Raw genomic sequence first — 72089 nt, 5'->3', positions numbered from 1 at the left:
GCAGGATTATTTTGCTATTATGTCACTGTAATACATATGAATAAAAAAAATAAAAGAATTAGGGCAGGGCTATATTTTAGATATTATGAGTTTAGCTCGACTTTTGTGCTGGCTTAAAACATGGCTTAATCCAGATCTAACCTTGAACCACCTGATTTTGAAAGATAGTGTCACACTGGATAAAGCCTACAATGTGAAGTGGCTGTCACATGTTAAGGATATGGTGTAGCACGGTTACAACGAATTTTTTACAACGCACTACCATTACATCGCAACTTTTACCACGCAAACCATTACAACGCAATGCGCTGGGGGGCGCTCTAGGATAGGGAATGTATTTAATATACTATCCAACACCTTCCCTGCTATCCACGGGGACTGGAGTTGGAATAGTAAATTAAATAATTCACTATCCAGCGCCTAAAAGCATTATGCGTTGTAATGGACTGCGTGGTAAAAACCGCGTTGTAAAGGCATGCATGGTAAAAGCATGCGTTGTAGTGACACCAATCCTAAGGATATATATTTTAAAATAGGGCGGCCAGAATTATTTGAGTCCCCCGAAAGGATCTGTAAGGCAGATGTGAAGTGGGTCCAAATGAATTTCTTAAATATACTAATGATGGAGCGGGAAGATTTTGAGCTACGGAAACCATCAGCTAGGGTTCATCTTCTGACTAAAACTACATTGTTAATTGAACCCTATCTGATAATTGTGACTAAGCCTTTTCATCGCTGGCTCCTGACTAGGTTCCGTCTTAATTTGATTCACTTCTCGTTGGGCGATTTTCCGGGGTGGGGTAAACCAGAGGATGCAGATCCTTGTCACTGTGATCATTTCTCCGTACAGGACACTTTACCCTTCATGATGTTCTGTGATTATTATTATGATATTCAGAGGAAGTTTTTAACCCCTTTATTGACTGGCAAGGGTTTTTTACAAGTTAGACCGGCGCTACTTTATCTTCAAATGTTGAGTAACCCCTGGGATATTTTCAGTGTTGCTTGCTTTCTTGTTGCTGCTGTCCGAATCAAGAAAAAAAGATGTCTCAGTCTAAACAGTGTATACATTTTAATGTTATTGTTTTATGATTCCCTTTTTTCACCATGATATACTTCGCTCTTTTTAATAGACACAGAACTATTGTATTTTATAGATTGTTCAAATATTTGTAGGGGATGTGGTCTTTGTATTTTTGTCTTTTGTACTTTTATGATTTAAATAATCAAATAAAGTGGATTGATTGATTGATAATGATTGATTTTGTCTCCCCAGATTATGAGAATGTCAGGATTCAGGCTGCATACAGACATGGGGGTTTAGGTGTAAGGCTAGTGAGGGCTGGAGACCCTGGTTCTTGCGCCTGGTACCTTTGAGTATCCTACCTCATTCTTATCTCCTAAGCTCCTGTCCAGTCTGGTTGTGATGGTGTCCTGGTATTACTGTCAATCATCCTGGTCTGCCAGGGGCTCACAAAGCAATTTCTGCTGCTTATAAATCGAAGCCTGTCCTGTGCTCTGCTACCTTAATCTGGCCTGTACAAGTGTATTCACATGTGGTCCTGCAATTACATTACAACCAATGAAGGGATGTTGTAGTAATCTCTCCTTTAGCTTACTGTCCAGGTCACCTGCACTACCTATGATGTCATTGTCATTATCCCATCCTCGTCGCCAAATTTGAAGTGATTACACCAGACAGGTAAGTGTAACAGCACTGACTTTATTGACTGTTCATCTCCACAGCTTCAAGGAACTGACAAGATACTGAGATTCAAACCATAGAATCCCATTACCATGGCAATGACATCATAGATAGTGCAGGTGACCTGGACAGTAAGCTAAAGGAGAGATTACTACAACCTTCTTACCACACTTACTCCATCAAGCTCGTTGCTGTTCCCTGCTCATGACGAATCCATTCCAAAAACGAGATCCAGTCCAATATTTCTCTCTCACTCCCTTTCCCTGTTTAACCCTGATCTCTATAGCGGATTTGCTGTTCCCTTTGCTCCCCCGCACAGGTGTGCATGGATGACAAGGGCTCATATAGACAGGTTCTTACTTGGAACCTGACAGAAAAAACTGCTAGTTAGTGGTCTCTTTCTACCATCTCTCCTTTGATCGCAGTTTTCCATGTTGCTACTGGGTTACCTCTGGAGTATGCAATATGATTAAATTTCATTGAAATTCAGCAAACAATGAGGGTGGAAGGAGTGTTTTTAGACATATTGTTCACTGTTATCATCCACCTGGTTTCGGTGAGTTCCACGGTCCAGTTCTACAAACACAAACCAGTTTATCTTAAAGTTTCCTTTGGCTCCACTTGAGTAACACGACTTGAGCAGCAAACCGCTAAAAGTGTGTGTTTTGTGAGTGCTATAATTTAGACAACAGTACAGTCAAAACATAGCAAAACTTCTAGGTCCAAATGCTAAATCCTGAATTAGGTATACTGCATTATCTCCCTAGTTGCCGTGATACGTGCTGCTCAGTCTGTGTGTGTGATGTCATAGAATCAATGATTATGTATGCCTGAGTGATCAGTTGGATAGAGCGGTGAGCAGCAGGAGGCTGCACCTGGTGGAGCATTGATATTACATTTATATTACATCTGTAACCTGCAACCAAGACTTATCTTCTAAAATAAACGTAATCAAAAAACCTACATGGCCGGCCTACAAAGGATCTTTTATTGATTGCAACTCCAAAGCAGGTGTGCATAAAAAGATAAAAGGTTTGAGGTATAAAAATACAATCAGTATCTCAAGGGTTCTGAAGCATCAAAACTGTCCACTTCAAAATAAAGGGTGAATTAAGATAAGTATTTTAAAAATAGGGGTAATAGTAAATTGATATAAAAAACGAAGCCACTTGAAATCATTCTCAAGCCAGCGTTTGGAAACACAGCAAGCCAGGCTGAAGCTTAGAGTGAAAGAGTCTAATGCCAGCTGGTGATGGACAGGTCCAAAGGCTTGGTTTGAATGAGTCATATAATCCATAACGTTGCATCAATTTAGTTTACAGGGGTAGAAATTACTGGGAATTAGAGTTAAAATGAGCGAGTAAATTCTACCTCTGTAGCCGAAAAGATACTTCAAACAGGCTATTTGAGCCTTCCTTGAGACCTAAGGTCCTCTCAAAAATTAAGAAAAGTTTTTTCTATGTTTATATATTTTATAATGCAAACACAATAAGATGATGGACGGAGCGCTGAAACTTTTCAGACACTCACCCCCCTATTAGATCTGGGTTGAATCCATCATTGTTATTTAGCTCACTTCGCCATCCCAGGTCAAAACACAGCTATATGCAAATCCGTCTTGACTGTGTTCCTCATTGCAAAAGTCCACCCCGAACTGCCAGGCCAGGTCTTCCCTAGAACATAAACAAGCATCCAGGGACCGGTGTCGGGGTAACACCCCTCATCAGCCAGGCTATATTGAATCCAGTGGCAAAGTGAGCAAGGGATACATGTATGGGCATACCCTGCCAACAATGCAAACACAATAAGATGATGGACGGAGCGCTGACATTTTTCAGACAATCACTACATTTGGAATGAATCAGTGCCTGCTATTTATACAATAAAAGCTTTTTGTTGCCTTTGTTGACGTATGCACATATTTGGTTCGCCGGGGGAAGCTCTAGAGAGTGTTGGAGAAAATGGGTTTTCCTGCCCCCCTTTTGAGCATCTTGGTAACATTGCATGTGAATAATATGGCCCAAGTCAGATGGGGTGAGGACAGTCAGGTGACCGAACCCATCAAGATAAATCGTGGAGTTAGGCAGGGATGTGTCCTTTCCCACACCCTGTTCTGCCATTATATTAATGGGGTGATAGAGAACTTAAACAGGGGTGGGTGGATGCACCCAAACTTGGGGGAGGATGGCCCCTGTCCTCTTCTTCACTGACATTACCCTACTGATTTCTAAGTCGCTGCAGGGGCTCCAGATGCTGCTCAACCTCTTTAATTTTGTTTTGGACGAGAGGGACTTGGAGTTTAATAGTGCCAAGACCAAGTGCATGTTCTTTTCCAATCGCAAGGTGAGCCACTGTAAAAGATGCATGATAGTGGGTGACACTCCCTTAGATCGTGTAGCTGCTTTTGGTTACTTAGGGGGTGGTGATGGACGGAGCATCTGAACCAATCAAACACTCACACCCAGTCAAAAGATCTGGGTTTGATCCATCACCGTTCTTTAGCCCACTCTGCCACCCCAGTTCAGACTGAAGACGGCTGTAATGCCAGAAACCGGTCCTCGGAAGCTTGTTTCCGGTCCAGGGAAGGCATGGCTTGGCAGTTCGGGCTGGACTGTTCCCATGAGGCACAGGGTCAGACTGATTTGCATATAGCCATGTCTGAACTGGGGTGGCAGAGTGGCCTAAAGAACGGTGATGGATCAAATCCAGATCGTTTGACTGGGTGTGCGTGTTTGATTGGTTCAGATGCTCCGTCCATCACCACCCCCTTTTGTACCGCTTTGGCCGCCATAAGTGTGGCAGGGTATGCTCAGACGTGAGTCCCTTGCTCACTTTGCCACTGGATTCAGCAAGCCGGGCTGAAGACGGCTGTAATGCCAGAAACCGGTCCTAGGAAGCTTGTTTCCGGTCCAGGGAAGGCATGGCTTGGCAGTTCGGGCTGGACTGTTCCCATGAGGCACAGGGTCAGACTGATTTGCATATAGCCATGTCTGAACTGGGGTGACAGAGTGGGCTAAAGAACGGTGATGGATCAAACCCAGATCTTTTGACTGGGTGTGAGTGTTTGATTGGTTCAGATGCTCCGTCCATCACCACCCCCTTTTGTACCGCTTTGGTTACTTAGGCATCAGACTTACACCCAACTTCAGCTGTGCTCTTCAGTTTGAGAAGGTGCACATGTCCCTAATCCAACAGACTACAAACAAAGCCAAGATTCTAAGGAGGACTTCATCCATAAGAATTGCCCCAGCACTTGAAATGTAGAATGTAAAGGTAATGGCCTCTGTTTTGCATGGGGGATAAATGTGGGGAAGTCCTAACATTAATAGTATAGATACTGTGGAGCACAGGTTTTTTAGACCCATATTAAAACTCCCCCAAAGTTCTCCACTTTTGTGAGTAAACTTAGGTCTAGCACAGAGAAAGATCTCGCATAGAATAGGATGCAGGCTTCTAACTTTCCAGCACCAGCTGTGGACCACCCCAGCCCTTGAATCGTATCGGGAAGGCACAAGAGATCTTATGGCCACAGTGCATAGAGAAGATCCCCTGGCTCAGAACCCTAAAGGCACTCTTACAGAGATTGGTGCTTGAAAATGACTGTTACTCCCCAGAGCTTTATGCCATGAGACAGGATCAAGGGACACTATTGGGAGTTTGTAGCGGGGAAACGGTGACACAGAGTAAAGGAACATTAACATTAGCTTTTATAGAAGTAAAGCCATGTGCACGCTATGAGGTTATGAGGGGAGCACTGATGAAATTGTTCCAGCCCCAGCACATAAGTTGTACCTTCAATTTAGGTACAGCATCTTACCCATTAAAGTGTTAAGTTCCAAATGGCACAAAAAGGCTGAGGTTGATAACCAGTGCCCAGTATGCCATGGGGGTACAGAATCACTTGAACATATATATATTCTTTTGTCCTTGCTAACCTTCGGGTTAAGTGTACCCCTCTGTAAGAATGTGGGTACCAGGAGGTATTTATACGCTCTTAGAATCCTGAGAACCGACGTAAGTAGAGTACTTGTGTTCTGTGTGGCTAAGTATCTAAATCTGGAACGCTATCCCTCCTCATATAAGAACTATCTCCTCCTTCGCAAAATTCAAAGAGCAACTTAAAAATCTTTTCCTGGATTGATCCCTAGCAAAGGGGCATAAGACACAGAAGAGCTATTGACAATACCCACTGATGGGGGCGGGATACCCAGATTACGGTCATCCTGATAAGGTACTACGAGTACGTATTGACACTGGTGACTTATCCCTCTAATATGGAAAGTGTATACCCGATATTGTCTCGAGACTCTTGCCACTTGTGCAGATATCTGCACTGTACTTACTGTGAATGTTTGTTTGGTCTATGCATTTGAACGGTTGTGAAGCGCTCCGATACCCCTGGGTCTGGCTAGCGCTATATAAAACTTCATAATAAAAAATAAATAAAATACAAATAAAATATGTGTTCCATCACAATGATAATCCCAGGGCGACCAGAGGGGCGAGATACCTTTATAGAGCAGCAAATGTACCAGCCTAAAACTGTTGTAATGTGTATGTCTGTGCTTTCTTGTTTTAAGCCCCAACTTGTGATGAACGTATTTTAGAGACTGTTGGACTTGGCCTTTTCCCCAAAAAAATTTCGCTTTTGACCCCCTAACTTGAATGTCTCCCCCATGGGATTAAACCTGTATAGGCCATGAGTGGTGTGAGACCCCTTGTTGAAAATGTAATGTTGTTAAATGGTGTACAGAAAATATCCCCCATTTTGAAAATGTACCTGACTAAAATGTACTGTGATTTTAAAATGGATGCCATGGCCTGGGTAGTGCCACCTGACTGCCATAGGTCAGCGGTCTAGATAATATTACCCAGCTACCCCTAGCTTTTGGAGGGAAAGCCTGGCACCCAGGGTGCTCACCCCCTCCCCTAGAACCAGTTTAGGCTAGATGTGCCAACATTCTAGAAGGTCCTGGCACTGCCTGGGAGGAGGGTATAAAAAGGGAGAAGTGTCACCAGAGAGTCAGTCAGCGCTGGGACAAAGAAGAGAGGGGACCTGCTGTGAGGTGCTACCGCCACATGGCCCTGTGAGCTGGGCCCTGCACCCCTAAAACCCCCTACTCTACTGTCCCTTGGGCCCATGATAAGGGAGGGCCCCTATCCAGGTCACTGAAGCTGTTGGACCTTGAACTACGCCAGCGCTGAGCGACAGAAACACCCAGAACAAGAGGAGTGCTGTGGGCTTGAACCCCCCTAGGAGGTGAGGAGAGTGGCCCTGGGGCTAGCTGTGGAACTGATTGCCCCTGTGAGGTGTGCCTGCCGGACGCTGTGCTGTGGAAGCGCTGTTTTGGGGAGGTTGGTGCCCCCAAGGAAGCTGTGGCCCCTTTTCCAGCTGAGTGAGGAGAACTGTGACCACGGAGAAGCGCCGAAGTACTGTGTGGCCTGACTGAACTGCCTCTATCCTGGCGGGTTGAGAGAGAGGAGCTGAGCGCTGTGAATAGCGCTGTGGGTGCTTACCCCACGTGGTGATGTCCTTTTGCTGAGGAAGTATTTGACTGAACAGCGCTGAGGGAGCTTACCCCTCGTTTTTGGTGCGCTGTGAATAGCGCCATGGAAATAATTAAATAAAGGGAGCCTACCCCTTGGGCCGCCGAAAATCACCGCCTCGGCCCGGCGCCGCCTTGGAGTGCCCCCTGCTGCTGCCAGCGCTGTTGCGGCGGCCCCCGGAGTGAGGAGAGGGCCACCGGAGTGAAGTGTAGGCCACGCTAGGCCCCGAAGCCGTCAGGGCCCGTGTCACGTGACGGGGGCGCCCGGCCGCGTCATTGGCCGCGCCCCCGCCCTTGCCGCGCACGGATTGGCTGCCCAGCCGGGCAGCAGGAAGAAGCCGCGGAAGCTTCCGAAAAGCCCCGGGAGGCTGAGGGAACCGGGGCAAAGCCGTCGGAGGCGTTGCGGGGCTCCCGTGGTGAGGAGGGAGCCCCAAGAGAAGTGACCTGAGCGGGAGTCCACCCCGCCGGTCTGTGGCTCGGATAGAGGAGCAGCCGAAAGAGGCCGGGAGAAGCTCCGGCGGAGCTGTGGGATTGCGGGGCTCCCGTGGTGAAGAGGAAGCCTCGTGTGTGCTTGCAGCCTCGTGGAGGCTGCCGTGAAGTCCAGGGGCCCCGGGAAGAAGGAGGAGCCCGGCTGTTGCGAGGAGGGGGCATCGAGGCATGGGTACGGTGCCTGCCCCGCCTCTGCCTCGGAAGTCCGGGGGAAGTGCTGCTGCTGGCGGGACTCTCCTGAGCTGAAGAGAGCCCCGCACACCCAAGCCGGCCACAAGTCTGCCCTACCTGTCTGTGCTCCCGCTGAGGAGCAGCACTAGAGGAAAGCCCCGGCAGTGGAGAAAGCCAGAGCCCCTGACTTCAGCAGAGCCTAGGAGCCCGGTGAGTGGGGCGGACGTGAGGAAGCCAGAGGCTTTGGGAGAAGCTGGGGGTGGGAAGCCTCGAGGCACATTGTCGGTGCCTGGCCTACCGCCGAGGAGCCAGTGAGAGGAGCCCGGTGAGTGGGGCCTACGTTTGACTGTGTGGAGAGGTAGAGAGGGTACCGGGGCCGGATGGTGCTTGCCCCCCCCCCCCCCCCCTTGACTGACCGGAACTCTGTGGGCCCCTAATTCTTGAGCGTGGAGTCCCAGGATACAGGGACTCCTAAGGTGGAACTGCAATGGTGGGGCATTGAGGGCGCCTGCTAGGTACTGTGGATCTTGCTCTTCATGCCAGTGTGGGGTGCCCTAGGGAGTCAATTAGAGGCCTGGTGCATATGTTATGGTTGTTAATGTACTGCCTAATGTTTGGGTTTCAGGTTGGGGGGCTAAGGAGTCATGTCCCCCAGGTTGCCTTTGATGCCTAGCGCACATATCTAGGTCTTATTGAATATCAGGCCCCTGGCTGCATCCCATGTTAAGGAGCAAGCCTGTTTCATTACAGGTGTTCATGGTCCACGAATATGGCCCCTACCTGATGTTAATGCAGTGTTTGTTCTCCCAATGAGATGTTACCGGAATGCTAAAAGATTAGGATGGCACGAGGTTATCTGATTTTCACTAAAGTGTTTAGGCCTGCCTAAAGGAGTTGCTGACTTACGGCCTACAGTTATATGAGGTTACTGATGCCAATGCTTATTAATGCTTCCCGCCTGGTGTTTGATATCCCTATGCTAATCTATTGCAGGTGTTCCGGTATGTTGGGACTTACTATGATGCCCTGATGTTTTCCCTCACAGGGGTCGTTGTGGAGTGATAATGCAGGTTATGTGTACTCATGCTAATGGTATTTTGCATTACAGTCTATCACTAAGGATGAGAGCCTGAGTTGGCCCCGCCATATTGGCCCCAGGCTCAATGTTAATTGGTTCTTCTTTATTTCAGATGGACTTACAGACTCAGCCCCTAATTTCCCATGTAAATAATTCCCCCCCTGATACACTTGGCTCTGGTGCCAGTTGGCGCCGTGTTATGATGACACTGTTGATGCATTTTTGCCTTGCAGGTTGGAGATACTAAACTGCTTAATTTTCCAACTCTAACTGGTGTCCTGCCTCTTTTGTGGTGTGCCTGGTGTGTCGTCTGTGGGTACTGCGTGAATGCTTCACATGTCCTCGAAGTTTGGCCTGCCCGCTTGATGCCATGCTACCCCCTTTGAGACTTGGGCAACCCCCATTTCCAACATTTGGTGGCAGAGCGGTGGGATAGGACTTGTGTTTGCGCAGTACCACAGCGGCCACAGGTTACACCACAAGTAGAGCCTTGTGGTGGGGATTATTGTTTGGAAGATTGGTTGCTAAATTGCTTCCTCCTGAAGAGTGTTCTGAACTGTCCCCTTGTTCCACTGTGGGTGTGTTGCGGGTGTATCTCGCCACGATGGGTTTGATTTACCAGGAAGTGGAACTGATGGAGTACACCGAACAGGAGGTAATAGACTTCCTCCTGGAGAGAGGGATACCCCCAGTAGGGAACATTAGGAGGAATTTGTTTCTCTATGAGGCCCTCAAGAGGGGAGAGCCCTTAGAGATTGATGGGGACCTGTCTGACTACCCCCCCGAAGTTTTGAAGGGTCAGTGGGTTAGAGACCAGAGAGAGGGCTCCCCATCCAGAACCCTGGGAGGTAATTGCTCCGATGAGGAGGAGGAAGAGTCTAGCAGGGCAGAGACGCCAGTAGCTGTGGAGGACACCGAAGATAGGGAGTTCCGCACTGGGTCCAGTCCCGGGGGCACTGCCCCATCCCTTTCCCTGTCCCCAGAAGAATGGGTAGATAGGAGAGAAGTAAGGGAGTATCAGCTGGCGCTGGCAAAGCTCAGGCATGCCGAGGGCTTAGCGCAGCTGAGGGTAGAAGAGCAGCGACTAGAGACTGAAAAAGTCCTAGCGCTGGAGAGGATGGCGGAGGCGGAGAGGGCCTTTGCCAGAGAGAGATCAGCTCAGGTGGGTAGGTTGTCCCCTGAGAGTGGTTTTAGGAGTCTGGATTCACCGAAGAGGGTGGGATCCAGTGGTGGCAGCGAGTGTAGGTCCAGTGCAAGGAGTCCCACTCCCGAAGCCCAAGAGACTGTGCCTGATTCCCCGGAAGAGGAGGACGGGTTAGTATTTAGGGGCAGGGGAAAGCTGTTCCATCAGTCCTGGGGAGAGTTTGAGGAGGAGTGTTGGACTGTACTGGAGGATTGGGTGGTGAGGAGAGCAGTGGAGGATTGGGAAGGGCTGTGCCATGCCGTTATCCGGGAGCACATGCTGAAGAGTTGTTTCCCAAGACTGCGTCACCATCTGTTGCGGTGCGGGTTCTCAGACCCCAGGGAACTTGCACGGGAGGCAGACCTCTGGGTAAGTGCCAGAGCATCTGGGAAGGCTGAGGGAAGTGATCCTGAAGGGAGTGAGACGGGGAGGTGTCCCGAGATGCCCCAGCTGTGGTCACCGGGCCTGGAGTGTTCTTTAAGAGAACCCCAGGTTGGGAGTCTAGGCTGTCCCGATGTGTCATCCAGAGGAAGGGATCCCCTCATGTCAGGAGGACCCGGAGCATCAATAATTGGAGCTCCAGTGGTTCAGGGGTCTGACCAGTCACAGGGTTTAGATCCTAGACTGGGGTTCCAGGTTAAGGGGTTGCCTGACCTGGAGGGTGGGGTACCTGTAATTCAGGTCCCTACCAATTTGACTCCTAGGGGTACTACTCCCAGTGGGAGGGTGCGGAACTCTGGGAGGGGGTGCAGAGGGAGGAAGGTCTCTTCTCTGTCACCGGCTCAGCCACAGGGCGCAGATCCTGGGTTGGGTGGCCAGGGACAGGGGTTGCCTGCTCTGGTGGGAGGGATCTCTGTAACCAGAGTCCCCCCGGAAGTGACTCCCTGGGGTACTTCTCCGGAAAGGAGGGTGCGGAATTCTGGGAGGGGGTGCAGGGAGAGGGAGGACTCGCCCCTGTCACCGGTTCAGCCTGTGGGTTTCAACTCCAGGTTGGGGAGAGAGTTGTGTGAGGGTGTCCCCAGGCGTAGGAGATGGAGGAACCCTTGGAGGAGAAGTAGGGGGAGGAGAGCCTCGCCCCTAAGGGCTGGTCAGTCTGAGGGTGTAGACCCCAGATGGGTGGACCAGTGGCAATTTGGAGAGAGAAGAGTGGTCCAAGAGAATTACAAGCCTGAGGCTAGAGCCTCCCACTCTAGGAAGGAGAAACATCCCACTAGGGAACACCAGTGGGGTGGTTTTGTTGGTGAAGGGAGGGTTGCGAAAGAGAACCATTGGGTTCCAGAGTGGAGGAGAGACTGCAGGTGCTCCTGTAGCTGCAGGCCTGCGTCCACCTTTTTCCGCCCCAAGCAGGGAAGCCCATCAAGGCATTGATGTGTCTACCCTAGCTTTTGGCTGGGGGGGAGTCGTGTTGGACTTGGCCTTTTCCCCCAAAATTTTTCGCTTTTGACCCCCTAACTTGAATGTCTCCCCCATGGGATTAAACCTGTATAGGCCATGAGTGGTGTGAGACCCCTTGTTGAAAATGTAATGTTGTTAAATGGTGTACAGAAAATATCCCCCATTTTGAAAATGTACCTGACTAAAATGTACTGTGATTTTAAAATGGATGCCATGGCCTGGGTAGTGCCACCTGACTGCCATAGGTCAGCGGTCTAGATAATATTACCCAGCTACCCCTAGCTTTTGGAGGGAAAGCCTGGCACCCAGGGTGCTCACCCCCTCCCCTAGAACCAGTTTAGGCTAGATGTGCCAACATTCTAGAAGGTCCTGGCACTGCCTGGGAGGAGGGTATAAAAAGGGAGAAGTGTCACCAGAGAGTCAGTCAGCGCTGGGACAAAGAAGAGAGGGGACCTGCTGTGAGGTGCTACCGCCACATGGCCCTGTGAGCTGGGCCCTGCACCCCTAAAACCCCCTACTCTACTGTCCCTTGGGCCCATGATAAGGGAGGGCCCCTACCCAGGTCACTGAAGCTGTTGGACCTTGAACTACGCCAGCGCTGAGCGACAGAAACACCCAGAACAAGAGGAGTGCTGTGGGCTTGAACCCCCCTAGGAGGTGAGGAGAGTGGCCCTGGGGCTAGCTGTGGAACTGATTGCCCCTGTGAGGTGTGCCTGCCGGACGCTGTGCTGTGGAAGCGCTGTTTTGGGGAGGTTGGTGCCCCCAAGGAAGCTGTGGCCCCTTTGCCAGCTGAGTGAGGAGAACTGTGACCACGGAGAAGCGCCGAAGTACTGTGTGGCCTGACTGAACTGCCTCTATCCTGGCGGGTTGAGAGAGAGGAGCTGAGCGCTGTGAATAGCGCTGTGGGTGCTTACCCCACGTGGTGATGTCCTTTTGCTGAGGAAGTATTTGACTGAACAGCGCTGAGGGAGCTTACCCCTCGTTTTTGGTGCGCTGTGAATAGCGCCATGGAAATAATTAAATAAAGGGAGCCTACCCCTTGGGCCGCCGAAAATCACCGCCTCGGCCCGGCGCCGCCTTGGAGTGCCCCCTGCTGCTGCCAGCGCTGTTGCGGCGGCCCCCGGAGTGAGGAGAGGGCCACCGGAGTGAAGTGTAGGCCACGCTAGGCCCCGAAGCCGTCAGGGCCCGTGTCACGTGACGGGGGCGCCCGGCCGCGTCATTGGCCGCGCCCCCGCCCTTGCCGCGCACGGATTGGCTGCCCAGACGGGCAGCAGGAAGAAGCCGCGGAAGCTTCCGAAAAGCCCCGGGAGGCTGAGGGAACCGGGGCAAAGCCGTCGGAGGCGTTGCGGGGCTCCCGTGGTGAGGAGGGAGCCCCAAGAGAAGTGACCTGAGCGGGAGTCCACCCCGCCGGTCTGTGGCTCGGATAGAGGAGCAGCCGAAAGAGGCCGGGAGAAGCTCCGGCGGAGCTGTGGGATTGCGGGGCTCCCGTGGTGAAGAGGGAGCCCCGTGTGTGCTTGCAGCCTCGTGGAGGCTGCCGTGAAGTCCAGGGGCCCCGGGAAGAAGGAGGAGCCCGGCTGTTGCGAGGAGGGGGCATCGAGGCATGGGTTCGGTGCCTGCCCCGCCTCTGCCTCGGAAGTCCGGGGGAAGTGCTGCTGCTGGCGGGACTCTCCTGAGCTGAAGAGAGCCCCGCACACCCAAGCCGGCCACAAGTCTGCCCTACCTGTCTGTGCTCCCGCTGAGGAGCAGCACTAGAGGAAAGCCCCGGCAGTGGAGAAAGCCAGAGCCCCTGACTTCAGCAGAGCCTAGGAGTCCGGTGAGTGGGGCGGACGTGAGGAAGCCAGAGGCTTTGGGAGAAGCTGGGGGTGGGAAGCCTCGAGGCACATTGTCGGTGCCTGGCCTACCGCCGAGGAGCCAGTGAGAGGAGCCCGGTGAGTGGGGCCTACGTTTGACTGTGTGGAGAGGTAGAGAGGGTACCGGGGCCGGATGGTGCTTGCCCCCCCCCCCCTCCCCCTTGACTGACCGGAACTCTGTGGGCCCCTAATTCTTGAGCGTGGAGTCCCAGGATACAGGGACTCCTAAGGTGGAACTGCAATGGTGGGGCATTGAGGGCGCCTGCTAGGTACTGTGGATCTTGCTCTTCATGCCAGTGTGGGGTGCCCTAGGGAGTCAATTAGAGGCCTGGTGCATATGTTATGGTTGTTAATGTACTGCCTAATGTTTGGGTTTCAGGTTGGGGGGCTAAGGAGTCATGTCCCCCAGGTTGCCTTTGATGCCTAGCGCACATATCTAGGTCTTATTGAATATCAGGCCCCTGGCTGCATCCCATGTTAAGGAGCAAGCCTGTTTCATTACAGGTGTTCATGGTCCACGAATATGGCCCCTACCTGATGTTAATGCAGTGTTTGTTCTCCCAATGAGATGTTACCGGAATGCTAAAAGATTAGGATGGCACGAGGTTATCTGATTTTCACTAAAGTGTTTAGGCCTGCCTAAAGGAGTTGCTGACTTACGGCCTACAGTTATATGAGGTTACTGATGCCAATGCTTATTAATGCTTCCCGCCTGGTGTTTGATATCCCTATGCTAATCTATTGCAGGTGTTCCGGTATGTTGGGACTTACTATGATGCCCTGATGTTTTCCCTCACAGGGGTCGTTGTGGAGTGATAATGCAGGTTATGTGTACTCATGCTAATGGTATTTTGCATTACAGTCTATCACTAAGGATGAGAGCCTGAGTTGGCCCCGCCATATTGGCCCCAGGCTCAATGTTAATTGGTTCTTCTTTATTTCAGATGGACTTACAGACTCAGCCCCTAATTTCCCATGTAAATAATTCCCCCCCTGATACACTTGGCTCTGGTGCCAGTTGGCGCCGTGTTATGATGACACTGTTGATGCATTTTTGCCTTGCAGGTTGGAGATACTAAACTGCTTAATTTTCCAACTCAAACTGGTGTCCTGCCTCTTTTGTGGTGTGCCTGGTGTGTCGTCTGTGGGTACTGCGTGAATGCTTCACATGTCCTCGAAGTTTGGCCTGCCCGCTTGATGCCATGCTACCCCCTTTGAGACTTGGGCAACCCCCATTTCCAACAGAGACAATATTTGGTTTCATCATCTTCTGGGAAATCTGTTGCTCTATATTACTATGGTTATTAATGCTAGGTACTGTGGCTTTGCACTCACCACTTTTTCTTATTAGAAACTGTGACCTGTTGTTTACCTATAATGGGTACTGAGTAAGAAATTGCCAAGAAACACATTATCTTGTATACTGCCTTCGAGTTTCTTGATGTTTTGACTTTTTATGATCTTAAACTGTGATTTTACAACATTGTGTTTGAGAATATTGTATTCTCACTTGTATCCGATCGTGGGATTTTTTATTAATATGTATTAATGTATAAATAGTTAAACATATTTTTTTATATATATAGAATAGGATTTATTTGTTAAAATCCAGGACTCACGTAAAATAATGTATTAGCATAATCTGTGAAGGTTCCGCAATTTAACTTCTCTATTTTTGCCTAGGTGCAAAAAACGTTCTGGTGTATGGAGCAAATACTGTGAGGGTGATTGCCTATTACACCAGCAAATGATGAAAATGTATTTGCCATTTTACGGCCCCAGAGTAAAGCATTGTGACATGGCAAATTTCCTTCAACTTGGATAATTAAAAATAGGAGTCACTAAGGGAGTGATTTCAACAGAACGAATGGTTTCAATGATAATGTGTAAATGGAGGAGTTTTAGTCCAGACTTTACACACCCATCTCTGAAACATTTTTAAAAATACATTTTTAGCCCCAGGTTTTAAAAATGTTTATAGTGCCTTAGAAATTTGTTAGTGCATCTTTCTTATGTGAAGCCCTCTGGAGAAGAATGACACCTTCGGGAGGAGAAATGCCGGCATACAAAATGTCATGAGGCTCTTTCAGTAGTATACTTTAAAGTCTTGCATCAGGACCCCCAAAAGCAGGGATGGTCAATATAGGCACACAGGATCCGTTCCATGCCATATTTTCAGGATAACAGCCAAATTTGTCAATTGACTATCTGGATTCATAGTATGCAAGAGAATCTAATAGCGACATTCTACAAAACCTGGAATGGACTCTGCCTCGCAGGACCGCCTTTAGACAATCCTATCTTAAAGTTTCCCAAATGTAATACGAACTGTAGGCCCAGTAGAAATAGTAAAAAAGAAGGTTATCTTTGACTGTAACCACTGTGTGGTCTTGCATCTGTACAAAGGTTCACGTCAGAAAGGACCTTATTAAGAGAGTCAATATAACATACAAAATGGCCGAAATGCGACCTGCAAATGTATTGCAAATGAATTGCACCATCCCTCTGTGTGTTGTAGTGCAACTAAACTGGGTGACCCCGGTGCAGACTGCAACAGTGTGGTCTATGACAGTAAATGCACTCTCAGAGGGCAGGTGCAAACCTGACCTCTAGACAGTGCCCTGGCGAAAGGTAAACCGCCTCTTTCAAGCTTTTCACTGCAGACAGAGAACCGGCCTAAGCAGGGCTGGATTGGAATTAAACATAGGCCGGGGCACTGTAAAAAAAAAAAAAAGTGCCCTACATCTGCGGATTGTGCCTTTTTGCAAAACATTGCTTCAGTGTTTTAAGTATTATGATAAGAAGGAGGAGGGGGTCTCTAAAAGAGGCGTGTTTTCTTAACTTCACTGAGATTAAAAAAAATGCAAATGTTGCCAGGACTCTGTGCATGGATTAGTACACACTGGTGAACCACACCTGGATTTAATAAGTGATGCCACTTCTGCTCAGGCCACCTGCTTCTGCTCAATCTGCTTACATTAATGGGCAGGACCAGGAGAGACCGGGAATGGCACCGCCGACCCATTGCTAAAAGGGGATAATAGAGGCCCATCTGCCTCCGAAAAGGCCGCTCAGGCCCCCACTGGGCTGCTCAGGCTTCCGAACAGACACTGGCCAAATCGACCACCACGCCGGTCAAAAAAGTGGTCACAGCTTTAACTCAGACACCGGCCAATCGCCCTTACCAATCCGACCCTGGGCCTGAGTTTCAAAGAGGGCGGGGGGGAATTCCCACCGGGGCAGGTGCAGTCCATTGCAGAACCTTGCTGATGATGGATACATGTTGGTACACGTGGATACACAGTTCCTAGGGCCTCCAATCTTTCAACCCAAGGGTTGCCTATGGCAAGCACACATGCTGGGCACCACCTCTATATGGAGCGCAATCAATCAGCCTCCCAACCCTCTTCACAGGCGCAAAGGAAAAGGTTTCAGCTAATATATATGGGGGCACACTGCATACAAATGTGTACACACACCCTTGGAAACAAGCTGGTGCATTTTTAGCATCAACACAATCTATTTTGCAAAAGGAACTGCACAAGAAGCGCTCTTCTGAAATACCAAAGTGCCCATGGGGTGCAAAAAAAAGGGGCGTGTACACCTGTTGCACCGCCCAGGCACTTTGCATAATACGGACACTACCATCTTAATTCCTAAAGGTGCTTTAGCTTTGGAGGTATTAAATGTTTGAGTGCCACTTCCTATGGAAATATTATATCCACCACGTTGCCCAGCTTTGATACTTTTGTGTTGAAGTGTGAGATACAGCTAGAGAGTTCCAGGTCAAATTAATCGTCAATGACAGTAGAACAGTAGGTGATGCCATGAGGCGGGTATAAGGTACCAACATCAAAAATCCACTGGACTAGAAGTGGGCGAGTTGCTGGTGCCCCATGGTCATTGGCATGGGTCTCCAAGTCGGTACACAATGAGGTAATTCTGGCTTAGACAATTGAATTGTAGGGGCCAACAGAAGCTATTTTCTCATAAAAAATTGGATTGTTGGAGAGACATGTGCAAACATATGATTGCACCAAACACACTTTACTCAATCACTGCCCATGCGATACTTAAACAAGAAAAGAACATATTTTTCTTAAACATGTGGGTTTTCTCAGGCAATTTTTTTTTTATATAAAACTGAATAACGCGGTCAAGCCCCGTACTTCAATTTACCACTCTGCGCCACACTCAAAACCTGCTCTTCATTGTATTTTTTGTTGTATGGTGATTCCATACACCCAAATAAGCACAATTAGATTTTTTTAAAGTCTAGAATGTGTGATCTTTAATAAAGCTACTGTTTTTTTCCGACGACACTCTCACGATGACAGCTTGATGAGAATGGCTTTCGGCAACCTGGCATTATTGCCACATTGACTCCAAGCCGTGGCACCGCCCCTGTCTAAACCTTAAAAACTGTGAGGGTTTGAAATGGAATGGACCACCTTCAAAAGCGAAGTAAAACCACCCAAAGTCAAGAATCAGTACAAGAGCTGTATATTATAACTTACCTGAACACAGCAGGAAAAACAAAGGTGTACACATAACAAATGCAACCCATCAACCATACAAGACCCTTCTCTTTACTAGGGCCCTCTCACATTTCCTCGCACCACATTCTTCTTGTGTTATTTTTCTGGGAAAAGATAATTGCATCTTTGATTTCCTTACTTCTCCTCTTTATTAAATAATCTTAAAAAGTTAGCCTTCATGGATTAGCTATTTTCTGGCATTGTCCACTTGAAAAGCACTCAAAAAAGCTAGCCTTTCCCCCTCTTGCAGTGAACTAGTAGTCAGGGTCCTTTGTTGATATAACAGGAGCAGCCCAGTTGGGCTTTTGCTGTAAGATGTTTCCAGAAGTGGAACAACATTTTGTTACTCTACCACTTTTTTCCAATCACTACATAGAACAAATTATGTCGGGAAAAAGTTGTTCGAAAAAGAAAACACAAATGCACAGTGTAAACTGAAACAAGTCCTAATTGTGCCAGGTCTGGTGGCTCAGTGGACTAATGCATCCACCTCAGGGGCCTCTGTTCGACCTCATGGTCACAGGTTCAAATCCCGGTGGGTCCACTCAGCCTTTCATCCATCTGAGATCGATATAATGAGTACCATTGAGTTGGGCAACAATACACATCTGTTATTCAGCGCCAAGAGACCTGCAGGCGTAAATCTGACGCAAATCTGCTTTCATAGATTTAATAATATTTTTGATCGGCCAAGGGAAAAAAAGTCTTCCCATGAGGAACACCTTTGCCTACACTGTCACTTTTACCAAACAAGCCTTTGAGAGGATTAAGAAGTGTTTTCGAGGCAAGGAAACTGTGTGCCTCAGGGGGGTAAACACCTACATATCTAATAGCCTTGCATGTATTCACCGACATTTGAAGAAACACTTACAAATCCACTCCTAACACTACATCTGTGAATAAGGGAAATTCGACCACGGTGGCAGAAATGTGGAAAGTGTTAATTTTGTGCACTTTGTGGACCTTAATAAAGCTTAGATCTTCAAAATGCTTTGTGAATCTGAGCTTCTGGGATTTCTATACTTGACCTTTATGGTAGATACCTGTCATGGTTACTCGTTAGAGAGGGAGCTTCCTGGCTCTTTGCCAGCGAGGGACATCATCTTTACTCCTGTAGGAGATTATTGGTACTACCCGTTACACTGGCCAGTATTGACATGGCTACCCTGTATTTATAGTAGAGGCCAAAACATGGCTTTCCCAGATGACAAGCCCATTCACCGACAGTCGGCCGAAGCATGGGTGCCCTTCAGAGATGTATAATCATGAGTGCAGCAACATTGTAGCTGCTGGATCTGCAGGGCCCACTATGCCACAGTTTTAGGAATGTTTCACTAGAGCACTTCTATTGTTTGCAAGGGTGCCCTGGCACTCTTGCTCCACCAGTAGTGCCTCCACAGTTGCACAGGTGCCAACAGCTTCCCCAGCATCTGGGTTCATCTGACTGGTACCCCAGTTTGATCTCCTATTGACTCAGCAAAAAGGAGTATGTCAAGGAGGAAAGAAGCATTATGCTGGAGCGATTTATTCCCAGTACTAGATGAAGTGAAGAGATCTGCCCAAGGGTGTCCTAGCAGAACTTGTCCAGTTGCCTTATTTGAGAAGTGGCAAAGGTGTCTGTGTATCTGGTTGCCTTATTTTGCTTGATATCCGATGTGCTGCAGTTCACTGTACGCTTCTAGTACTTCTGCCGGAATGGTCTGCTCGATCTGAAATCCTTTACTTGGGTAGTCTCGAATCCGCTCCACGGTACCTGAAACAGAAAAGGAATCAGAAGGGATCACTGTTGGATTTATCATGAACATCGCAGAACCCATGGGGCCTCATTAAACTGGTCAGACAGAAGGTTCTGACACTCTGCTAGTAGAATAGTAAAAGAAGTTGGGGGAAACATCCTTTACAACGGAACCGTTACAACGCAGTACCGTTACAACGGTGGATTTACAACGAAAGTCGTTACAATGACTTTCGCTGGAGGGCGCTCTAGGATAGGGGATAGTTTAATTTACTTTCCAACACCTTCCCTACTATCCACGGGGACTGGAGTTGGAATAGTAAATTAAACTATTCACTATCCAGCGCCCCCCCAACGCAAGTCGTTGTTAAACCTGCGTCGTAAAGGTACGTGTTGTAACGGTACGCGTTGTACCGTTATACATCCGAAGTTGGCAGTCGTCCACTTCACTTTTGTGACTGACTTACCATTCCAAACCCAGGAATCAGTAACTTTTCAAAGTTTTGTGACCGAATTAGAGTTGCAAAACATTGATGCATTGTTTACCACTTTGGTATTTAGAAGGGTAAAATGCCCCGTTCAAATACTGTATCAGTATGGGGGTCGCAATCTCATTTTACGAATCAACAAAAGTTTACCAACTCCTAAAATGAAATTGGTACATTAGTAAAAAGCATTGTTGTGGTTGCATAGTCCGAATCAGCATATTTGGACTGTAAAAATGCTTTGTACAACCATTTGTACTTTACTCATGAAAAGGTTAAATTAATATAAATTTAATATTAAATAGTGTTCTACTATGTTTTCTCTCTAAAAGTTTGCATTTGCCTGAGCATTGTGGCTTAAAGGTGGGCTAATGTGCTCATGGGCATACAATGGCTGCACATTTCTCTAGGCTTGTTTCCTGAGCCAGCTTTAACCCAGGTTAGTAAAGACAATGAAAAATTGCTGCCCCTCCATAAATATTCTTTTAGATTATAAGTGCCAGCCTAGATGTTATCACTTCTCAACTCAGAGGCCAGCAAACAAGGTTCTAGTCCATTGTAGTGAGTATAAAGACCTAAAGGTGATGAAGTGCCATGAAAGTGCTATTTATGGACAGCGCTCTTACCCAACATGTATCCAATCAGGTCAGTCATGCTCCCCACAGATTTGCCGGGATACTGTTCAATACTCAGCTCAGGAGAGTTGACGAGGGCCCGTGTGTTCTCTTTATCGCCGGGCCATTGCCGCAAGAAGGTGGCTAGGACCCTGCGCTCCATGAACGGCTGCTGAACCAAAATGACTCTCTTAGCTAAAGAGGATAAAAGAGACACAGTGAGTGTGTGAGTGAGTGAGGTAACAAGTGTGTCAGTGAGCAATAAAGTGCTTTAGTGAGTGTGTGGGATAGTTAAGTGAGTGAATGAGTGAGGGACCAGGTGAGTGAAAGAGATTTAGTGAATATTCAAGTGAATGAGTGTGGGTAAGTAAGTGTGTGGGTGGATGGGTAAGTGAGCAAGTGAAAATATATGTGAGTAAATTAATGAGTGAATGCCTGAATGAGTGAGCAAGCATGTGAGTGATTTGGGAGATGCCCAACACAGGATCTGTAACAAGTTCCTGGTTTGTAAGGGTAAATGGAAAAAGAAGCAAATTACACAGGCCATTTGTTCACAGAATGATTGAAATAATTCAAAAGCACTGTTCCTGGAGATGTAATATACGGGATAAAGTACCCACTATTGTACATAAAGCAAATCACAACATATATGAAAAAGGGCAGAGGCAAACCTGCTTTATCGAGGTCACTGTGACTTTTAATTTCCTTTTTCACAAACAGCAAGGCTACTTCAATCCCTATTACTTATTGCAACACCACCAGTCTCCCCCCCCCCTTAGAGCTTAATCTATTCCTTCCTTGTTCACAACATTTTATTTTTGGTATTTTTAAAGCATTAACCAAGCTGGTTAGTAATCGAGCACTATACTGTTGCAAGATCTGGAGGGTAAATCTGTGGAGGGGACAGACGAAAGAAGTGACCCAAATAAATAAACTTTGTCTCAAATATTCCCATTTTAGTTGCGAGCACAGTTAATCTGTATTTTGAAATCATACGTAGGGGATACAATTTCAAAACCCAGATTGAAAATCAGACATGCTTTGTGTGGTTTTGACTCCTCAGATCTCAAAAGGTATCAGAACATGTTTATCCTGCACCAGACGAGGAAAGGGATTCTACCAACAGCATCCAAATACTCTAAATGGCTACACATTGAAGAATCGTCCCTCCATAATGGTAAACAGCGTTTACCACAAATCTTTTTCCCGGCAGGGAATCACAACGCGGTCGTTACAACGACGCATTGTGATTCTGCATACCATTTCTCTGCAAGTCGGAACAACGACTTGCGAAGGGTGGGAGGGGAGGGGGGGGTGATGGATTTAAAATCCAATACCATCCCTAGTGTCCGCACAGACTGGAGTTGGAATAGTAAATTATACTATTCAAACTTCCAGCCCCCCCCCCCTTCCACAAGTCATTGTTCCAACTTGTGGAGTAATGGTATGCGGAATCACAACACGGTCGTTGTAACGACCACGTTATGATTCCCTGCGGGGAAAAAAAAATTGGGATTTCAACTTATATTCCTCCATAACATGCGATTAAGGTCAGAGCTACCTCCAATTTCTTATATATGACTAAAACATCTAAATGCCCTTCAGAGTGATAGCAAAACAACTTTATTGGTATCCGAGACAACCAATCTCTCACCCTTTAGAAAAAGATATTCCAATGGTGAGCCTAGGCTTTCCTGGCATGCTCTTTACAAACCAGGCTGAATGACACACGTATTTCCTTCAAAGCGCTAAATAATATATTTAACTTGCCTCTCTAAGCCCTCTGGGAATACCTAGATATCAAATCTGCTCACAAGCTAGAACGGCCGTCACAACTCCCATGCCTCTGCTTTTCCAGACTTCTGCAAAACCTTATTTTCCTCTGAAATGAAACTTAATAAAGACTCACTTTCCTTCCAGTTTCTGCAAAAATGTTAGCACATCCTACTCTGTCAATATCTTCAATGACTAGGGCAGCTATCTCAATGTAAACCTGCAGCTTGAATCTAGAACAATGGTTTTAAAAAAGTATAGATTTTGGCAATGTCCTTCAACTTGTCTTAATTGGAAAATATTCTTTAGAATCAATATGACTCTGCTCAAACGTCACAGACTAAACATTGAAGAAAACTTGTCTTGCCTATGATAAGGATAAATAAACGACAGTAAGGTTCATATGTTTTCCTAGTGTCTTTTGCCTAAAATTTGTTGCCATTAAATGAAATCTAGATTGAAAATGATTACAAATACCCTCTTTATCCTACCACCACCAGTCATCACAGTCAATGATTTAACACATCTATAATATATGAGCCACTGTACAGTTTTCTGGGTGTCAAAAATGCCAACCATTGCCAAGTGCATTATCCAGAGACTCAGAAAAAACTGGATAAACTCTTCCATTAAAATATGTGTTGCCAACAGGACATTTCAAGCTTCCTTGGAAAAAGTAACTTTCAAAGTATTAAGCAAAAGCTAAAATTTTCCAAAGTCTAGGTGAACTATCTACATGTAAATTTTGGATTTGTTATAGCTCTTTTTGATCGTATGCTGCTGTATCGTTTAATGTTCTCCTCTCTTTTCCCAAAAGTTTCTGTTTGCTGACTTGGCACCTCTCTTCCCTTTTCATTTCCGGGATTGTGTCTTGGCATGAAGGTACTTTTATTGTGACTTTAAGGTTTTGGTACTGGGTTGCTGTAATTTTTTACTATAACATTTATCCTGTATCTAATATCAATAATAATAAAAGCATAATTGTTAAAAAATCACATAGTGAGAAGAAATAAAAGTATTGTGCAGTAGAGATTTTGCCCTTGATACTTGTTATTTATTACAAAGATATCACTGTACATAATCATTCTAAATCATGTCAACCCTTTGTTCAAGTGCACCTGCTTTTTGATAGATTTGAAGAAATAACAATAAAATAAGAGCTTTATAAAAAGAATAATGTCATAAGAAATATATAAATCGATAACATATATGAACACGGGTGAAAACAACTTAATAGATGACGGTTTATAAAGTGACAACTATTCTAATTAGGAGTTAAAGGCAGAGATAGATCTGGGAAAAGTGTAGATTCCGAAACAAAGACATTATCGTTGGTCAATTCAAGTCAGAGGTGCTGTTCAATACTGTAAACCACACAAAATAGCCAGGAATAATCCTATCCCTGATCTTCAATACTAATCGAAAGAATGTTTTTTCAAACTTGCCTAAAGTGCAAAAATTCTTGGTTGGATGTCATTTCGAGGTACCTTTAAACATCTCCAGGCCCATAGAATTTGTCTTTACACACGTCGCTTGAAAACTCTTGATCATGGTTTCACCACTGTGAAATGAAACCTTCTCAGAGGTACAAACTTATTTGGCATTCGGTTGTACCTCAAAGCTGAATTTCTGCAGTGAGCATATCAAAATATAGCATAAAATCTGATAGGAGTGTCTTAAAGATATAAAGGATGGCATATCAAAGTCTCCATTTTGAACAAATATATTAGATAATTTTCCAGTCTACATATTTTTTCTTAAATTATCTGCAGCAAGCTGTCCTCTTTCAGAACATCAAGTGTTTAGAAGTTTGCACCAGGATTGCGCAGCTGAAATTATATCTGGAATGATCTGCCTTTCCTCCTGCCATAGCCAGGGCCGGTCCTAGGGTTCATGGGGCCCTGGGGAGAATAGAAAAATGCGAGGCCCCTATAATTTGCATACGATTTAACTTAACAGGAAGTGACATCATAGGAAGTCATTTCAATTGGCCATTATTCATATTGATATTGATATTGTTTATAGAGCATGCCAATGTGGCCCTGCCATCTGCAGCTGTAACCGTAAATAAAGCTAATTGGGCAACGTAGTTGAAAAAAGCCAGGTTTTAAGTTTTTTTCTAAAACAGAATTGGACTGGGCTTTGAAATGCAAAGACATTTTGTTTCAAAGTTTGCAAGGAATGAGAAAAAGCTTTTACCACTCCAGGACTCTTTGTTTATTTTAGGTGTTTCCAATGTTCCCGAGGGGGTTGATCGAAGAGCTCACCTAGGTGTGTACCATATGAATTTTCTCCAAGGTACTCAGGACCTATGTTATGAGCAGTATACAGTGTCGTGAAGGGTACTTCCTTTCTAATGGGAAACTAGTGTAGCTCCAACAATAAATGTGAGAAAGATTTGAACTTTGGAATTCTCAATAAGAGAGATGAGCTGCTGCGTTTTATAAAATGTGCAGTTTATTTAGAGATCACAGATTATATGGCATTGTTGAAGCCTTTTTGCAAGAAGCTACTTACTGAGTTTGGCTGTGAGTATAATGGTTACAAATTAATAATACTTACTTAGAAAATGCGTACCTATATTTTACATCTGTATTAAATAGGAATACATTAAATGATTTAAAATTTGTTATTGTTCTATTGAATGGGATAAATAAATTTGATATGCTACCCGGGCATCCTGACACTAAGAGAGCTCCAAAGGAGAGTGGGCCTCTAAAAGGGGCGTGGTCTACGTAATTAGGGGGGTAGCTTAAACAGGTAATCTAAATTTCTGTGATTCCACAAAGCGTTCAATCTAACCAGTACTTTGTTTCCTCTCTGGGCTTTCCGTGATTGAAAACAGAAATATGACAACAACTGACCTACACCTAAAAACATGTAGGAAAACAAGGACCCCCTGATGTGGATAAAGTTCCTGGGTCAGGGTAAACAATGTGAGTAAAGTAACGCACCCAGGCAAACAGTGTGACTACTGGCACAAGTTAGATGGCAAACAGAACAAAATTAATAATACACAACTGAATTAGCATATTAAGTACATTTTAATAAATTTCATAAAAGATGTCATGAGTGAAATCATTGACATACTGATGAAACATGATAAAAATTATAAGTTCATTGTCACATATGCATTGATTTTATATAAGTGAGGGATGGTTTCCTGTCTACGCGTTTCGACACGTTGAAGGTGTCTTCCTCAGGACTTTACCATCATGATGCTGTAAATAAATGAACAATCTTTAAAATGTTGTCTTTATGCTAAACAGTTGATAACACTGAATACAGTTTGCCAGATTCTAGAAGCCAGTGATTCGTTCAAGTTCCATGATATATTTTTAATAACTAAGAATTGTACGCCGCAATCAATGCGTCAAATGAATTAATATCTTTCCGGTTCTTCGGCGTCCTAGTACTGTTCCCCCCGTCACCCGTGGACCACACCAGTTCTGACCTGTACCCATATTATGGGATACCGTATTGACTAACACATGGTCAACTACGTTATATACCTTTAAGAGACCAGGTAACTCTGATAACCAATGGCAATACACAGTATATAAACCAACCAACGCAAACGATTCAGATTCTTTCATTGAAACCTCAGCCGTCTGACCGTGTCCATCCGGCACGCCGTCCTTTCGTCCATTACAGGTAAGAATCTGAATAAAACCTTGTGCTAATTAGAACGATAAAACCAGTAGTCGTCCCGTAATAGTAACACCTATATACGGCTATTTTTAACTTTAGATAGACGGAAGTTAGAGACCGAAAATCGCCATCAAAGGGCAAACAACATATTTTCGGCACGGCTTCACCTCGAGGCACTTGGGTAAGAAGTAACTAATATATCTGTGTTTATAATCACCGTGCAATCAGTGCGACAATTCCTAACTGCCTATAAAACTATCTTAATTTCAGACAACCGTTAGTCAACTAACTTCAACTAGCCCCAACAATCACGTCACCCTGTCTGACAACCTTCGCTAATTGTTTTGACAAAACACGGGTAAGAAGTAACAACTCCCCGCTATATATTTTTCTGACCGTTATAATACGTGGTTTCTCATACACAGTTATTTAATTGCAGATATCCATTAAGTTGTAAACCATCTTATAACAGCAATTGCCCGGGAAATTACGCAACCTTGAAACATCTTTAGTTTGCCCTGAACAGGTAAGAAATAGATACTAAGTTCACGTAATTGACAACCAACCATCTTGATCGTATTATATCTGTATCTATATACGGCCATTTTTATATTTTAGCGAGCCGGTAATCTGAACAGGATCAAACCACAATAGGCCAGATAACTATGTGACTCCGTCACTCCGTTACCTCATTTCCCTGAGCAACTTAGGTAAGAGATGAAAGTAATGCTTTATTTCCCGCAACTATTTAGAAGCGAGCTTCTAAATTTCAGCTCTGTCTAATTTTAGATAGTCATCAACTGAAATCGCATTCGGCTGAGAAACTGCATGGTTGCATATAGGATTATCCATAAGAACTTTATACCAAGTAGCTATCAGAACTTTTAAAGACAGGTGAGAGTAGAGAGAAATTGCGACCATCGTGAAGTAGGTTAACTTGCCGAACATTATATTAAGACAGAGTTCATGTTAATTTTTACTCCATTAATTTATAGATAACCGTTAATCAGAGACCACACAAGCCACCACGAGGTTATATCATCAGTCTCTTCACTACAAATGCAGGTACTTTGCTAAAAATACTATTGTGATGAGATATTATGTTCCTATTATGATGTATGAATGGGCCCCCCATTCTTACATACATATTGAAAAATAGATTAAAATCCACTAATGTAACTCCTATAATGAATAAATAAACACCACTTTTCTCTTTCTTTTTCTACCCTGATGATTACTACCTGAAAGGTACTTCCAATAGGTTGTTTTATGTGTTCTGAATCTGCACAAATGTTTTATGAAAACTGTCTCTTCTCTCATGCAAATGTAAGCATGTCAACTGTTCTGTTCTATGTTTTTTAATCGTGACAAATGTCAGATGAGATATTAACTAATCTGGTTCTTCATTAATGCAAATGTAGACATGTCTGTATGATATATATTGGTATGTTTAACCAATGTTATGCGGTATATCATGGAACTTGAACGAATCACAGGCCTCTAGAATCTGGCAAACTGTATTCAGTGTTATCAACTGTTTAGCATAAAGACAACATTTTAAAGATTGTTCATTTATTTACAGCATCATGATGGTAAAGTCCTGAGGAAGACACCTTCAACATGTCGAAACGCGTAGACAGGAAACCATCCCTCACTTATATAAAATCAATGCATATGTGACAATGAACTTATAATTTTTATCATGTTTTATCAGTATGTCAATGATTTCACTCATGACATCTTTTATGAAATTTATTAAAAATGTACTTTATATGCTAATTCAGTTGTGTATTATTAATTTTGTTCTGTTTGCCATCTAACTTGTGCCAGTAGTCACACTGTTTGCCTGGGAGCGTTACTTTACTCACACTACACCTAAAAACAACCAGGAGTATTGATTTTGTCAATGGTTGTTAGCTGTTTTGGGTAAATGAGTAACAACAACAATTTATTTTACTTTTACCTTGTCACTGTTTTGACCAAAGAGTGCCTCCTTCACACACATTTGCACAGAATCACACCTGCAATTTGAATAATGTACTGTTGCTCTGCGTTCTCTGCAGAGAGGCCATGCATTGGATGATCATGCATTCTGAACACCTTTTTGATCCACAGGTAGGCACAAAGCTCTCAGTTGTAGCCTGTTATAAACACCTGGATGCGACTCAATACAAAGTGTGCACCATACAAGAGTTTATATGCTGTGAAACGAATTACAGAAACACACATCTTGGAAATACCTAAGATTTTTAAGGAATGCAAAATTAAGTGAAGCATGTGAACTACAAACAGGAAAAAATGTGCTGCCATGTATTACCCTAATATACATTGTCAGACTGAGACAGGAAATAGGCCCCAGCTCCGAAATAAAAGTGGCCCCCATTAGTGAATTAGGTAGCTAGAAAAATTTCTGTATTTGCAATTTATATCAGTTTTTAATTTGTAAAGACATGCTGTATACGATTGTGTAAGGTATGGAAGACTGCATATAGTTGAGTTTGCTGAAAGCAATGTTTGTTTTAAAATATCACGAAAATCAACAGTAAAAAACGGCTCATATGACCATAAACGAGACCTGTAAACATCCAAAAAACAACCTACATTCTGACCTGACAGATTGGGCACAGTCTGATTTGATTGCCCTATAGGCCAGTCCGACCCTGCAAACGTGTCATACCTCATTGTGCAGACACTAGACCAGTTTCTTTGCAGGTCAAGTTAGTACATGAATATAGGAAAATATATGGGGCCCGTTTCAATGTCCGTTCTAATTTATTGCTGGGTCTAAGACACGTAAAGCCTTGCTCCAGCCACTTGTTAATGCTGTGTCTGCTCCTCTGCCTGCGCCCCTTGTCTCACTGTCATACTCACACCTATCTGCCCCCCCCCTTTTTCTCACCTCTATGCTTCCTTTCCCAGTATTCCCTCATCCTAGGTGAGCAGTTTTCACGTGACAGGACGTCATTCTATCCTTTGTTGTGCGCCCTGCAGGATATCCTGCTTTTCATTCATACAGGGACAGGGTGCACTTCACACATAAGGGCAGTTTAAGTACCTATCAAATCGCTAGAGTAAAAAAGAAGGGAGGTCCCTAACTCATCCAATCTGGGACAAGGGGATTTACAAGTGTATTTATTTATTTATTTGTGCAATTTTTAAAGCGCTGCAATTACCCATGGGTGTCTCGGCGCTGTGAGCTAAGTCTAGTCCCAGTATTTTAAAGATATTGATGCAGTAATTTTATGTTAGCCGTAGCTAATGAGTCACTGAGAAAACAACCATGTCTTTAGTTGTTTTCTGAAGATGATCAGTGTAGGACTGGTTTTTATTTTAAGAGGGAGAGAATTCCATAGCTTTGCAGCTGCAATGATGAAACGTCTGTCTCCCCAGTTAACTTTCCTTGTTCTGGGGATTTGAATCAGGTGAGCAGTATTCGAACGTAAAGTTCTGGGGGTTGGAAGAGGCTTGAGGGAGTCACTAAGAAATGTTGGTCCTATGTTATTTACTGCCTTATAAACAATGCATAAGGACTTAAACTTGGTTCGACTCCTAACCGGGAGCCAGTGCAGTTGAGCCAGGTGTTTGGAAACAGAGGTGAATTTTGGAATGCCCAATAGTATTCTTGCCGAGGCGTTCTGAATCATTTGAAGTTTTGAAATAACCTTCTCTTGTGCATTAAGGAGGAGGGCATTACAATAGTCGGTGCGAGAAAACACCAACGTTGAAATGAGGGTTTTGCCTGTAGTGGTGGGAAGATAAGGCAGAAGTTTCTTAATTTTTCGTAAAATGTTAAAAGATGATGAAACTACGGAGTTCACATGGTGATGAAAAAGGAGTTTGTCGTCGAATATTACTCCTAAGTTTCTAACTTTGCTGACCGGTTCAGGTGGAGTGCCCATTTCCTCTGGCCACCATAAGGGAGACCAAATAGGCTGAACCTTACCGAACAACATTACTTCGGTTTTTGAAGAGTTCAGTTTAAGACAATTGGAGGCCATCCAACTGCTGATGGCCCGCATGCCATCCTTGAAGTTTGCGGCTATGGTGGAACCATTTTTATGTATGGATAGTACCAACAAGTAGAAATAGGAGGGTCCCAAGTATACATAAACCAATTAGGTTTACTTTGTTCAAGACCTATGTATACTCATTTATTAGTACACCACTAGGTAAACATGAGTATCACTAAGACTAATCGTTTTCTACCATGCATTCAAATGTTCACAAATTAAAAACTTATATCAAGACACCATTTATCAGACGGTCACAATGTTTTACACGATAAATTCATACAAGTTTATTGAATACAGAATTATCAATCAATACTTTGAGTTTTAAACAGTCTAAAATCACAACAAAAATATATGAAAACCAGTATCACGATACTGTAAATACAAATGATAATTAAAAAAGAAACAGTTTGTCGACGCAGCGTTTCGGTTTTTTTGAAGTTAAAAACACCTTCTTCAGGACAGTTTCTAAATCAATAAAAACACATAGTTATTATCAATTGCAAAACAAAGTGACAGTCAAGTTAATTATTATTGGTCACGATTGTGCGGTTCCATGCTATGCTTGCACTTTTCCTCCAGTATCGGACATAAGGCGTGCAGCTGCTGAGAGTTATATTGCCTTTTGGGATTGAAACCGGTAGGGGTTTTGGCCCCTGGCCCCGGTTTGGCGCGGACGGGCGCAGACGGGCTTGCCTTTGGCGCGCTCGCTGCGCGCGTCCGCTGAGCGTTCCAAGCATAGGGTTCTTTTTATGTGCTTCCCGCCTGGAGATTCAGGAGGGGGCGTGTCGCGCTCTGCCGGTCCACCCTCCACACAAGCAGCAACAGCTGTGGTGGACCGGGTCGGAGCGAGCGGAGCTTTCAGGCAGGCTTGAAACGAGTGAAGCAAGTAAGTCTGTCTTAGTCACAGAAGTACAAAACAATTTTAAAAAGATTAAAAATGACACCTTGACACAAGTTGGTTCTGATCTTTTTACTTACCCTGCTTAGCCCCAGCGCCTCTATACTCCCCGGTCCACCACGAGCACTGCTCAATTGTTGTAGAGGGAGCCTATTGGCCCACGCTTTGCCAGCAGATTTTCCTATTTCCGGTAGAAGGAGGTGAGCGTTCTAGCGCTCAAACCTTCCTCCCTTTAAAACCGGATGATGGGGGCGGACGCGCGTTGGACGCGCTGAGACTCGTCTGCTTGGCGAATTTTAAAATCGTATGTTTTAGGCATTTTCTTGCTAGTTTGAGCGGCTAACAAGTTGGTTCTGATCTTTTTACTTACCCTGCTTAGCCCCAGCGCCTCTATACTCCCCAGTCTACCACGAGCACTGCTCGATTGTTGTGGAGGGAGCCTATTGGCCCACCCTTTGCCAGCAGATTTTCCTACTTCCGGTAGGAGGAGAGCGTTCCAGCGCTCAAACCTTCCTCCCTTTAAAACCGGATGCTGGGGGCGACGCGCAGCAGGTGCGCCAAAGGCAAGCCCGTCTGCACCCGTCCGGGGCTAGGGGCCACGTACCCTGCCCGTTTCACCCAAGCATATACAGCAAAGGAACTTGTATCTCTTCAAGGGAATGGGCCCATCCCCTTAAACCTTCTCCTCACCCTCGAGATTAATGGAATACTGCAGCCAAGATACTCTTCTCCCCTCCATCCCATGGGTCCCCCTCCTTTTACGTCCCTAACGAGCCCCAGGATCTTACAGTCTGTGACCCCCCCTCGTTGTCACAGTCCCAATCAAGACCATCTATCCCTATGGTACCTAAATACTCGCTTGTTGGTCAAACACCAGCTCGAGATTGTCTAACTTTTAGACTCCATTAAGCCTGACATCTTGCTTCTATCTGAAACCTGGCTTACACCCGAATCCATTCCGGATATATTAGCCGCTATCCCCGACAACTACTACATTCTCCAGGCAAACAGGCCACAGGGGAAAGTGGGGGGTGGAGTTGCTGCTATCATCTCTCACTCCTACAGAGTCACTTCCATTACCATTTCCAAAATCCCCTTGGTTAACTTTTTGTTATTTAAACTTGACTCCAACAGTTTTCCCTTAACCTTTGCCCTTTTTTATAGGCCACCTGTCCATTTACCGAATTTTCTCCAGCTATTCAGTAGTATGGTTGCCGAGCTGGTGATAAACCATGCCAAAATCCTTATCATAGGGGATTTTAATTATTGGCCCCACGATCAGCACGAAAGCGCCTGTTCGATGGATTTTACGGATCCGTTAAATGGTCAGATTTCCCCCTGTGCCTGGTTGGATCACTTTTTTATTTATTTTTCTCTGCTTAAAACTGTCACCACCAAATCCTGCATCTTCAACTCCCTCATGATCAGGAATTGGGGCCGGGTAGACATTCCTTCCCTCTGTCTTTCCCTCGCCGCTTCTATACCAAGCCCCCCTCAGCCTTCTAGGCCACCACTCTCAGTCCATGCTCAAGCTGAAGACATCAATACCTGGTTGGCCGAGGCAAGGGACATTTTCGCTCCATTGAAAACACTTAAAAATAAATGGCCGCACGATGCCCAGCTTTGGTTCACCAAGGACCTGAAAGATAGGAAACTCGCTCTTCGTCAAACTGAGCATAAGTAGAGATTGGACTATTGTCCCCTTAAGAAATCTTCCTTTCTCTCCGCTCTAAAAGACTACAAATCCGCTATCCTTACAGCAAAAACTCAATACTACTCTGCAAAAATCTTGAACTCTTGTAATAAAGCTAAATATATCTTCTCAATAGTTAACGAATTAGCGAAACCCGCCCGTGTCACCATCAAACCTCTGTCATCACAGTCCCTCTGCCACTCCCTTAACAGTTATTTTACTGAGAAGATAATCAAAATCAAAACTAGCATTCCTAAGACTGTCTTAAATCCCAATTTCGGTGATGTACCTGGGAACCCCTCGTCTTTCTCCAACGTCCCCCTGATTACTCGGGAGGTCTTCTTTTCCCTTCTGAGTAAAGTTTGTTCCGGCTCTCCACGGGACAGCTGTCCCCCACACATTGCTCAGGAGATCTTTCTTAACCTCCCTGATCCTCCCATTTCTCTTCCTAAAAACTCCCTCACCTCCGGGGTGGTCCCTATTTCCTTCAAATCAGCTGTTGTTTCTCCTATCCTCAAAGAACCGGGAGCTGACCCTGAGGTACTGAGCAATTTTCGCCCCATTTCGCTGCTCCCCTTTTTGGGAAACGTTCTGGAGGCCTTTGTAGCAAACTGCCTTAGCACCTTTGTGGAAAATTCTCACTTTCTAGATCCCCACCAAGCCGGGTTCAGGCCTCAACACTCCACCGAGTTTATTGCCCTGGCGGTTCATGACGAACTTAGAAAGGGGGCCAACCAGAATACCTCACAAGCCCTGGTGCTCCTGGATCTGTCGGCGGCGTTCGACACCGTTATCCATGCTATCCTCCTCGATCGGGTTAGGAACGCCGGCATCCGGGGCCAACCACTGAGCAGGCTCACATCATTCCTTCAAGACTGGAAACAAGCGGTCCGTCTTTCCACCTTTATGTCGGAGGAAAAAAGCCTCACCTGCGGAGTCCCTCAGGGCTCCTCCCTCTCCCCTTTACTATCCAACCTGTACATTTTTCCTTTGATTTCAGAGCTCCAGAAAAGATCAGTAGTCATCTTCAATTATGCTGATGACCTTCAGCTCATCTTCAATATCGACTCCTCCCCCTCTTCCACAGAGAACGTTCAATCCACTATGACCTTCATCAGTAATTGGATGAACGCGAACCAGCTCAAGCTTAATCCTGATAAGACTGAGCTGGTCCTCACAGGGCCCCCAGGAAATCCTTGGAACACCAATTTCTGGCCATGCTCCCTGGGATGTCTACCATCCCCTGTCAACTCTGTGAAGAGCCTAGGAGTTACCATCAGCAATGACCTCTCAATGATGGCCCAAATTAAATCAGTGGTTTCGGTTTGCTTTTTCCATTTACGTCGCATTAGGAAAATCAGCAGAATCCTTTCTTATGATGCCCTCGTCCAAGTCACTCTGGGATTGGTCATATCCCGGATTGACTATGCGAACGCATTGTACGCCGGAATACCCGCTTACCAATCTCATCAACTCCAACTCATTCAGAATCAAGCAGCTAGACTCATCCATGGCCAGCCAAAGTCTAGTCACACTAAACCTCTCCATAAGAGCCTCCATTGGCTCCCTGTAGCTCAGCGTAGCCTCTTTAAACTGAGCTGCTTGATTCATAAGGCCCTCTCCCTTCAAGGCCCGGCTTTTATTGCCTCTCGAATCCACCGCTATGTCTCTTCCCGGGTCTTACGATCTTCATGTTCAAACCTTTTGACTTCATGTACCTTTAGGCGTAAGAAGCATGGTGGCCTGAGATTTTCCTCACAAGCCCCACTCCTCTGGAACTCACTTCCCCCAGATCTCCGTCTAATTTCCTCTTATCCTCAATTCAGGAGGTCGCTTAAGACCTAGCTCTTCTTTCAAGCATACAATTAACTATCCTCATCACGCTGCTGCGTCCTCAGTCTGTCCTCGTAAGCGCCAAGAAACCGTTGGTGTACGTGCGCTATATAAATAATTTTTATCATCATACATATGGGTCTACCTTGTTTCATTTTATTTTACTCTGCTTTCACTACTGATGACTTTCAAACATATTTGATAGAACGTGTGCACATGACTTTTGTTGTATGGCTGGGAGATTATTATGTTCTTGTTGGGAGAGAATGTGGTCTTGACTGCCCCTTGTGAGGTTATCAAATGCAGGCTTCCTTTGATGTTATCAAGGGCAGAATATTTTTAGGGCAGAATATTTTTGGGGCAGGGTCAAGATGATTTGCATGCAGTTGGTACCTGCCTGGAAAGGTGCGGAAAAGCTGGAAAAAAAATGGAATGGAGCGTGATCACAGTAAGCGGTCCGCTTAATTTAAGATTTCCCATCCATCACTTTTTTTGCTCGCCTGGTACACACATCAGTGAACTGATATGAACACCGCAACTTCTCTCTTACCTGGGATGTTTTTCTCGTTCAGGATTTGCCAAGAAAATCGTATATTTTCCCCTGTATTGGTTGCCCTTTTCTCCAGAATGATCTTTGATTCAGGAACTCCCAATTTCATTGCAATATCAGAAAAGATCTCGGCTTCAGTTCGGTCCCACATACCTGCAACAAGATGGAAGAGTAAGAGACTTGACTCAAGTGGACTATGAAAGAGAAGTCATTCTTGCAAACATACTTCAGAACATTTGTTTTTAAGGGATGTGTCAAGATGTAGTGGAAATCTGATTGGACAAAACTTCGCAGGCTGCGAGCTAGGAAAACTCCATCATAAGCGAGGCGTCAACACCGATAATGAGAGCCACTGGAATCATGTGGTTTTGCTGCAATAGCGTTTCCTGCATAGATGTGGATTTGCCTCATTTGCCACATAATCCATCATCTGCTGCATAATCTGCTGATTTAAAAAAAAAACGCTTCTAGCTCGAGGGATCAAAAGGTACTTACACCGCAGCGACACGAGTTGCAGTGCAGTGGAAGACCCTTTGCAAAGGTTGATTGGTCACCTTTCTGTTACTTATTACTGTATTTGGGGGAGAACAGCCATTACAACGCGGGGATTACAACGAAAGTCGTTACAACGACTTTCGCTGGAGGGCGCTCTAGGATAGGGAATAGTTTAATTTTCTATCCAACACCTTCCCTACTGTCAACGTGGGCTGGAGTTGGAATAGAAAATTAAACTATTCCACTATCCAGCGCCCTCCCGCTGTAATGCCCGCGTTGTAATGGCATGCGGGGTAAAAGCCTGCGTTGTAATGCCATACAACCGTATTTGGGTTTTCAGCAGCTACTAATGAGATAAAACTTGGCCTAGGTAGTGTTAACATGTGTAACACTTGCCTAAATAATAATGTAGCACTTTCACAAAATGTGGCACAATATGCCGAATAATGTGCCTTTTCTTAACACAGATGGGTCCAGCATATCTGGCGGATAAACTGGTCAGATACACCCCTCCACGCTCCCTTCGCTCAAAGGGGAAAGGTCTTCTCACCATTCCGCGCATAAAACAAACCAGACTAGGAGGCAAAGCTTTCTCCTACCTAGCCCCTCGTATCTGGAACCAACTACCCTTGGATATCCGCCAATGCACTATATATCTGACCTTCAGAAAAAAACTCAAAACATCACTTTTCTAGCTCCTAGTCCTTACCTCTTCACATCCACAGCACGGAGATAACCCACCCAGAGTGACTCAAGCGCTTTATAAATGATATAAATAAAACCCATAATATTTAATCCTGACACACAATTTAGTCCCTACCGCATAATTCCAGTGGCCCTGGCTGGAACAGGTGACTGGAGGTACGAAAGAAACAGAAGAGCCAAAGTGCCAGAGTTTTTCCAAATAAATTACACACTACAGCCAACTTGGAATGGAATGGGCTTCTGCTTGGTAATGAGAAAGGAGCAATTTTTAAACTACTTTTTGTAGCAAGGGGAGATTCTCTGAAAATCAAGAATGACGTTTAAATACCATGATGGAAGCAACTGAGGGGGCTCTCAATAGCTCAACAAGTTTAATCAACAGGATAATAATAGGATGTGAAAAAAAGGATGTAAGTAAACTTTGGAAAATAAAGTATGTAAAAGGAAATTAAAAAAAGAAAATCTAAGAATTGGTTTCTAACAAGTGGTTAATGCTATCTATCTTGAAAATGTTGATTTTTTTAGATTACATGTTTGTCTTGATTGGTATTCTGTGATTGGGGTTTCTATAAAAACATATACGCCCTGCACAATATTTATTTTTATCTCTCTTTGTCTCTTTCTCTCTCTCGCTCCCCTTGACTAACTCATACTCCCTGACATTCACTCTGCCTCAACATTTTGACAAATCAACTTCACCAACTCTCTCTCTTACACACACAGTGCAGTGGACATTAGGAATATCTATTACAACATCGGAGGGGTTTAAGGCCAAAAGGAAGGAGTTTAGTGAGGTACAGGCTCCTGAAACCCCCCACCCATGTAGGAGTAAGCCCATTGCTATTCACAAATTATGCTTCTAAAGTTTTTACAGCCTTAAAGGTGATAAAACAGTAGTAAATGTACTCCAGTGCAGCCTTGGAGTATGTCAATTACCAGCCTTGGCCTCTCAAGGGCACTGCAACACACGCCCATAGAAAACAATAAGACAGGGCCTTAAAATAACACACCATAGGGTATAATGTTAAAGAAATATAAAAAAGAAATAGATAGATAGATAGATAGATAGATAGATAGATAGATAGATAGATAGATAGATAGATAGATAGATAAATGTTAAAAATATGTGAATAAACAGTTTTTATTATTTTAACATTTTAAAATAAACTTAATTTAATAATAAAGTTTTATTAACTTTCCAACTTTTGGTAAAAACATCAGAATGATCAAAATTAATTCAATAAAACTTTTAACCAAACTTGATACATGCTAAATCAAAAATGTATTTTCTTCTTTAAGAAATTACAGTTTAATTCAATTAAATATATTTAAATTAATTATTTATTACAAATTCAATTTAGTCAGTTAATGTACTCGAACACTTTAATTTATTAGTTCAATGTTAATAATAAATGTTTTACATTATTTTACATTTATATTTTATAATCAAGTCCCATAGGGAAATTTCAACCACAGTGGCGTTGATCTCCTTACAACACCCTAATAAATGTATTTTCTGGTGAATAGTTCGGTACAGGTGCTTTCAGTTGGTTATGGGGATTTCACCTGGGTTTTTGAATGCATGCCACACTGGAAAAAACACACACACTCTCTCTCACCTCTCTTTTGAAAGTCCTCAAAATGTTGGTTATTTTACAAAATATTGTGTTTTTCTCACTTAGTACTCACATCAATCTGCATTCCTCTCCCTTTCCACTGCCCCTTAACTCTCTCTCATGCAGCCTGCTTGTCCTATAATATATTTTAACTTTATATGCCAGCATGATTGTTGGGAAATCTGAAGCTCACCCCCACTCAAATTTACTGACAATGCTACGTCCCTGCCTAGATACACAAGTAGATTTACACTTGAGACTTTCCCCCAGATTCATCATTGTCCTCTTTTGCGAGTCCTTAATAGCGATTATTAAGGAATCGCTATTAAAGACTAGCAAAACAGGATGCATGTAGAAATCGCAATTTATTTTGCGATTTCTACTGCTTCCTTATTTGCGATTCGCTAATTGCTAATCGCAAATAAGGAATGGCTTTCCCATTCATTCCTATGGGCCTCAAGGCCCATAGGAATGAATGGCGAGTCATTCCTTATTTGCGATTAGCAATTAGCGAATCGCAAATAAGGAAGCGATTTCAAGGGTGCCAGGGTGTCCAAAGGACACCCTGTAGCACCCTTGAAATGCAAATGTACACTGGTGTTGCGCACATACATGTCCAAAAGACATGTGTGTGTGTAACATACAACTTTCGCTATTTACCACGAAGTAACACTTCACGGTAAATAGCGGCCCCATATTGCGAATTCGCAATTTTAAAAAGGTTCATGAATAGCATTTAAAGAATCTCTGATTGAGATTCCTTACATGCGAATCTTCGCAATATAGCGATTTCTAGTATAGGGATTTTTGCATTTGGGATGATGAATCCCAAATGCAAAAATAGCGCTCGCAAAGGGCCAGATTCTCAGAATCTGGCCCTTTGCGAGCCGATTTCAGTATGATGAATCTGGCCGTTTACTCTTTACTCAAATCGATCAAATTACAGCACAAATCATCAGTGGTGTTGTCAGAAAATGACTTCAAAGAAGAGTGAATTTACCACCCACAAAGTTGAGGGATAACTTATTTTAAGAGATGCCTCTCTGGAGCAGTGTTTCCTAAAGTGTGAGTTGCGACCCACTGGTAGGTCCCAAGCGATTTTTAGTAGGTCGCGAAAGTCCAAGCAATAAATACATTTTAATTCTATATTTATCTTGTCACATTTGCTAAGCCTTCTGACAAACTACAGCTTATTTTCTAAAATGGTAATTGGTGTTTATAAACTCCTCTTACTTTGCAGTCCGAGAGGGAAAAGTAAAGTGAATTATGTGACAATCTTGCTGGGGTACAGGGAGTGTGAATGAAAAGTTGTAGGATGTTATTTTTTGTAACACACAACAAAACGTAAATACCTATAAATGAACTTTACACATTCAGCAGTTGGGAAAGCAAAAATGAATCAAATTTTTGGGAATTCTGAAGTGTGATGGAAACAAATATTTTAATAGGATCAAAACAAATCAAGGCAATTCACTTGGTGAGGCACAAACGATAAATGTTCACTAAAAAGACGATTTCCACAAATTATTATTCGTTTGCAGTATAGTGCTATAAGTAATACTGTATGTCTGTGCAAATGTAGTGGTCATTTCAATGGAAAGGCTCGACTACACGATGCTTCAGTTACATTTAAAAATCTACCATCTCATGTCCATTAATGCTAGGTAGGTCGCGAAAATTGGGTTGTGGTTTTTATGAGTTTGGAAAGCACTGCTCTAGAGTATAAATTTAAAACAAATCAGATTTGTGTTCTAGAATTTCGAGGATCCAGGACAACTTAAGACTATGCCCTGCTTTTACCAATGAGTAAACTATGAGGGCCCTTAACATTGTTCAGAGTGGGCAAAAAGTTTAAGGTGTGGCTGGTAATCAAGGGACTGTTTGATATGCTGCTAATATATTTTATTGCCTTGACCTGTGTTAGTCATAGCACTTTAGAGAGTGAAGGGATCTCCTGTACATGCACATGAAGAGATGTGTTTTTTCTACCTGATTACAAATTATGCCAGAGTGCTGTTATTAAAGTAGCCCCTGTCTGGATCCTTTCACAGTCCCAACAAGGATGCAGTGTAATAATAATCCACATTTGTAAAGCGCACAATCACCCGTAAGGGTCTCTAGGCGCTGGGGACCGTCGGAAAGATTAAGCGAGCTATTGCCCAGAGTCACATGGTGCTGGGCTAACCTGACGCCGGAGCGGCGGATCGAACCGTGATCCCCAGATTCCAGCGTCAGTCGCCCTGGCCGCGGCGCCACAACTCTCCCACAGTGTACAAGCCCTTAGCAGTTAACTAAGCTACACCCAATATCAAAAGAGGCCTGTGTCCTGTCTTACACCTGGGTGGAAATTATCTTGCAATTGTAGAAATTCTTCAGTGATCCCAATAGGGCAAGTTCATTTCCCAAACTCTAATCATTTTAATTCGCCTTTTATAGTTTATTACCAGCACAAGGGAGACTGCATTGAAATGGACCAGCACTGTACCAGCTGTGCATTTTACCAATATTATGGTTCACTATGGACTTAAACACCACTGACTATGTTTTTTATATGGACTATGTTTCCCCACAGCCTAACACTACACCTGCTGCACTTCTTTATTTATTTATTTATTTATTTTTTCAGTTTGTAGAGCACGACAGCTACCCAAGTAGGGTTTCCCGGCGCTAATGGAGACAGGAGCAGCATACAGCGGGTAATAGGTTATTGGTTAAACAACCAGGTTTTAACTGCTTTTCGGAAACGGCCGTAGCCGTTTATCTTTTCTATGGCTACTTTCTTAAAGGTTTCTCACCGACTGCATCTCTTCACTGGGGCATGTTCTGCGTGTGCCTTGTACCTATGGCATTGTTATGTCTGGATTGGCATTGCTGGCACTGCATCTTGCCTATCATATGGTGACTGGTTGACTCACACCATACATGCTGAGCCTCTTACCTACAGTCTGGTTCCCCTGGTATCCTGTGAACAGTATCCACGGAGCCCATCCTTCCAGAAACAGGGCGGCTGCTCTTTCTGCCACGCGTACGTCATGGCACCCCAGGCAGATGATGACATCACTCTGGCACCAACAAAGGAAATTAGACGCGTTATTTGTGCACCATTTAGCAAGTAATCAGTATGAAAATTTGGGTTATTCTACAGATATTTCTTGAGTCGAAGAACAAATAAACACCATACCAATTTTTTTGTGTGTTTTTAGATATCATTCAAACAACATAAAGGAAGGCAGTGTGTGCAGAAAATGGGATGCCTAGATAAACTCATGTACATCCTAGATGCAAGTGGCTTGGACCAAGAAACTTAAATCTAGTTTTGTGGTAGATCCTCATGTAAAACAATGATTATATTTAGATACTAACATCTTCTTCTGCAGAAGGCTTGCTTGAGTGGCTAAGACATGTTATAATGTAGGCATGTTCTACTCAAGGAGCCACACTCAGGGGAAACATGCTCTGATGTAGGGGGTATAATCTAGTGAAGAAGGCATGCTATGATGGAGAGGGTGTGCCGTAGAAGAGGATTAATTCCGTAGAGGCAAAATTGTGCTTTACTCGCAGAGTCAGTGTGCTATAGTGAAGGAAACGTGCATTACTGAAGGAGGTGTGCACTGCTGGAGGTGGAGTGCTCTGTTGTAGGAGCTGTGCACTGGTGCAAGAGGTGTGCTCTGTGGAGGAGGCCTGCAAAGATGGAGGCTGCCTTCTCAGGTGCAAGAGTAGTGCAGCAGTGGAAGAGGAGGAGTGCTCTGGTGGAAGTCAGGTTCAATGGTGGTGGAGAAATCCTCTGATTGGAGAGGCGCACTCTGGTATAGACGCCGTGATCTGGTGAAAGAGGCTGGCACTGGTGGAGGCGCCGTGCCCTGGTGGAGGGGGCCTAGAAAGGTGTAGGAGGCCTACTCGGGTGCAGGAGGAGTGCTCTGAAGGATGAGGTCTGCTTTGATACAGGAGGACAGCTCTGCTAGAGAAGGCATGCTTTGATAGAGGAGATGTGCACTGGTGGAGGTCTGCTCTGGTGATTCTAGCTATGGAGGAGTAGTACTCTGGTGCAATAGGTGACCTGGTTGAGAAGGCGTGCTCTGGTGAAGGAGGTGTGCACTAGTGGCGGAGGCATGCACTGGTGGGGGAGGCGTGCTCTGGTGAAGGAGGCATGCACTGGTGAAGGAGGCATGCACTGGTGAGAGAGGCATGCACTGGTGAGAGAGGCATGCCCTGGTGTGGGAGGCATGCACTGGTGAGAGAGGCATGCCCTGGTGTGGGAGGCATGCACTGGTGGGAGAGGCATGCACTGGTGGGAGAGGCATGGACTGGTGGGGGAGGCATGCACTGGTGAGAGAGGCATGCCCTGGTGTGGGAGGCATGCACTGGTGAGAGAGGCATGCCCTGGTGAGAGAGGCATGCCCTGGTGTGAGAGGCATGCACTGGTGGGAGAGGCATGGACTGGTGGGGGAGGCATGCACTGGTGAGAGAGGCATGCCCTGGTGTGGGAGGCATGCACTGGTGGGAGAGGCATGCACTGGTGGGAGAGGCATGGACTGGTAGGGGAGGCATGCTCTGGTGGGGGAGGCATGCACTGGTGAGAGAGGCATGCCCTGGTGTGGGAGGAATGCACTGGTGGGAGAGGCATGCACTGGTGGGAGAGGCATGGACTGGTAGGGGAGGCATGCTCTGGTGGGGGAGGCATGCACTGGTGGGAGAGGCATGCTCTGGTGAAGGAGGCGTGCGCTGGTGGGGGAAGCGTGCACTAGTGGTGGAGGCATGCACTGGTGGAGGAGGCATGCACTGGTGGGAGAGGCGTGCACTGGTGGGAGAGGCATGGACTGGTGGGAGAGGCATGGACTGGTGGGAGAGGCATGGACTGGTGGGAGAGGCATGGACTGGTGGGGGAGGCATGGACTGGTGGGGGAGGCATGGACTGGTGGGGGAGGCATGGACTGGTGGGAGAGGCACGGACTGGTGGGGGAAGCGTGCACTGGTGGGGGAGGCATGCACTGGTGGGGGAGGCATGCACTGGTGGGGGAGGCATGCACTGGTGGGGGAGGCATGCACTGGTGGGGGAGGCATGCACTGGTGGGGGAGGCATTCACTGGTGGGAGAGGCATGCACTGGTGGGAGAGGCATGCACTGGTGGGGGAGGCACGGACTGGTGGGGGAAGAGTGCACTGGTGGGGGAGGCATGCACTGGTGGGGGAGGCATGCACTGGTGGGGGAGGCATGCACTGGTGGGGGAGGCATGCACTGGTGGGGGAGGCATTCACTGGTGGGGGAGGCATGCACTGGTGGGGGAGGCATGCACTGGTGGGGGAGGCATTCACTGGTGGGAGAGGCATGCACTGGTGGGAGAGGCATGCACTGGTGGGAGAGGCATGCACTGGTGGGAGAGGCATGCGCTTGAGGGAGAGGCATGGACTGGTGGGGAGGCATGCACTGGGGGAGGCATGCACTGGTGGGAGAGGCATGCACTGGTGGGAGAGGCATGGACTGGTGGGGGAGGCATGGACTGGTGGGGGAGGCATGGACTGGTGGGGGAGGCATGGACTGGTGGGAGAGGCATGGACTGGTGGGAGAGGCACGGACTGGTGGGGGAAGCGTGCACTGGTGGGGGAGGCATGCACTGGTGGGGGAGGCATGCACTGGTGGGGGAGGCATGCACTGGTGGGGGAGGCATGCACTGGTGGGGGAGGCATTCACTGGTGGGGGAGGCATGCACTGGTGGGGGAGGCATGCACTGGTGGGGGAGGCATTCACTGGTGGGAGAGGCATGCACTGGTGGGAGAGGCATGCACTGGTGGGAGAGGTATGCACTGGTGGGAGAGGCATGCGCTTGAGGGAGAGGCATGGACTGGTGGGGAGGCATGCACTGGGGGAGGCATGCACTGGTGGGAGAGGCATGCACTGGTGGGAGAGGCATGAACTGGTGGTGGAGGCATGCACTGGTGGGAGAGGCAGCACTGGTGGGAGAGGCAGCACTGGTGGGAGAGGCAGCACTGGTGGGAGAGGCATACACTGGTGGGAGAGGCATACACTGGTGGGAGAGGTATGCACTGGTGGGAGAGGTATGAACTGGTGGGAGAGGCATACACTGGTGGAAGAGGTATGCACTGGTGGGAGAGGCATGCACTGGTGGGGCAGGCATGCACTGGTGGGAGAGGCAGCACTGGTGGGAGAGGCATACACTGGTGGGAGAGGTATGCACAGGTGGGGGATGTAGGCACTGGTGGAGGAGGGATGCACTGGTGGGGGGCATGCACTGGTGGGGGAGGCATGCACTGGTGGAGGAGGGATGCACTGGTGGGGGGCATGCACTGGTGGGGGAGGCATGCACTGGTGGAGGAGGGATGCACTGGTGGGGGGCAGGCACTGGTGGGGGAGGCATGCACTGGTGGGGGAGGGATGCACTTGTGGGGGAGGCATGCACTGGTGGGGCAGGCATGCACTGGTGGGAGAGGCAGCACTGGTGGGAGAGGCATACACTGGTGGGAGAGGTATGCACAGGTGGGGGATGTAGGCACTGGTGGAGGAGGGATGCACTGGTGGGGGGCATGCACTGGTGGGGGAGGCATGCACTGGTGGAGGAGGGATGCACTGGTGGGGGGCATGCCCTGGTGTGGGAGGCATGCACTGGTGGGAGAGGCATGCACTGGTGGGAGAGGCATGGACTGGTAGGGGAGGCATGCTCTGGTGGGGGAGGCATGCACTGGTGAGAGAGGCATGCCCTGGTGTGGGAGGAATGCACTGGTGGGAGAGGCATGCACTGGTGGGAGAGGCATGGACTGGTAGGGGAGGCATGCTCTGGTGGGGGAGGCATGCACTGGTGGGAGAGGCATGCTCTGGTGAAGGAGGCGTGCGCTGGTGGGGGAAGCGTGCACTAGTGGTGGAGGCATGCACTGGTGGAGGAGGCGTGCACTGGTGGGAGAGGCATGGACTGGTGGGAGAGGCATGGACTGGTGGGAGAGGCATGGACTGGTGGGAGAGGCATGGACTGGTGGGGGAGGCATGGACTGGTGGGGGAGGCATGGACTGGTGGGAGAGGCATGGACTGGTGGGAGAGGCACGGACTGGTGGGGGAAGCGTGCACTGGTGGGGGAGGCATGCACTGGTGGGGGAGGCATGCACTGGTGGGGGAGGCATGCACTGGTGGGGGAGGCATGCACTGGTGGGGGAGGCACGGACTGGTGGGGGAAGCGTGCACTGGTGGGGGAGGCGTGCACTGGTGGGGGAGGCATGCACTGGTGGGGGAGGCATGCACTGGTGGGGGAGGCATGCACTGGTGGGGGAGGCATTCACTGGTGGGGGAGGCATGCACTGGTGGGGGAGGCATGCACTGGTGGGGGAGGCATTCACTGGTGGGAGAGGCATGCACTGGTGGGAGAGGCATGCACTGGTGGGAGAGGCATGCACTGGTGGGAGAGGCATGCGCTTGAGGGAGAGGCATGGACTGGTGGGGAGGCATGCACTGGGGGAGGCATGCACTGGTGGGAGAGGCATGCACTGGTGGGAGAGGCATGGACTGGTGGGGGAGGCATGGACTGGTGGGGGAGGCATGGACTGGTGGGAGAGGCATGGACTGGTGGGAGAGGCACGGACTGGTGGGGGAAGCGTGCACTGGTGGGGGAGGCATGCACTGGTGGGGGAGGCATGCACTGGTGGGGGAGGCATGCACTGGTGGGGGAGGCATGCACTGGTGGGGGAGGCATTCACTGGTGGGGGAGGCATGCACTGGTGGGGGAGGCATGCACTGGTGGGGGAGGCATTCACTGGTGGGAGAGGCATGCACTGGTGGGAGAGGCATGCACTGGTGGGAGAGGTATGCACTGGTGGGAGAGGCATGCGCTTGAGGGAGAGGCATGGACTGGTGGGGAGGCATGCACTGGGGGAGGCATGCACTGGTGGGAGAGGCATGCACTGGTGGGAGAGGCATGAACTGGTGGTGGAGGCATGCACTGGTGGGAGAGGCAGCACTGGTGGGAGAGGCAGCACTGGTGGGAGAGGCAGCACTGGTGGGAGAGGCATACACTGGTGGGAGAGGCATACACTGGTGGGAGAGGTATGCACTGGTGGGAGAGGTATGAACTGGTGGGAGAGGCATACACTGGTGGAAGAGGTATGCACTGGTGGGAGAGGCATGCACTGGTGGGGCAGGCATGCACTGGTGGGAGAGGCAGCACTGGTGGGAGAGGCATACACTGGTGGGAGAGGTATGCACAGGTGGGGGATGTAGGCACTGGTGGAGGAGGGATGCACTGGTGGGGGGCATGCACTGGTGGGGGAGGCATGCACTGGTGGAGGAGGGATGCACTGGTGGGGGGCATGCACTGGTGGGGGAGGCATGCACTGGTGGAGGAGGGATGCACTGGTGGGGGGCAGGCACTGGTGGGGGAGGCATGCACTGGTGGGGGAGGGATGCACTTGTGGGGGAGGCATGCACTGGTGGGGCAGGCATGCACTGGTGGGAGAGGCAGCACTGGTGGGAGAGGCATACACTGGTGGGAGAGGTATGCACAGGTGGGGGATGTAGGCACTGGTGGAGGAGGGATGCACTGGTGGGGGGCATGCACTGGTGGGGGAGGCATGCACTGGTGGAGGAGGGATGCACTGGTGGGGGGCATGCACTGGTGGGGGAGGCATGCACTGGTGGGGGAGGCATGCACTTGTGGGGGAGGCATGCACTTGTGGGAGAGGCATGGACTGGTGGGGGAGGCATGCACTGGTGGGAGAGGCATGCACTGGTGGGAGAGGCATGCACTGCTGGGGGAGGGATGCACTGGTGGGGGAGGGATGCACTGGTGGGGGAGGCATGCACTGCTGGGGGAGGGATGCACTGGTGAGGGGCATGCACTGGTGGGGGAGGCATGCACTGGTGGGAGAGGCATGCACTGGTGGGAGAGGCAGCACTGGTGGGAGAGGCAGCACTGGTGGGGGAGGCATACACTGGTGGGAGAGGCATACACTGGTGGGAGAGGCATGTACTGGTGGGAGAGGCATGTACTGGTGGGAGAGGCATGGACTGTTGGGGGAGGCGTGCACTGGTGGGAGAGGCATGCACTGGTGGGAGAGGCATGCACTGGTGGGAGAGGCATACACTGGTGGGAGAGGCATACACTGGTGGGAGAGGCATACACTGGTGGGAGAGGCATACACTGGTGGGAGAGGCATACACTGGTGGGAGAGGTATACACTGGTGGGAGAGGTATACACTGGTGGGAGAGCTATACACTGGTGGGAGAGGTATGCACTGGTGGGGGCATGCACTGGTGGGAGAGGCATGAACTGGTGGGGGAGGCATGCACTTGTGGGGGAGGCATGCACTGGTGGGAGAGGCATGCACTGGTGGGAGAGGCATACACTGGTGGGAGAGGCATACACTTGTGGGAGAGGCATACACTGGTGGGAGAGGTATACACAGGTGGGAGAGGTATACACAGGTGGGAGAGGTATGCACTGGTGGGAGAGGTATGCACTGGTGGGAGAGGTATGCACTGGTGGGAGAGGTATGCATTGGTGGGAGAGGCAGCACTGGTGGGAGAGGCATACACTGGTGGGAGAGGCATACACTGGTGGGAGAGGTATGCACTGGTGGGAGAGGTATGCACTGGTGGGAGAGGTATGCACTGGTGGGAGAGGTATGCACTGGTGGGAGAGGTATGCACTGGTGGGAGAGGCATGCACTGGTGGGAGAGGCAGCACTGGTGGGAGAGGCATACACTGGAGGGAGAGGCACACACTGGTGGGAGAGGTATGCACTGCTGGGGGAGGGATGCACTGGTGGGGGCATCCACTGGTGGGGGAGGCATGCACTGGTGGGGGCATGCACTGGTGGGGGAGGCATGCACTGCTGGGGGAGGGATGCACTGGTGAGGGGCATGCACTGGTGGGGGAGGCATGCACTGGTGGGAGAGGCATGCACTGGTGGGAGAGGCATGCACTGGTGGGAGAGGCAGCACTGGTGGGAGAGGCATGCACTGGTGGGAGAGGCATACACTGGTGGGAGAGGCATACACTGGTGGGAGAGGCATACACTGGTGGGGGAGGCATACACTGGTGGGAGAGGCATGTACTGGTGGGAGAGGCATGTACTGGTGGGAGAGGCATGGACTGTTGGGGGAGGCGTGCACTGGTGGGAGAGGCATGCACTGGTGGGAGAGGCATACACTGGTGGGAGAGGTATACACTGGTGGGAGAGGTATACACTGGTGGGAGAGGCATACACTGGTGGGAGAGGCATACACTGGTGGGAGAGGTATACACTGGTGGGAGAGGTATGCACTGGTGGGGGAGGCAAGCACTGGTGGGGGCATGCACTGGTTGGGGTGGTATGCACTGGTGGGAGAGGCATGCACTTGTGGGGAGGCATGCACTGGTGGGAGAGGCAGCACTGGTGGGAGAGGCATACACTGGTGGGAGAGGCATACACTGGTGGGAGAGGCATACACTGGTTGGAGAGGTATACACTGGTGGGAGAGGTATGCACTGGTGGGAGAGGCATGCACTGGTGGGAGAGGTATGCACTGGTGGAAGAGGCATGCACTGGTGGGAGAGGCATGCACTGGTGGGAGAGGCAGCACTGGTGGGAGGGGCATACACTGGTGGGAGAGGCATACACTGGTGGGAGAGGCACACACTGGTGGGAGAGGTATGCACTGGTGTGAGAGGCATGCACTGGTGGAGGAGGCATGCACTGTTGGGGGAGGGATGCACCGGTGGGGGGCATGCACTGGTGGGGGAGGCATGCACTGGTTGGGGCTGCATGCACTGGTGGAGGAGGCATGCACTTGTGGGGGCATGCATGTTAGAAATGGGATCCCTGGTTGGCCGAGGCTTGGGCCAAGGCCAGGCAGAAATCACCACTTCTAGTTAGGGTAGGGAAGTCACCCGCCAAGACAACCCCTGCTCACCCCCTTGGTAGCTTGGCACGAGCAGTCAGGCCTATCTCGGAGGTCATGTGTAAAGCATTTGCGCACGCACCCCCAGCAACAACCTTCCGGGCCCCCCACAAAAGGACTCCACACAAGAGATATATGAAAATGGCTTTTGTATTACAAGGGACACATAGGAACATATACCTTACAGGGTGCCAGAGGCACGGGCAGGATTTACAAGGGACAACATACAGGACAGGGCCATGGGACCACTGCCAGGGATATGCACATGATGGAGTCGGCATTTAGAACATATAACAACTGGGAGTTTCCTCGAACTAGGACTAGAACACACAATCACCAGGAGCTTAGCATTAGAATACGTCACGCCCCGGGGTTTCAAAGGACTAGCACTAGAACTCACTCTAACCAGTATCAACACCCATGAAGCAAGGTTATACAGGAGGGAAGGAATGGCACGGTACATAACACCACAGACGTACCTGTAGGAAGGAAACACAGAATAACTCCCAAGGAGTACAGTGACATTTAGCTAGTACTTTCAACAGGCCAACGGGCCTTCCGGGGCTAGGACGCCCAGAGTCTCAATGTTCGGGACAGGCTGTAAGCAGCCCAGCGCACACCTACACGTAGCAGCTGCCCACGAAGTGCTGGGCAGCTGGGGACCAAGGATGGGGCCAACACGTGGGAGTCTCACAGACTCGGAACAAGGGGCTAGGGTGGAGCCTCTCAGGCTCATGAGGAATGCGCCAAATGGGGGAGCCTCTCTGGGCTCGAGAACAAGATGGTGGGCGGAGCCTTGCCGGCTCATAGGGACAGGGGCCAAAGGTGGAACCTCTCGGGGCTCGAGGACCATGGTGGAGCCTCTCGGGGCTCATGCAGCAGGACGGGGGGTTTTGGAGCCTCTCAGGGCTCAGGGGCGAAGACCCAGATGGAGCCTCTCGGGGCTCGAGGGGTTAAAATGCCGGTGGAGCCTCTCGGGGCTCAGGACACGTGGGAGCCTCTCCGGGCTCGGGACAAAGTTGCGGGCAGGCGGGGCCCCCCTCGGGGGACCCGGCATCACTGGTGGCCCCACGGGCCATGAGGGAGCCTCTCGGGGCTCAGGGGTCAAGCTGCGGGCAGGCGGGGCCCCCCTCGGGGGACCCGGCATCACTGGGGGCCCCGGGGGCCTCTGAGCACATGTGTGCTCGCGCTGGAGGGGAGGGGCGGCCACCGGCAATGTGGCCCGATGCCCCGCCTCCCCTCCTGCATCACTCACCGGCTAGTAGACGCGCCGGTCTCTCCTCGCTCTCCGGGGCTCCCTCTCGCTCCTGGGGGCCCCGGGGGGGAAGCGGCCATTCTTCTGGGGGGATGCAGGGGCGCGGAGTAGGCTCCCGCTGCCCCCTGCATGTCTCAGCTCTCTCCGTCCCTCGCTGCAGCTCCCCGGGCCGCCGGCCAATCAGAGCGCGGCCCGGGGAGACGTCATCAGCCCAGCCCGGGCCGCCAGCCACTCAGAGCGCGGCCCGGGGGGCGGACCTCACGAAGGGTCCCGGGCTGCGGCGGTGAATACAGGGGAAATTGACGAGGGCCAGGATCCCTCGATTAGGGCAGCAATGACGGGGGCAAGCGAGGTAGGCACTCGCTGGGGTCTCGGGCCCCCTCCCACGAGCAGGCAAATGCCGGGTGGGCACCGGCTGGAAGGATTGAACGCTCCCAGTGCTAGGATCATAGAGGCAGCGCCTCAAGGCGCTAGGGCAGCAAGGAAGCGCTCCCCAGCGTGGGAAGCATGAATGAAGCGCCCCGCGGCGCTAGGACAGCCAGAAACGGGGAATAAGGCACCTCCCGGCGCTAGGGCAGCAGGAATCAGCAGAGTCTTGGTAGGGTCCAGGACAGCAGTGGTTCAGGGGCAGGGCAGGGGTCAGGGAGGCAAGCCTTTCCCCTGAGCCCCAAGCAGCAGCATGCCCCTGGCAGGAGTCAGTCAGGACCAGCAGGAAAGAGAGAGAGAAGAGGGCACACCCTCCTTTTATATATGAGACCCCTTTGTCTAAAAAGGGGCAGGCAGGATGAGAACCAGCTAGAACTGGTTATCAGGAATTTCTCCTTACTGGCCAGGTTAGGACACCAGACGCACCCCAGGTGGGTGGAGCCAGCATGGTGGGAGGACAGCCCAGACCCATACAGGATACAGGCACAGCCCCTCCCTCACTTCAGCCAATCACGCGCCAGCATACTTACTGCACACACACACCGATGTCTAGAAGTGGCACTTCTCTTCTAGACACACACAAGCCGCATACATCATCTTGAAGCATTCAATCACACGAATCCATACATACCAGACTCGGGCCTGTACTCCCCACGCCCCAGGAACTATCGGGGACACACACATGCCCCATGCATTCCTATGGGAGGGCAGGCTTCTCTCATGTACACGCACTCAGAGCGGGAATCCCCATTCCCAGGTCACATATAACAAGCCAAACTTCAGGGGTGGACCTGCCAGAAGGGCCCGGTCCAACACAGCCCCTTCCAGCCCAAAACGCAGGGTAGGCCAATCACCACACTGATGGACTTCCCTGCTTTGGGCGAAAAAAACATGGACGCGGGCCCACATTGCCGGGACCCTCTCCAGTTCTATGCCACGTTGATCTTATCCATTCAACAACCAAAGAGAAAACAAAAAAAATAAAATAAAAACATAGGCCCAACTAGGCTACCCCACTGGTACTCCTCAGTTGACCACGGCTAGGACCAGGCCCTAGGCCACCCAGATAGCGCTGGTCCATGCCAACCCGGAGTGGGGGGTGGTAACCCCTGGCCCACGACAGCCATACTCCACTCCCTTTCTTTGTGTAGTACCACTTTACCACTTTCGCTTCCACCTAGGGTCCGCACCCTCAGGCTGGCCAGAGGTCACGGGCAAGCTCGCCCCACCCTACCGCTACTTCTGAGGTTCCGTGCTCTCCCAGGAGAAGCACCCTCCAGAACACCGTCTCTCACCAGTCTCGGAACTCTCTCCCTCTACTGGTCTCCCACCTGGGAACTAACTTCACCGGGTCATCTAGAAGACAAAACCGGCCAGGACACTGGCTACAGTCGCCCCGACGTCCAGATCCTGAAACACCGACTACTGGCTCCCCAACCGCGGGCAGTACCCTACCGGCCAGATGCCTGGCGCACCAGGACTTTTTACAAGAAAAAAAATGGAATCTAACACTTCCTCTCCTCCCTCCGTAGGCAGGAGTTCCCTCTTGTACTAGGATGAGCCGCGGCAGCGCCAGCAGGTCTCAGTGTTCAGCTCTCCCCAAGGCCAGCCGCGGCAGCGCTAGCAGGTCTTCCTTGTCCGGGATACAACTAAACATACATTCAACAAAAAAAATGAGCCGCGGCAGCGCCAGCAGGTCTCAGTGTTCAGCTCTCCCCAAGGCAAGCCGCGGCCGAGCAAGCAGGTCTTCCTTGTCCGGGATACAACTACACATAAATTCAACATAATGAGCCGCGGCAGCGCCAGCAGGCCTCAGTGTTCAGCTCTCCCCAAGGCAAGCCGCGGCAGCGCCAGCAGGTCTTCCTTGTCCGGGATACAACTACACATACATACAAACAAGATGAGCCGCGGCAGCGCCAGCAGGTCTCAGTGTTCCGCTCTCCCCAAGGCAAGCCGCGGCCGAGCCAGCAGGTCTTCCTTGTCCGGGATACAACTACACACACATTCAACAAGGGGGACACCTGACGCATAAAACACATTCAGCGGTGTACGGAACACATGATGCATCCAACGCTTTCAGTGGGGTAGGTAAGACACAATTATCATTGATTCAGCAAGCTCCCCATCCCAGAGAACTTACACTCCATTATTCAGCAAGCTCAACATTCATCCACACACCCTCCCCTGGACTGGTAAGACAGTTTCCACCGCCCCTGATTCCTCAACCTGACCCATGTGGCACAGGTACCATTACTCTAGGGAAGGGACAAGGACCGCACATATTGGACACAATTTCGCTGCCACCACTGGATCCCACCCTTCTGGTGAATCCAGAAACACATTGCACTTAGGGGGATGGTCTACCCTCCCGAGCTAGGGACACCTAACTCACAGTGCACCAGAACCACATTTTTCACAACAATAGACATTTTTAGCATAGTGCACCAGAACCACATTTTTCACAAGCACATACATTTTTAGCAAAAAGCACCAGAACCACATTTTTCACAGAACAAAATATTTTTAGCAACGTGCACCAATAGTTTCTTTTCTTTGCGACAATCTAAAACGGCAGAGTGTTGTAGTGGGGCCGGCTATCACTGAGGTACTGCGCAAACACAAGTCCAAATCCCACCGCTAGCCAACAATGTTAGAAATGGGATCCCTGGTTGGCCGAGGCTTGGGCCAAGGCCAGGCAGAAATCACCACTTCTAGTTAGGGTAGGGAAGTCACCCGCCAAGACAACCCCTGCTCACCCCCTTGGTAGCTTGGCACGAGCAGTCAGGCCTATCTCGGAGGTCATGTGTAAAGCATTTGCGCACGCACCCCCAGCAACAACCTTCCGGGCCCCCCACAAAAGGACTCCACACAAGAGATATATGAAAATAGCTTTTGTATTACAAGGGACACATAGGAACATATACCTTACAGGGTGCCAGAGGCACGGGCAGGATTTACAAGGGACAACATACAGGACAGGGCCATGGGACCACTGCCAGGGATATGCACATGATGGAGTCGGCATTTAGAACATATAACAACTGGGAGTTTCCTCGAACTAGGACTAGAACACACAATCACCAGGAGCTTAGCATTAGAATACGTCACGCCCCGGGGTTTCAAAGGACTAGCACTAGAACTCACTCTAACCAGTATCAACACCCATGAAGCAAGGTTATACAGGAGGGAAGGAATGGCACGGTACATAACACCACAGACGTACCTGTAGGAAGGAAACACAGAATAACTCAAGGAGTACAGTGACATTTAGCTAGTACTTTCAACAGGCCAACGGGCCTTCCGGGGCTAGGACGCCCAGAGTCTCAATGTTCGGGACAGGCTGTAAGCAGCCCAGCGCACACCTACACGTAGCAGCTGCCCACGAAGTGCTGGGCAGCTGGGGACCAAGGATGGGGCCAACACGTGGGAGTCTCACAGACTCGGAACAAGGGGCTAGGGTGGAGCCTCTCAGGCTCAAGAGGAATGCGCCAAATGGGGGAGCCTCTCTGGGCTCGAGAACAAGATGGTGGGCGGAGCCTTGCCGGCTCATAGGGACAGGGGCCAAAGGTGGAACCTCTCGGGGCTCGAGGACCATGGTGGAGCCTCTCGGGGCTCATGCAGCAGGACGGGGGGTTTTGGAGCCTCTCAGGGCTCAGGGGCGAAGACCCAGATGGAGCCTCTCGGGGCTCGAGGGGTTAAAATGCCGGTGGAGCCTCTCGGGGCTCAGGACACGTGGGAGCCTCTCCGGGCTCGGGACAAAGTTGCGGGCAGGCGGGGCCCCCCTCGGGGGACCCGGCATCACTGGTGGCCCCACGGGCCATGAGGGAGCCTCTCGGGGCTCAGGGGTCAAGCTGCGGGCAGGTGGGGCCCCCCTCGGGGGACCCGGCATCACTGGGGGCCCCGGGGGCCTCTGAGCACATGTGTGCTCGCGCTGGAGGGGAGGGGCGGCCACCGGCAATGTGGCCCGATGCCCCGCCTCCCCTCCTGCATCACTCACCGGCTAGTAGACGCGCCGGTCTCTCCTCGCTCTCCGGGGCTCCCTCTCGCTCCTGGGGGCCCCGAGGGGGAAGCGGCCATTCTTCTGGGGGGACGCAGGGGCGCGGAGTAGGCTCCCGCTGCCCCCTGCATGTCTCAGCTCTCTCCGTCCCTCGCTGCAGCTCCCCGGGCCGCCGGCCAATCAGAGCGCGGCCCGGGGAGACGTCATCAGCCCAGCCCGGGCCGCCAGCCACTCAGAGCGCGGCCCGGGGGCGGGCCTCACGAAGAGTCCCGGGCTGCGGCGGTGAATACAGGGGAAATTGACGAGGGCCAGGATCCCTCGATTAGGGCAGCAATGACGGGGGCAAGCGAGGTAGGCACTCGCTGGGGTCTCGGGCCCCCTCCCACGAGCGGGCAAATGCCGGGTGGGCACCGGCTGGAAGGATTGAACGCTCCCAGCGCTAGGAGCATAGAGGCAGCGCCTCAAGGCGCTAGGGCAGCAAGGAAGCGCTCCCCAGCGCGGGAAGCATGAATGAAGCGCCCCGCGGCGCTAGGACAGCCAGACACGGGGAATAAGGCGCCTCCCGGCGCTAGGGCAGCAGGAATCAGCAGAGTCTTGGTAGGGTCCAGGACAGCAGTGGTTCAGGGGCAGGGCAGGGCTCAGGGAGGCAAGCCTTTCCCCTGAGCCCCAAGCAGCAGCATGCCCCTGGCAGGAGTCAGTCAGGACCAGCAGGAAAGAGAGAGAGAAGAGGGCACACCCTCCTTTTATATATGAGACCCCTTTGTCTAAAAAGGGGCAGGCAGGATGAGAACCAGCTAGAACTGGTTATCAGGAATTTCTCCTTACTGGCCAGGTTAGGACACCAGACGCACCCCAGGTGGGTGGAGCCAGCATGGTGGGAGGACAGCGCAGACCCATACAGGATACAGGCACAGCCCCTCCCTCACTTCAGCCAATCACGCGCCAGCATACTTACTGCGCACACACACACCGATGTCTAGAAGTGGCACTTCTCTTCTAGACACACACAAGCCGCATACATCATCTTGAAGCATTCAATCACACGAATCCATACATACCAGACTCGGGCCTGTACTCCCCACGCCCCAGGAACTATCGGGGACACACACATGCCCTATGCATTCCTATGGGAGGGCAGGCTTCTCTCATGTACACGCACTCAGAGCGGGAATCCCCATTCCCAGGTCACATATAACAAGCCAAACTTCAGGGGTGGACCTGCCAGAAGGGCCCGGTCCAACAATGCACTGGTGGGGGAGGTATGCACTGGTGGGAGAGGCATGCACTGGTGGAGGAGGTGTACATTGCTGGAGGACAGCCCTGGTGGGAGAGGCATGCACTGGTGGGAGAGGCATGCACTGGTGGGAGAGGCATGCACTGGTGGGAGAGGCATGCACTGGTGGGGGAGTCATGCACTGCTGGGGGAGGGATGCACTGGTGGGGGGCATGCACTGGTGGGGGAGGCATGCACTGGTGGAGGAGGCATGCACTGGTTGGGGCTGCATGCACTGGTGGTGGAGGCATGCACTTGTGGGGGCATGCACTGGTGGGGGAGGCATGCACTGGTGGGAGAGGTATGCACTGGTGGGAGAGGCATGCACTGGTGGAGGAGGTGTACATTGCTGGAGGACAGCCCTGGTGGGGGAGGCATGCACTGGTGGGGGAGGCATGCACTGGTGGGGGCATGCACTGGTTGGGGCTGCATGCACTGGTGGAGGAGGCATGCACTTGTGGGGGCATGCACTGGTGGGTGAGGTATGCACTGGTGGAAGAGGTATGCACTGGTGAGAGAGGTATGCACTGGTGGGAGAGAGGTATGCACTGGTGGGAGAGGCATGCACTGGTGGAGGAGGTGTACATTGCTGGAGGACAGCCCTGGTGGGAAAGGCATGCACTGGTGGAGGAGGTGTACATTGCTTGAGGACAGCCCTGGTGGGAGAGGCATGCACTGGTGGGGGAGGCATGCACTGCTGGGGGAGGCATGCACTGCTGGGGGAGGGATGCACTGGTGGGGGGAATGCACTGGTGGGGGAGGCATGCACTGGTTGGGGCTGCATGCACTGGTGGAGGAGGCATGCACTTGTGGGGGCATGCACTGGTGGGGGAGGCATGCACTGGTGGGGGCATGCACTTGTGGGGGGGCATGCACTGGTGGGGGAGGCATGCACTTGTGGGGGCATGCACTGGTGGGGGAGGCATGCACTGGTGGGGGCATGCACTGGTGGGGGGGCATGCACTGGTGGGGGAGGCATGCACTGGTGGTGGCATGCACTTGTGGGGGCGTGCACTGGTGGGGGAGGCATGCACTGGTGGGGGCATGCACTATTGGGGGGCATGCACTGGTGGGGGAGGCATGCACTGCTGCGGGAGGGATGCACTGGTGGGGGGCATGCACTGGTGGGGGAGGCATTCACTGGTGGGGGCATGCACTGGTTGGGGCTGCATGCACTGGTGGAGGAGGCATGCACTTGTGGGGGCATGCACTGGTGGGGGAGGCATGCACTGGTGGGGGCATGCACTTGTGGGGGGCATGCACTGCTGGGGGAGGGATGCACTGGTTGGAGAGGCATGCATTGGTGGAGGAGGTGTACATTGATGGAGGACAGCTCTGGTGGGAGAGGTGTGCAGTGGTGAGGGATGTCTGCTCATGCAGGAGGCATGCTCTGGTAGAGTAGGTCTGTTACGGTGGCAGAAGCGGTGGTGGGGAAGGCATGCACTGGTGAGGGATGTGTGCTCTTGTAGAGGAATCACACAACGATTTCGCCGGTGTGCTCTGGGGCAGGTGGTGTGCTCGAGTTGTGATGGTCTGCTCTGGAGGAGGAGATATGCTCTGGTAAAGGAGGTGTGCCCTGGTGGAGGTTGCGTACACTGGTTGAGGCGTAGATAGCTTGAAGAGGTATGCCCAGATGAAAGCGGTCTGCTCTGGTGGAAAAGGCATAAGCTGTTGGAGTTGGCTCGAATTGGTGAAGGTGTTCTGTAAAGGTGGATGAGGCTTGCTCAGGTGCAGGAGGAGTTGAGTGGTAGATGAGGTGAAGGAGGGCAGCTTTGATGGAGAAGGACTGCTCTGCTGGAGGAGGCATGCTTTGGTGGTGGCGGTATGCACTGGTGAAGGAGGTCCACAAAGGTGGAGGAGGCCTGAGGTGGCAGAGGAAGCCAGCTTTGATAGAAGAGGGCTGGTCTGCTGGAGGAGGCTTGCTTTGATGGAGGAGGGCTGATCCCTGGAGGAGGCTTGCTTTGGTGGAGTAGGCGTGTACTGGTGAAGGAGGTCTGATAAAGTGAAAGAGGTGTATTCTGGCTGTGGTGGTCTGCTCTGGTGGAGGCGGCATAAACTGGTGGAAGAGTCGTGCACTGGTGGTAAAGGAGGTCTGATCTATGGTAGTGTGTTCCTGTGCAGCAGTTCACTGGCGGACAAAGACTGCTCTGGGAGTAATAACTGCAACCAGACTACTTAATCTGTAGTCCTGATTTCCTTGTTTTAGTAAGTAGTGTTCTCTGTGGCAGGTGGCTAGACTTTATTCTTGCACTGAACAGTGTCTGACCCCTCAGTCTCGAGCAGATTTTCAACACTGAATTCCATCTACTGACTTACACAGATTATAAATGGACCCAAAGCCTGACCACTGCAAAAACAAGTTATTTCATACCACAACTCCTGCCTGTGAACTCCAACCTCGCATCATCCCGTTCAATGCCAGCAAAAATCCACAATCCTGCTGTCCTCACCCCCACTGCCCTCTAGTTTCTTGGAAATAAAACCATACCGCTTCATCAGACTGCGTACATGCTCTGTGGTGTACATTGATTCCAACAAAGATCACAGATCATTTCACAACCTCCCTCCTTGATAGATTCAGATTAATTTGTGCGATGGTGCCCTAGACATCCCCATCTCTACATACAGACCCTCTTCGTTGATTGCAAATGTTTATCGCTAATCCTGTTGGTCAAAAAGTGCAAAGTAAGGCTTCGAAACCTGTTCTAGCTGCTGTCCTAGGTGCAGGTAGTTCCAGAGCGAGCCAGCCCACCTCCACGTGTCGGCATCCATCCGCGGCGGGACATCGTAACCTGCAATCAAAGAGCATGCAGCAAGATCAGAACTTTACTGGTTGATGGTCAACTCTAGCCCTCCCCATAACCAAGATTTCCATACCCCAACTTATGAACATGTTGAGTGAGCCTTGTACTAAAAGATTTTACGGGCTTGGGTTGTTCGTAATTTTTATCGGTCTGGTTCCCTTTGGTTCGATACAGAGAAGAGAAACATCAGCTGGACATGGTCTAAATTGACAGCTACACAAGTGCCCTGCTCGGCTGTGAGATGCTGCTCCTCTACCTTACACTTCACAGGTCAGGAGGGAACAATTATCACTTCCGGTTGCCTTCAACTGTGTTTTAACTGTTCCAGGTACACGCTCCCCTGGTAGATGAAGTTACTTACCCATGGCAATGCTCTTTCCAGTGGAAAAATGGCCAGACTAGCACATCCTTCTTATACACATCTCATAGACCCATGAAAGTTTTTTGCCCTTTATATGCACTGCTTAAATCAGGTCCAAGAGTCAGTGATATGAGAAATGTGCCCAGTAGCAGACATAACAGAACACGTGCAATTGAAAAGCACAAGTTGTCCCCTTGGGCACCTTCAAGCTGAATAAGAGATGTTTTACCCCAGCCCATTGGGACTCATTTTAGCAACCGTCTGAGGACAGGAGGCCGAGTGGATTCACCAGGATTTGAACCTGTGAATAACTGAGCTACTGTAAATGTCTGAATCTTCCATTAAAAAGTGCAGGAAACTGGGTTTTAGTTGCAGTACCCCTCCCCCACACACACTTTTATTTGGTATTTGATGCAACTTTGACTGAAGTGTACTGGGTTCCTGCTAACCAGGTCCCCAGTACCAGTGTTCTTTCCCTAAAACTGTACAATTGTTCACCCAACTGGCAAAACCTTTAGCACTCACTCTCTGTAAGTGCCTAGTAAATGGTACCCCAGGTACCTAGGGTCTGAGTTACTAAAGAGGGTCCTAAGGATGACAGCACGAATTGTGCCTCCCTAAGGGACCCCTCACCAAACACATGCAAGGCTGCCTTTGCAGGCTGTGTGTCTTTGGCGCAGACAAAAGTGAAAACATAACAAGGCACACATCCCTGTGTGCCATGTCCCCTACCAATGCAGGTCAAATTTGTAAGTCACCCCTACAGCAGGCCTAACAGCCCTAAGGCAGGATGCTAAATATTACATGAGAGGGCATACCTGCATGAGCATCTATGCCCCTGTGCTTGACAGTCCCATTACAATCAGTACAAGTGAACAGGGAAGCCATTTTAAAACATGTGGTGGACGCTGGTGAAAAAACATCTCCCCAGCTACATGATGGCTTCCCTGAAGATAGGGATGTTTGGTACCAAACATCTCATATTGATAAACCCAAAAACCCATACTGATTCCAGTGTTGGATTTGTCAATACATGCACACAGAGGGTACCTTAGATGTGCTCCCTGAAAAAATACCAGTCTCTGGTGTACTTGCTGAGTGGTAACTGCCAGCCTAGGTTCTGACCTCCTAGGGTGAGAGCCTCCGCACTCAGGAGACCCAGACCAAAATCTTGTACGGGAAGATGGTGTAACACCACCTCCCACAGGAAGGCCTGCTGATTAACCTTCCTAAAACAGCGAGCTTCAAAGAGCTGTCGACTTTGAAACGCGAATCTGGTTTCCCTCACAGGAGGGGAAGACGAACCCACTTTGTACAGAGTCCCTTTGGCACCTGGACAGGTGGGAAAATGGTGCCTCCCCCGGCTAGTACCACCACTAAGGTGGACCCTTTTCAGAAGCAGCCATCTTTGTGATGGCATTCTTAGGCATTCTGGGACAGGGATATGCCCACTTTCCACAGGAAGTGGTTATATATGGGGCGTGGTGACCCCAAGGGTGAGTAGCCCATTAGCTACTGCCCTACACTACCCTAACACACCTAAATTCAGTATTTAGCGAAGCCCCTGGCACCAGAACTACAAATCCTACCAACCTGAGAGACGAAGAAGGACGTGAAGAGTCGCATCGTGTAACAATTGAAGACCCAGCAACTGGCCTGGCGCCAACCTTGCCAGCCTTCCTGTTGACTTTGACAATTGCGCCAAACGTTGACTTGTTCTGCCGCTGCGGAGACCCCAAAGCCTGGTAGACCTGCCAGCACTTCATCCAGAAACCAAGACCTCCCGAGAAGTAAAACGGACCTTCATCCCTGCATCCTGCAGGCAACCAAAGACCCCTGTGAGGACTACATGACCGCAGATACCAGACGCCTGAAGACACGACTGCACCCGTCAATGCAAGCCCGCGTTGAAGTGGGCCAACTGTGTTATTGTGGTCCCCCAGCCCTCCAGAGACTGAGACCACCTTCGTTTCGCCCCCAATGAACTCTTCGACATCGCCAGTGGCCTCTGCAGCCAGTCCACCTCTTCAGCGACTCCTTTCGGTAAGAAAAACATGACACCTGAAGACACCTCTGCACCAGTGGCCCCTGAGCAACGGAGAAGAGGACCAAAGGTGTCCCAAAGTCCCCAAGCATCAGGAGGCCTGAGCCCCCGTGTTGGTTCAGCCCGACTGCCTCCCAGCCAAAGCCTGCAAAATCTTTACGCAAAGATCAAACCAAATAGAGTAACAATGGACACCGACACAGTTTTGCAACTCGGCACCCCGCTGCCCCAGTGCTGCTGGTGTGTGCTGCTGGTGTGTTCTGCTGGTGCTGCCTTGGACCTTGTCCATCACTCACCTTAACACCTGGGGATTGGTCCTGTAAATTGCTGTACTATACCTGAATTCTGCATTGACTTTTCCTCTCATAGGATAACATTGCGGCTTCCAGAAATTGCACTGTAGGCTTTTTGAACTAAAAAGAATCCCTTTTAAAAAAGTACTTACCTGAACAATTTTCTTCTGATAAAGATACTTGCCATTTTTATAAATTGGTGTGGCTCTCCTTGAGTTGTGCGTCTCATTTATTGACCATTGTGTGTATTTTGAGATGTCTTGCACTCCTGTGTGATAAGTCTAAGGCTGCTTGACCACACTACCCCCTAGAAGAGCACCTTGGGATTGCCATAGCGAGCTACTGTCTACTCATAAGGGAACCCATGGGTGCTATGCATGCTGTACCTCTTTTAGATATATCATATAAAGAACCAGCTTCCACAAAAAGGGTTTGGGGGTTTAACTCTAATTTGCTTTCTACTTGCACTTTTTTAGGTCTTGGCTTTGACAGCACAACTGCTAGTTAGTGCTGAGTTTGACTGCACAGGTGTACATACCATTTACAAAGAGTGGACTTTGGTTCTACCCCTTCCATCCAGAGGCTTTCTTCAACTAGTTTCTTTCAGCCATTGGTTTGAGACTTTGCCAATCACATCTTGCTTCAGCCCAATGGAGCTTCCATCTCTCAACTAATGCCACTGGCTGCTTGGATGTATCCTTCCACCTCCTCTTCAGCTCCTGCACTGAAACGCACGAGGGACTACCATACATCTATAGCCTTTCCCATCGGATGCTGATCCCGCTCATGTGCCGTGATCTAAAGTGCTAATGTTGCATAAGTTAACACATTAAACCCAGATCTACTGGCTTTACCATTGCTTGTTTTGTGTAGGATACGTCCCTGAAACGGTCTGTGTCTTTACTATTATGCTCAATCTACAAATATGTGCATTAGGCACATATTGTATACACATACATGTTAATGTTAATGTTAGAACAATTTATTATGCGCACAGCGACCCCAGCGAAGGAGCATCCCGGCGCAAAGACAACGGAGCAACACAACATAACAAGGAGACAATACCACAAAGGGAAGCTAAAACAGGAATGTCTTAATGGCTCTACGGAAAGACAACAGGTCCTCAAGCAGCCGGATTTCAACTGGAAGGGTGTTCCAGATTAACGCCGCTTTCACCCTGAAGGAACGACCCCCCATCCTGCTGAGCCTAAATCTAGGGACAACAGCAAGGGCCAGACCTTGAGATCGGAGGTTACGGGTGGGGACATAAAAGGCAATGGAGTTGGCCAGAATCTCAGGACCTATACCTCTTAGGATTTTGAAGGTCAAACACAAGACCTTGAAAAGAATACGCTTCCTAACCGGAAGCCAGTGCAGGGAGCGAAGAACATTGGCCACCGGGCAAAACCTAGGTAAGCCAACAATGGCTCTCGCCGCAGCGTTTTGCACCCGCTGCAAACGGGTTAACTCAGCCTGGTTAGCCCCCGCCAACAAAGAACTTGCATAGTCCAGACGGGAGATGATGGTTGCCTGGACTACAAGCTGTCGGGTGGGGGCATCAAAGAACTTAAGCACTGGCCTTAAGCCTCTTAAGAGTCCAAAGCAACAGGCTGCAATTTTTTTGGTGTGCCCTATGAATGTGAGACCAGCGTCTAACCAGACCCCTAGGTTCTTTACCTCCGACACCGGGGACGGAGAGGGGCCCAACTCCGAAGGCCACCACTGATCGCCCCAGAGCTCCACTCCCTTCCCCACAACCATTACCTCTGTTTTTGTGGCATTAAGCTGGAGACAGTTACCTGTCAGCCAGCTGGCCACCGCCTTCAGTCCAGACTGAAACCTGGGGGCATCCTGTTCCGCGTCCCCGCTGAGAGTAACCGCCAGCTGTGTGTCGTCGGCATATGAGACCAAAGTTAGGCCCCACTGCCTTGCGACATCAGCCAGCGGTCTCACGTAGATGTTAAACAACGTGGGACTCAGCGAGGACCCCTGCGGAACCCCCATGGCCAGAGGCTGGAACCTGGACTTGAAGGGAGGGATGGCAACACAGAAGGAGCGGTTGTCTAGGAAGGAGCGGAACCATTGCAGCGCCTGGCCACCGATACCGATCTCCTCGAGCCGCTGGAGGAGGATGCTGTGCGATACAGTATCGAAGGCGGCGCTGAGATCTAACAAAATCAGCGCCGCCGTCTGACCAGCATCCAACCTCGCACGGAGATGTTCCACCATCACAAGAAGGGCAGTCTCCATGCTGTGGCCAGCACGGAAGCCATTCTGTGTGGGATCGAGGGCATTGGACCGGGCTAGATGTTCAGACAGGGCCAAGTTGACATGGGCCTCTGTCAGCTTAGCTGGCCAGGGAAGCAGCGAGATGGGACGATAGCTTTCCGGCTTAGACGGGTCAAGAGAAGGTTTTTTAATAATCGGAGACACCACCGCCTGCTTCCAGCTAGTGGGAACTACCCCCGCCTCTAGGGAAAGATTGACCAGGGAACGTATAGCCGTGCGTCCCAAAAAGGTCTGGTCTCGAAAGAGGGCAGGCCTCACTGGATCAGATGGAGACCCAGATTTAACTTGCGTAGCAAGTTTGTCAAACCCTTCCAGGGTGAGGGGGGGAAATGAAAGCAGAGCGGTCTGAGGAAGTGTCTCCTTAGGGCTACCCAGGACATTACCAGTACTAGGAAATGTCCGATATATCGCCTGCACTTTTCCCAAAAAATAGGAAGCGAGGGATTCACAGTGTGAGACAGAACTCTCAGCCGTAACGGTAGATCGCTTAGACATAAGATCTTTAACCGCCTTAAAGATGGCCCTCGACGGGTTTGTGCTGTTCCGGAATTCCTCGGCGTAAAAAGCCGCTCGGGCACGACATATGGCCCGGTGGTAGAGCTTGACGGACACGGCATATGCAGCTTTTAACTCAGCCCCATATGTCTTCCGCCAAGCCCTCTCCGCCCGTCTACAGGCTCCCTTCAGGGCGCGCAAAGCGTCATTATACCAAGGGCTCGACACACGAGGATTGATCTTCGTCGTTACAACTGGTATCAAGGCGTCCAGGGCCCTAGTGAGCCAGGAGCAGAAGAGATCATACCCCTCTTCTACGTTGTTCAATGGGCCCAAAGGTGCCACTGACAAAAGATGGTGAAAGTCTTCCAGCCTGAGTTTACTCCAGGGTCTCCTGGGTACCCGTTTGGCTGAAGCAGTAGAGGTAGTGGCTGACATAGGACAACAAATGGACACCAAAGAGTGGTCAGACCACTCTACAGGGGCAATCGCCGTGACTTTAGCTTCTGTCAGGTTAGTAAAAAAAGGGTCAAGATTATGTCCCCCGGAATGAGTAGGCTGGGAGACCAGCTGAGATAGTTGAAAGGCCTCTAAGTCCGTAAGAATACTACGTGCTGTCAGACAAGATGGTGTGTCGAAATGCAAATTTAGATCGCCCAGAATGGAAAAATTAGCACAGTCAGTGACCAAGGTGGCAACAGTGTCCGGGAAAGCATTCCTGAACGCCACGTCACTGCCCGGCGGACGATACACTACCATCCCAGAGAGTGTAAATTCTGGGCTGTTGGAAATGGGATCCCCGGCTGACCAGGGCTTTCGCCAAAGTCAGTCAGAGACCACCACACCCAAGTCAGGGCAAGGGAGTTACACGCCAAGATAACCCCTACTCACCCTCTAGGTAACGTGGCGCGAGCAGCAAGGCTAAACTTGGAGGCGATGTAGGCTAAGTATTTGCGCACGCACCCCAGCAACAACAACCAAAGGCCCACCACAAAGGAAACTCCACACAAGGTTATATAAAAATAGCCTTTGTATTACACCAAAACACATTAGATAAAACACACACTTTACAATGTGCCAGAGGCACGGGCAGAATTTACAAGGGGATATTTACAAGACAGGGCCACCTGGACCACTGTCAGGAATCAGAAGTAGCACTTTCAGAAAGTAAAATTACTTTAGCACAAAATAGCACACAATATAACAATAGAGCGCACAACCAGTAATTACTGGTAACCAGGACCTCACTAGCACCACCTGTACTAGGGAGAAAACAACCACCTACACATCACAATACCTGTGGGGGTGGAAGCACATAACACATGATGCAATGCATAACATTCATTCAGAGGTGTAAAGGCACATGACGCATAAACAATACATTCAGAGGTGCATAGAAAGTACAATTGCGCCAAACTCACGTAAGTCACCACCTGTGACTGTCCCTAGGCCCTCTGGCCTTGTTGGGGCTAGGACGCCCTGTGTCCAAAGTCCAGGGGGGCCTAAACGGAGCAGTTGCCCACAAAGTGCTGGGCAACTGGTGCAGCAAGGTTTGAGCCTTCCAGGGCTCAAAACAACAATGGGGCCAATGTGGGAGCCTCGCTGGGCTCTCAAGAAATAAATTGGCCCCCGAGCCTCTCTTAGGCTCTAGGCACTACTGGGGCGCTTCTCTGTGGGAGTCCCCTCTCTGGGGACTCAAAGTGACAATGTCTGCCAAGAGCCTCGCTGGGCTCTAAATCACCTGATGCCCCCGGGGCACCTCGAGCCCCTCAGGTCTCTAGCCACAGAAATGCCCCCAAGAGCCTCTCTCAGGCTCACATACAGAAAATGCCCCCGAGCCTCTTCGGGCTCAACAAACAAATGCCGCCTTTACGAGCCTCTCTGGGCTCTAGAACGATGGGGGTGCTGTAAGCGGGAGTCCCCCTCCTGGGGACTCCCAGGGCAATGGTGCGCACTGAGCCTCTCGGGGCTCAAGCGACCCTGCAATGCCCCCAGAGGTCGCGCTAATGAGAGGGGGCGGGGCGGACACCGGCAATGTGTCCCGACGCCCCCCTCTCCTTTCCCAAGCACCAGCACTCACCGGCTCGGTCTCTCCGTAGGCTGCGGGGACGCTGGCAGTCTCCTTCCTCGTCCGGAGCTTGGCTCTCCTCCTTACCGGGCCGCGGGCGGGGCTCTCTCACCCTCGAGAGCCTCGCCGAGGACAAGACGCTGGGCTCCTTCTTCCTCCTGGGCAGTATGTGCGGCCGGCGCCCCAGCCGCGATTAGGCCGCCATTTTCCCCGACGTCCTCGAGGACGCTTCTCCCGTTGCCGGGCAACACTCCGGCCAGGCTAAAGCGTGATAGGCTGGCGAGACAGCCAATGGCAGCGCGGCCCTGCAGACGAGCCCCCCAGGCTCCGGGTCGCGCTGCTGAGGCCAAGGGAACTTCTTTTTGCCGCAATCCGGGGTAGCCTCCCGGGAATTCACAAATAAAAGCGAGGTGGCACTCGCTTGGGCGGACAAAGCGCTCCTCAGCGCTAAAAGGCAATTTAAAGCGCTCCCTGCGCTAGATGCAAAATACAGCGCTCTCAAGCGCTAGAACAACATCAAGCGCTCCCAAGCGCTAGAGGACCAAAATAGAGCGCTCCCAGGCGCTATAAGTAAAATAAAGGTCCAGCAGAGTCCTTCAGCAAGGCAGGGGGGCAAGACTGGGCCCAGAGCCAGCTCACTGGGTCTCCAGGCAGGGAGACACCCCAAGTGGCGGTCCTCTGGCCCAGCAGCAGCAGCAGCAGCCCCCTCAGGATCCTGGAAGAGAACAACCTCTGTGGGGACACAGCCCCATTTTTATACAGTGCATTCCTTTGTCTGAGGGTGCAGAGTGGGGGCGGAACCAGTCGCAGCTGGTTCTTGAGTACTCTGTTTACCTCAACCACCCTCTCTATTCACTGGCAGGGCTTGGGTCATTAGACACACCACAGGGGGGCGGAGCCAGCATTGTGTGGGGAAAACCCAGCCCATCCAGGACACAGGTACACTCCTCCCACACATTACTCATGCAGATCTCCCACTCACCACCGGGCAGACCCATCCAGACTTCCTGGAGCCTGGCATGCCAGCCAGCTCCAGCCAATCACACGCCAGCACCCTCACAGCACACGTACAGCCATGTCTAGAAATGGCGCTTCGCTACTAGACACATACATGCTGCATACACCATCTCGCAGCATTCACTCTCACGAGTTCACACATACCAGACTCAAGCCTGTACACCCCACGCATCAGGAACTACCAGGGACACATACATTCCCCATGCATTCCTATGGGCGGGCAGGCCTAGCTCAGCACATGCACTCAGAGTGCGCACGCACTTTCCACTGGGACACAGTGAAAGTGCGCAGAATCCAAAAATCACCATCTCCAGGTCACCATTTCAAGCAAAAAGTCTCGGGGTGAACCTGCCCTAAGGGCCAAAGTCCAACATGGGCTAACAGAGACTTTAAAGGAGGCACTTTCACAACCCGCAGTCTTAAGGATGGTCCATACACAGGAAAAGCTAGATCTCACTATCAGGGCTATACCCCCCCCTCTAGATAGCCTATTCGCAATGTACATCGAATAGCCGGGAGGGCATACAAGATTGGGGATGGCAGTGTCGGCTTCCTGAAGCCATGTCTCGGTTAGAGCAAAAATATCCGGGGCTTCATTCTCGATCAGATCGTACACGTTCTGCTGATGCTTCAGGAGCGATCTGACATTAAGATGCAAAATCCGCAGTGATGAAGGCAAACCTCTGCTACGCAGGGCGACAGAAGAACTACGCCGGGAGAGAGGCAGCGGGAGGCCGAGCACCAAACCATTGCAAGGGCAACGGTAAGGACCACATAAGGGGAGAACGGGCTGTAGAGTGCAGTAACAGCTCACCTTGCCGATGGAGTACAAACGCTCCCTAGAGTAAGTGATCATGGCGATGGTAAGAGGCGGAAGCGGACCAGAGCCCGCCACGTCCAGCGCGTCCTTAGCGCGGACGGGCGCAGACGGGCAGGACTCTGGCACGACTCCGGCCACGCGAGGACACGCCCGCTGCGCGATCCCGCTGCGCTAGGGGAGGAGCATGAAATACGTGTTCCCCCGCTGGCGCATGCGCACTGAAGCGCTGTCAGGTGTACTGGCCCACTCACCCCAACACAAGATGTCCGCCACCCCAGGAACCAACCCGCCAAGCGGCGGTGCGGGATACAATTATTATGCAGGTAAGGGGCTAGAAAGAGCGAGGGTCTAAGCGACCTAAAATCAAGCAAAATAAGCAAGGGTTAAGCAGTTAAAAGAGCAGAGCAGCAAGCGCCGTCACGCTCCTGTCTGCAATGCGCTCCGTGTCAGGGGAGAGAGAACGGGGACTCGCGTTAAATACGTGTTCCCCCGCTGGCGCATGCGCACTGAAGCGCGGTCAGGTGTACTGGCCCACTCACCCCAACACAAGATGTCCGCCACCCCAGGAACCAACCCGCCAAGCGGCGGTGCGGGATACAATTATTATGCAGGTAAGGGGCTAGAAAGAGCGAGGGTCTAAGCGACCTAAAATCAAGCAAAATAAGCAAGGGTTAAGCAGTTAAAAGAGCAGAGCAGCAAGCGCCGTCACGCTCCTGTCTGCAATGCGCTCCGTGTCAGGGGAGAGAGAACGGGGACTCGCGTTAAATACGTGTTCCCCCGCTGGCGCATGCGCACTGAGGCGCTGTCAGGTGTACTGGCCCACTCACCCCAACACAAGATGTCCGCCACCCCAGGAACCAACCCGCCAAGCGGCGGTGCGGGATACAATTATTATGCAGGTAAGGGGCTAGAAAGAGCGAGGGTCTAAGCGACCTAAAATCAAGCAAAATAAGCAAGGGTTAAGCAGTTAAAAGAGCAGAGCAGCAAGCGCCGTCACGCTCCTGTCTGCAATGCGCTCCGTGTCAGGGGAGAGAGAACGGGGACTCGCGTTAAATACGTGTTCCCCCGCTGGCGCATGCGCACTGAAGCGCTGTCAGGTGTACTGGCCCACTCACCCCAACACAAGATGTCCGCCACCCCAGGAACCAACCCGCCAAGCGGCGGTGCGGGATACAATTATTATGCAGGTAAGGGGCTAGAAAGAGCAAGGGTCTAAGCGACCTAAAATCAAGCAAAATAAGCAAGGGTTAAGCAGTTAAAAAAGCAGAGCAGCAAGCGCCGTCACGCTCCTGTCTGCAATGCGCTCCGTGTCATGTGATTGACATGTCTGGTTTTGTGAATCATACATATTTCAAACATATAACATACATTTTACAAATCTCATCAGCGTCCTAAAATCGACCCTATCAGTTTTGATTTGCTCAAACGCTCCGTCCATCATCCCCTTTGGTATCGCTTTGTTTGCCCTAAGTTGGCAGGGTATGCTCAGACGTGAGCCCCTTGCTCACTTGCCCACTGGATTCAAGATAGCCTGGCTGATGAGGGTTATGAACCCGAAACCGGTCCCAGGATGCTTGTTTCCGCTCCAGGGAAGACCTGGCTTGGCAGTTCGGGCTGGACTGTTCCCAGAAGGCACAGGGTCAGACTGATTTGCATATGGCCATGTCTGAAATGGGGTGGCTGAGTGGGCTAAAGAATGGTGATGGATTAAACCCAGATCAGTTGACTGGGGGTGAGTGTTTGATTTGCTCAAACGCTCCGTCCATCATCCCCTTTGGTATCGCAATCTACACAAATACAGCAAAAAAAACACACTGACAAATTATTTCAAAGTACGAGAACAGTGGGCTCCACCGTCAACCTCGCCTCTAACAGTTAGGACTGTACTTTTAGCAAGTTATTTGTTTTCTGAGATGGTTTAGTAGACTAATATCTGGCAGCTACTGATTGATGTTACAGAGTGTATAAAATATTCATAGCATAGATAACCATTCTCCCACTGTCCCGTGACGAAGCCGTAATGATGTCACAATATGTCTAATTACTCAGAATATTATCAACGTCACACCACGCTTAGTGGTTTGTCTGAGAGCACAATGAGAGTGTGCGGCGGAGCCGAGAGCCGGGCCCACGGGCGGGTTTTAAAAGAGAACAGACACGCTCACTGTACCTGGGTGTCCAAGGGTGGTTGAGGAGGGCGACTGAACTCAGGATGGAAGCTTCACGGCTTCAGGGGGGGCGGGCATCGGTGCCCACCCCTCACCCAGCAGCAGCTGCTGGCACTGGGAGCTCCATGGTCGAGGCGGGGTGCCGTCCAGCCTCTACTGCCGCTCGGGGAGGGGGCTCTCTGCCGCGCCCCCCACCCTTGTCATCACAGAAGGGCTGTCGTCTGACCCGTGACAACGCAGCCGCTGCCTGCGAGGCCTTTCACAGGGCGCTGTGCGAGGCCCGGGGCATCCGCGGCTCAGCAGCGGCGCGGGAGGCGCTGCGGGGATCGATGCGGTGGGCGGGCAGAGCGCGGGCACTTCCGGGGGTGCTGTCAGCCGATTACCGCTTCAATGCACGAGCCTAAAGGACATCCTGGGGACTTATGTATCTATTGCAAGGGACGGACAGTACCCTGAAGGCAGCAGGGCTACTGGAATTAAGTCATTCTGCCGATGCTGCGTTTATACTTTACTATTAGATTGCCACGAAATCCATCACCTGCTGCATAATTTTATAGTTTACCAAAAAAAGTTTCCTGCTGAAATGGATCAAAAGATAGTAAACATGGCAAGTAATGAAGTAATACTGCCAAAAAATGTGGCACCCTCATAACTGGCCTTTTTTTTTGCTGCATAATTTAGTCAACCCTGCCACATAATTCTACTGGACCGGTCTAAAGGTCACAGGTTAAACCCGGCTACACACTCCGCGTCTGATCCTTTTGTGTTCAATTGCATGCATATCTCTGCCAATTAATTAGTTTATGACTGATCTATCACCAAATAAAGCTGCACCCCTTCTTTACAGAGAATGACTCTGAACGTGCAAGATGCCATTGCGGCAAAGTGCCACCACGCATGCCACCCTGGCAGCACTTTGCATAATGGGAATTGAAGACTCCTGCTTGCAAAAATAAAAGTGAGATGGCACGTGCTAGAATGTAAAGTGTGACTGGCATAACGGTAGGAGAGGATGAAGGCGTGACTTGACCAAAGTGATATAAACAGTGGCCCCTGTGCATCAATCAGGTGTACTGGGGACGAGGGGCACCGACCCACAGAAAGCATTCCCAGGAAGTGCACCTCTGTTGGTTTGCGGTATCCCACAGGCTTGGACAAGGCCTTAGTTCTTGCAAACAGCCTTTCTGCTGTGGAGAGCAAAGGAACTACCCTGCCCTGCATGGAGAGGCGCTCGAGTGCTCCTGCCATGACAGCCTGTGTGATCGTGGCAAGATTTGCAGAAGACCAGGTGAGTAGGGTACCTGTAATGAAGACTCCTCATAAAACCCATACAGTTAAAGGGTCAAGAGATCCCCAAAACCAACCTAGCCAGGAGAAGCAAGGGGAAGAACACAGACGAGCATTATTTCAAAGATGCATGTGTTCAATTGAACTGGTCAGCCGACATCTGATCACCCGTCCCTTACTCTAAGGTACCCATATGGCACCCTCCACATTCCCAGAAGGACCAGATTGCCTCCACGCCGTGTTCTGTTGTCCAGCACAATTTGGCTATGGGAGGTGGTTATGGTTACAGAACCTTGGATCCATCTTTCTAGCCTTAATAGTGCCAGAGATATTGTGTGCAGAAGCAGTCACGCGTTACTATAAAGCCCAATTCCCAGCGGGAAATGTGACGCCTTAATGCCGGTAGCTGTCACTACCACTTGAGCACTTCAAAGCTTACTGGTAACTTCTGAGACACGGGAACTTAAAGATATGCTCTCCAAGGCGCTGCATAGTTGGTGCTAATGGAAAAAGTTACTCAACTTTGGTGACAATATTTCTAGTGGATACCCTATCTACCTGCAGATTTCTTACCTCCTGAATATTGCTCCAGGCAC

The 72089-nt window shown here is 49.7% G+C and overlaps 1 protein-coding gene across 1 annotated transcript; it reads right to left on the bottom strand.

Moving 5' to 3' along the window:
* Positions 1–17707: 17707 nt before the first annotated feature.
* On the bottom strand, positions 17708–70327 carry LOC144766639 (uncharacterized protein SCO4629-like). The gene is made up of 6 exons (XM_078650422.1): positions 70209–70327; positions 58548–58639; positions 40955–41078; positions 35201–35353; positions 20802–20984; positions 17708–19708 (listed from the first exon to the last, which is right to left on the bottom strand). Exons 2-6 carry the CDS (start codon positions 58617–58619, stop codon positions 19590–19592), a joined length of 651 nt encoding a protein of 216 aa, XP_078506548.1. The 5' UTR covers positions 58620–58639; positions 70209–70327; the 3' UTR covers positions 17708–19589.
* Positions 70328–72089: the final 1762 nt, after the last annotated feature.

Source organism: Lissotriton helveticus, chromosome 7 (genome assembly GCF_964261635.1).
Source record: "Lissotriton helveticus chromosome 7, aLisHel1.1, whole genome shotgun sequence".
Lineage (NCBI taxonomy): Eukaryota > Metazoa > Chordata > Amphibia > Caudata > Salamandridae > Lissotriton > Lissotriton helveticus.
The sequence above is the reverse complement of the archived record's forward strand: the minus strand, read 5'-3'. Positions and strand labels throughout refer to the sequence as shown.

Excerpts from the sequence above, each read along its gene's own strand:
- LOC144766639 (XM_078650422.1), bottom strand. The coding sequence starts at position 58,619 with ATGGATGCCGACACGTGGAGGTGGGCTGGCTCGCTCTGGAACTACCTG. Across the intron at positions 41,079-58,547 it reads TAGGACAGCAGCTAGAACAG|AGTGATGTCATCATCTGCCT; the intron begins GTTTCGAAGCCT and ends TGTTGGTGCCAG. Across the intron at positions 20,985-35,200 it reads GAACGAGAAAAACATCCCAG|CTAAGAGAGTCATTTTGGTT; the intron begins GTAAGAGAGAAG and ends TATCCTCTTTAG.